The sequence below is a fragment of the Gopherus flavomarginatus genome, chromosome 6 (genome assembly GCF_025201925.1).
Source record: "Gopherus flavomarginatus isolate rGopFla2 chromosome 6, rGopFla2.mat.asm, whole genome shotgun sequence".
Classification (NCBI taxonomy): domain Eukaryota; kingdom Metazoa; phylum Chordata; order Testudines; family Testudinidae; genus Gopherus; species Gopherus flavomarginatus.
In genome coordinates, this window is record NC_066622.1 from 73,106,340 (window position 1) to 73,176,685 (window position 70,346).

A 70,346-nucleotide genomic window follows, 5' to 3' on the forward strand; every position below is an offset into this window, starting at 1 on the left:
GGTTTGCTCTCGCGTTCCCCGAACCACCCTGCAAACTGTAGGGAAGGAGACCTGCTTGTTCGGGGAACGCGAGAGCAAACCGGGGAAGGAGACCAGCTTCGCCGCGGTTTGCTCTCGCGTTTCCGGAACCACCCAGCAAACCTCAGGGAAGGAGACCTGCTTGCTCGGGGTTCGGGGAACGCGAGAGCAAGCCGGGGAAGGAGACCAGCTTGATTACCAGAGGCTTCCTCAGGTATGCTGGGATACCTGCTTATTCCACGGAGGTCAAGAAAAGCGCTGGTAAGTGTCTATACTTGATTACCAGCGCTGGATCACCAGCGCTGGATCCTCTACACCCGAGACAAAACGGGAGTACGGCCAGCGCTGCAAACAGGGAGTTGCAGCGCTGGTGGTGCCCTGCAGATGTGTACACCTCCTAAGTTGCAGCGCTGTAACCCCCTCACCAGCGCTGCAACTTTGTGATGTAGACAAGCCCCCAGTCCTGAAACCCTGCAACTGTGTCAACACAGCAGACCTGACCTGCTGTTTCATTTGCTGACTCATTTCAACCAATGGGATTGCAGTATGCAAATTAACTGGAGGGAGGGCATGGTGACTGGCTGTATTACCTTGGATGTCATAATGCTCCTTCACTTGCAGTACCAAATGGGCAGGGTGTGGAAATCAGGCTTTTCCAGGGTGCTGGTTTTCTGATGGTCTCCAGAATCCATAGGGCTCTTCCCACCAATCCCAGCATGTTCCCTGAAATTGTGGAACTTATCGGATGGAGTTTGTGCAAGTTATCATGTTACAGACAGACACGCAGAGAAATGCTGCTGTGTTGACTGTCAAGCCTCACTTTGCTCAGGCAGCAAGTGTTAGAACCTGGCCTCACGCCCTACTGTATGGTCACCAGTCTGTTGGGTGTGGACCCAGTCATTGGGTCCCACATGCTTCCAAGCCAGCTGCATCTGGACTGAGGCTAGTCTAGCTTTGGGTCTACAGGGTACACACCCTGGCTCCGACTTCTTGTCTGAGAGCCTTCCTTGGACTGTGGGGCACTGCCTCTCAGACATCTTAGATCCCGACTTCAGTGGCTGAGACCTCCAAACCCTCTAGTTGCCGGCACACACTTCCCCAGAGCTCCACCTAAGCTGTGGTCTCTCTGGGCTTTTAGTTTAACCCCTTCAGGGACAAAGTGTCAGGAAAGCAAAGAACACAAGGTTAGCAAAGGAATTTCTTAACCACAGTAACTTTACTCTTAATGTCACTTGAGGTACAGATCTTTGAAAACAACCAATAATCCTGAGACGCCATCTCCCAAGTCTGAGCTCACCCCTTCTGGGAGCATGAGGGTTGTCAGCTTTTCAGGCTGGGCAACATCCCTCCTGCCCTCTCTCTCTCCTGCATGTTCTACTTCCACATGGTGATGGTCAGCCCTACAGCCCTCTCTTAAGTAAACACTCTGTTAGTTGCCTTTCTATTCACGGGCTCACCGCAGTGTTTCAAAATATACAGTCCTGCCCAGCTCAGCCAGGCTCTCATTAGACAGAAGGAAAGAGGTGAGAGATAGGAAAGAGAAGGGCTAAGGTGGGGAAGGCAGACCTCGGCTAGCCACAGTGCACCTCGAGTGAACAAAGGAAGACAAATCTCTAAGAGATGCAGCATGGGAGGTGACATGGGGGGGGTCACATGTAAAAGAACTCCCAGATGTCTCCTGCTTATGTGCTGTACACTTGTGACGTGCTGGCAGGGCTCAGGTGGGACTTGTACAGTTAGAGGCCTGCGTTAAAGCATTGCATTGAGAAACAATGGGCTTGATTCTTACTTCCCTCATACTCATTTTACACTAGTAAAGCTCCATTGGTGTGAATGGGGCTGCTCCTGATTTACACCAGTAGAAGGGAGAGCAAAACCAAGCCTGATGTAGTTAAAGCGTTGTCAGTACTTTCATTTAAAAATAGAAACTGACTTTTTCTGGGAAACCAATTCCTTTGCCCTAGGCGAGGGATGCTACAAGAGGGCTCAGCCCACCAATAGTTTTAAAGCAACTTTTTTTCAAATCTCTTTAGTGGCTTCTGAGTTTCGATAGGCCAGGATTGTTGTGTCAATCCCACACACCTCCTCCTGCTCCAGATCGTGTATGCAGCATGGCAGTTCTTCCCTAGGACTGTCCTTTAATTAACAGAACATTTGTCATTGCTACTGCTGCCTCCAGTTCAGGGGTTCTCAAACTGGGGGTTGGGACCCCTCAAAGGGTTGCGAGGTTATTACATGGGGGAGTTGTGAGCTGTCAACCTCTACCCCAAACCCCGCTTGTCTCCAGCATTTATAATAGAGTTAAATATATTAATAAGTATGTTTAATGTATTAGGGAGTACGCTGGGTTGGCTACCCCACCTCCATGCAAGAGGGGACTAGAATAGGCCAGGGTGGCTGCACAGGCCAGCAGCCAATCAGAGAAGGGCATACTGAGAGCCAATCAGGGCCAAGATTAGAGCCAGCCAATCAGGGCTAGGCTAGGCCCTATATAAAGGCTGCCTAGGCAAGGAATAGGTAGTCTTTCCTAGGTCTTTGGAGGGGGCAGGTCTGCCTCCTGTGTGAGGGGGCCAGCATGCAGGGCTGGCTTGACTCGGGGGTGCATAGGAGAACTCCAGCCTGTTACCTGCTAGGCTGCAGGCCCTGACCAGGAGGGCCTGCCAGGTGCCAAGGGGCTGAAGGGGAAACCGCCCAGGGAGAGAAATGGACAAGGGGAGAGGAGGAGGGCAGGAAGGCTGCTGCCAAAGGGTCCCTGGGCTGGGACCCAGTGTAGAGGGCGGGCCTGGGTCCCCCCTTTCCCACTTGTATGAACACCCAGCCATTGGACATGGCGATAGAGGACTGCACCAGACCCCTGACACAAGGGGTTAGACGTTGGGGTATGGTTGACCACTGTGGCTGGGGTGCAAATGAAGACTGCTGTTAATCCCCCCCCCCCCGGAAGTGGGTGAGGATGGACTAAGGGGCACTGCTGGAGGGCAGTGGCCTGAAGGAGATGCTGCCAAGCGGGGAGCAACGTGGGTCCAAATGCCAGCAGAGAGCAGAAATGGATGGGATGCCACCAGCAGAGGGCACGCCACATGAACTGAGCTAGTTCCCAGAAGTAACAACAGGAGGTGCTGCGGTGGTGAATCCCAAACCCATCACAGAGGGATAGCACGCAGAGGCCTGCTGTGTGAAAGGGGTTGCCAGTAAAACAGTTTGAGACCCACTGCTCCTGCTTGACTCTCAGATCCCAGGCTGAGCTTGCAGGTGTGGCAGTTCGAAAAATATATCTGTTTGCCTGTAACCTGAGTGGACACAGGGCACGATTCTTCACTGGTCTGCACAGTATTTAGTCACTAGTTGGTGTAGATTGCTACCAGAGCAGCACAGCAGCCTCTTGTGTGCACACTGCACTGCTATATATAACTACATGAGGTGCAGGGCAGTGGGAAATCAGGCCTGAGGTCAGGAAGCCAGAGAGGGACAGTAACCCTGAATCCCACACAGTTTTCACACAGTCCCTTTTCAGAGCAAAGCTGCATTTGAAGGTTGTTCCAGTTGGATGAGCCTGAACCAAGTCCCACATCCAAATACCTCCCACTTATGCAAGGGTTTACATCTGGATCTGGACTTCATCTCAAGCCCAGCTCTGTAATTGGCCACGCCATCAGTCAGACGCCAGTAAAGATTAAATCTTGGCACAAACTTCACAGCCCAGCTCTAGCACTTCTTCTGTCTCTTGGGTGACTTTTTTCCCTCCAATCTTTGGACAGCTTCTGAATATTCTCAAAGCTGCTTCTTCAGATTATTAAACCTAAAATAACCTCTTGTACTAAATATCAATTTTGACAGTGTAACCTATGCAGTGGTGAAAGTAACTTAAAGGATTTACCGGTACTCCAGAGTCCTGCAGAAGGGGAGGGGCCTCAACTGGAAGAGGCATGGTCTCTATTGGAAGAGGTAAGGCCTTTAAATCCTGGGGCTTTTAAATCAGGATTTAAAGGGCTCAGGGATTCGGCTGAAGCTAGGAGCCAGGCCCTTTAAATTAACCCTGGAGCTACCAGCTGCAGAGGTGGCTGGGAGCCCTGGGGTTTGGGCAGGGGTGAAAGTAATTTACATTTCTTACCCATATGGTCCAATCGCAAGCAACCCACCCACCTCTCCTACGTACTTCATGGATCTCTCCCATTGAATGACATAGATAGAGAAAATAAAGCTACTATTACTACCAGTACTGTCTGTAATAAAATTTTACTAATGGAATAAGCCTGAAAAAGTGAAAACTCACTGTCACATTTTTCTCTATCTTCCCTCCTCCTCCAGCCAGGCTGCCGACACAAGGCTCTGTGCTTTCTCCCTGCCTGGCACTCAGCAGCTGCTGCAGAGGCTTCCCTATAGCTTGCAGCAGGGAGACTGCCTCCTGCATAAGAACAGTTTAAACTCAGTTGTTTCCTGATGGCTCAGCTGCCAGGGTTAAGAGAGGTTTCTGGCATCTTTGTTAATTTCACTCCCAGTTGTTGAGGGTGGGGGAGGAAGCTGTGTGTGACCATGGCAGGGGCAGTTCTTTTCTGCCCCCTGGATGAAGGGATCTCCAATACTACTAAAATACAATAGTAGGGGCTGGTTGCTGGGGTCGGGGCAGTTGGTGGCAGGCTGCAGCTGCATTGTTTGTGACACACATTCATACAGGCACATACATACAGTATGTATGTGTCACAAACAATGCAGCTGCAGCCTGCCACTGACCAGCAGCGACCCCAGCAACTAGCACCTGTGGGCTGCTGCCTGCCAGAGAGCCAGCAGGTGCTGCTGGGCTGGGTCTGCCAAGGAGTAAGTAACCAAGGCAAAAACCACAGCCAGCCAGCGAGGGAGCTAGGTGGGGGGGAGGAGGAGAGGAAGGAAAAATCAGGGGTGAATTAAGGACAACTGGAATAGCCTTCATGAAATAATACAAGATATTTAAAGAAAGTTTTATCAATTTCAGCCTCTGCACTCTGTAGGCAGGACAAAACAAAAAGAGATCCTAAATTGCACCCGCTGTCCTAAGGACATTTCAGGTGTTTAAATAAATATAGAAAGAGGGTGGATTGGAATGAAAACTACTATTTCTTTCAAAGGAGGCACAATACTTTTGCTGAATATTCAGTTTTCCCTTTCCAATCCCTTTGTGGTTTTGTCTATGGGGGATATTTGCTTTCCCTGTAAATCTTTAGTTGCTTTAGCAAAATTGCTTTGCCCAAAATAAACCCTAAACATCTTTCCTCCATGTTTTTTGTGTTTGTTTTTTTTAAATAGTAACATTTCAAAGAGGATCTGCAAGCAGTTTAGACATTGCAACCGTGATCCTCTGCTGGGGAGGGAATGGGATAGATTTGAACTTGGAAATGGTTCCTGATTTTGATTGTGTTTAGGAAACCCCCTCATCCCTAGGGCTGAAAAGAACTGCCCCTGCCATGGTCACACACACCCAACAACAACTGGGAGTGAAATTAACAAGGATGCCAGAAACGGCTCCTAACTCTGGGCACTGAACTGCACAGGGAACAGCTGAGTTTAAACTGTTCTTATGCAGGCAGCAGCAGCAGGCGGCATCTCAGCCTGTCTCCCTACTGCAAGCTAGAGCCTAGAGGAAAACCCCTGCTGGGGTGAATGGGGAGGAATTCAGAGCCTTGTCTGCAGCCTGGCAGGGGGAGGGAGGAGACAAGAAACCAATGTGACAGTGAGTTTTCCCCTTCCACCTGCTTTTATTAGCTCAGGATTTAAGCTGTGCAGCCAAATGCTTGTATTTGTTGTGTATATTAGTAGGAAAGTTCCCCTCATCCCCGGGAGGCAGACAGGGACTGCCCCTGCCATGGTCAAACACACCCTCCCCTCGACCCCCTCCCCCCAGCTACTGTGAGTGAAATTAACAAGGAGGCCAGAAACCTAGCCCTGGGGGCTGAACCACCAGGGAACAGCTGAGTTTAAACTATTATGCAGGGAGCAGGCTTCTCTTTCCCTCCCTCAGTCAGTCTCCTTTTCTTACCGGTCCTCCATACGTGTACCAGCTTACTTTCACCTCTGAACCTATGTGCCTAATAGGGAGATATCTCTTTAAGAGACCCATTGTGGCAGGTAGGAGTGAGTTGTGTCCGGGTCAGTGTTGATAGGCAGATTTAGCACTCCACATCCATAAATTTCTGGAATTGGGTGTGGTAGTTTGGGGTCAGCTCCAATAGGTTCCCTGTTGGGGGGGGTCAGGCTCCAGGAGGACAAATAGTCAGGGCAGCTGCTTTGCACAAGGCCATATGCCCCTTGTGGACTGGGGGAAGCTGAGCCCTGGGGAGCAGAAAGCAGGCTGGTTTCCCTAACTCTGAAGCATCTTGCAGCAAGTTTTCTTTAAATCTATATACTTAACTAAGTGGTTGGTTAATCAGTTAGCTGAGTGGCTAGCAGGGATTTCAGCAGAGGAAGAGTCTGCATGGATTTCAGCTGAAGAGTCCTACAAGCAAGTGGAGGGAAGATGATGTTTTTGACTCAGCAGACTGTGTAGATTTGGTGATCAAAGACTCTCACTGAGACTTAGGAGAACTCAACCTAAGCTTTTGGGAACTCTGTTTCTTCTCACTGTGTTTCTGTGGGCACTGACCTGTTCAGATTTTAATTTGTTTTCTTTGTTTATGTTTATATATAACTGTGAAAATAATGTCTGTGGACTATACAATAACCATGTTACTTTGTAAAAATTACATTACAGTTGTTTGCTTCTTTATCATAAGATTTTACTTAAATTCATTTCTTTTGTTACTTTTGGACGTGGGGAGGTTGACCCTGAGCAATCCTTGCTGAAAATCCTTAGAGACTGAATTCTGGGTCTCCGGCTGCTTCTCTAGGGGAGGAGTTGGGTTTTTTTGGACTCTGGAGAAAGGCAATGCAGTGAACTGTAGCCCAGTGGCTTTCAACCTTTTTTTCTGGTGACCCAGTTGAGGAAAATTGTTGATGCCCATGAGCCAATGGAGCTGGGATTGAGGGGGTTGGGGTATGGGAGAGGTTCAGGGGTGGGGAAGAGGGTAGGGGTGCAGGCGTGAGGGCTGCGAGGTAGAGCCAAGAATCAGGATGTGGGAGGGGGCTCTGGGCTGGGGCAAAGGTTTAGGGTGCAGGAGTGAGTCAGAACTCTGGGCTGGGGGTACAGGCTCTGGGGTGGGGCCGGAGATGAAGGGTTTGGGGTGTAGGAAGGGGCTATGGGTTGGAGGGGCTCAGGGCTGGGCAGGGGACTAGGGCACAGGCTTACCTTGGGTGGTTCCCAGTCAGCGGCGCAGCTGGGGTGCTAAGGCAGGCATCTTGCCTGTCCTGGCACTGCGGACCATGCTGTGCCCCAGAAGCAGCCAGCAGCAGGTCCGGCTCCTAGGCAGGGGTACACTAGCGGCTCTGCATGACTCTCGCCTGCAGGTACACACCCTTAGCTCCTATTGGCTGGGAAGCCAATGCTCAGGACGAGGGCTGCACGTGGAGCTCCCTGGCCTACCCACCTAGGAGCCAGGTCTGCTGCTGGCCACTTCCAGGGGGAAAGCATGGTGTCGGAACAGGTAGGAACTAGCTTGCCTTAGCTAGGCAGCACCGCCAACTGGACTTTTCACTGTCCGGTCAGTGGTTCTGACCAGAGCTGCTGCAACCCAGTGCCTTACATTCCATGACCCAGTACTCAGTCGCAACCTGCAGTTTGAAAACCACTGCTCCAGCCCATCCAAAAGTTACACCAGCACAGTTAGATAAATAAAGCAGGCCCATGCAGTGAGACTCTAGAAAATCCTGAGGTCAGGATGCATTTTCCATGGAGCAGATGGCTGTTTGCTGAAGACCCCACACCACCGCCACACGCCTGTGCTTAGAAGGCATGCCTAAGATTTCAGGTTAATTGAGCCTTCCTCGATCCCAAGCAGTTCATCTGTAGCTTGCTAAGAACTGCAGTGGGTGTGAGAAGTGTTGATTACATGCAGGAGGAGGAGCGTCCTCTAGCACTAAACAACACAGGCCAGGAAGGAAGAGGAGCAGCGGCTGGGAGGACCCATGGGGAGGCATTATTGTGATCTGGTGAAATTTAATTGGAAGGGCAAGCACTGTGGCTAACACATCTGTCAATGCTGTGTGGGGCCCGAGCCAGGTGCTGGCAGCTCTGTGAATTCTGCTGCCAAATGTTTGTGTCTCCAAGTCCCTCCTGACAGCACCACGAGAGAAAAGGAATTCAGAGAAGAAAAACTGGTCGGGGGGTAACTTAGACAGGAAACTCAGGCCTTACCGTCTCCTGTGCTGCATCCAACTATGCCGGGAGGAGCCATTGCTTCACCAAGGGAATGGAGCAGTGAGGAACAGGCATGTGAACTGAGAGCCTTTCCCAGCGCAGGAGCACCTCCTGCTGCGAGGAGATGCCAAAGTGCCCCTCTCCTCTTGCCTTCTCCAAGTCAGCCCAAGCAAGGCAATGCCAGATGCCTAGCAAGGAAAGCCTCTTCTCTGGATCTCCAGAGCCCAGGTTCCCAGCCAGAGAGGCTGCAGGGAGCACACAGAAGCACCAGAGACATCTAAACTGAGCCTGAAGATCAAATGAGTCTGCCTCCAGGACCCCTAGCTGCTTCCTCTCCTGCAGGCCTCTAACCTCTCCCCCTTGCAACGCTGCCTAGTTCCAGCCATGCAGGGATGGGGGCGGGAAGTGCCTGTTGCACACATCTTCACCTGTGACCCAAGCTCCTGCGTCACCGTGAAAGACACGGCACGGACTGTCCATGGAGTGAAACGCCGGAACCCTCCCGAGGTACTGTGCTGGACCATTGGAGGGACTAGGGCCTGACTGTGCTCTCATGACCCTGCCACTGTCAGGAGTAACATCACTGGAGTCAATGGAATGACACCGCTGTAACACCAGGACGAGATCAGAGACCCAGACTGTCCATGGGCTCCTTCCCCATGGGCAGCCTCTCCTCCTACTTCTTTATATGCTCAACCTCCACCACCACCCCCGTAAACCATGTGGTGACCTGAGTGATGGCTCTTGCTTTGCTGGTTTGCATCATGGCCCTTTGGGGTGGATGCCACGTGTAATGGAGCTGCAGGATGAACCCCTCCAAGCTGGAACATCTCCATAAATAACCCCAGCTCCATCCCTCAGATCTCAAGAATTCCTGTGCATTTCTGAGGCCAAAACCAGGTCTCTTCTGTCACTCCCTGTAAAGCTCCCTGGCTGTTTATCTTCTTAAACCATTCTACGGCCTGCCCATTGGGCTTCAGAAAACAGCTTGGAGGCTCTTGGCTGTATGCCTCCTTCACCGGGCGAATCAATCACCATCTCCCTTGTGCCTTGGACACCTCTGAAGGCCCCTTTATTTGTTCCTACATGGGCTGGGATTTACCAGCAGCAGCTTATTCGCTCCTGCCAAGAAAGGGCAAAGACTTCAATGCTCTGGATGGATGGATGGATGTGGGCTTGGCCTTTTGTATACTACACACACACCCACCCATGTCTAGCAGAAAAGGTACTTCTTCAGCCATCATTATCAAATATGCAAACAAAGGACCTGCACGTGGCACCTCATCCATGTGGAAGCTCCCCTTACAGACTTTCACCAAGGGGGCAAGTCCCCCCCTGTACAGGATAAAGACCCATTTGAGCCCTATTGTAAGGGTTTTGATGGGATTAAAACAGTGCCTGAGCCTAGTGCTGGCCCTCTCTGCCTGGAGAGAATTTTCCATCAAAGCACCAGTCCTTAAACACAAATGTAACTGAAATTCTTCCTGGTACAGGGATGTTGCCATACTAGACAGTGCATTCATGCTGGCTAAAAGCTGTCGGTAACTTTCCAGATCAAGAGCAACCCACTGATCTCAGCAAGGGATTTGTAGCATCATCCAGCCAAGCACATATGTGCAATGGGATGGATCCACCCAGGGGGATAAATATAAACTTGCTGAGAGGCAGCATGGTCTAGTGGTCTAAATTCAGAGGCAGAATTCATAGTTCCGTGCCCCATTTTGCCACTGGCTTGCTGTGTTATGTTGGGTGGATCATGTCGCTGCTGTGTGCCTCAGTTTCCCCATCTAAAATGGAGACCAAGATATTTACATGACTGAGTGTTGAGAGGATGTACTTAATGTTGGTGCAATGCTTTGAATGGGAAACATGTCTATGATTAGGGACTTAAATAGTCCCTATTCATTTCACCCATAAGGCAAATTTCTCCACCAAGTGAGATGTGTTCTGATCGTTCCCTTCACACCCGCATTTGGCTCCTGCACTGTGTCCCACGAGCTCTGCCCTCCCAGCAGGAATGTTCCTTTCGGGGGCACTCAGAAACTCACAGGATTTGGTAAAGGGGAGCAGGAGTCAGTAAATGCTGGGCCAGCAGTTCAGACGCAGCCCAGAGTGGCAGTGGCTCTCAGTTGACACCTGTGGATGCTGTGGGGAGATTGGTGGTCCTGGGATTCAAATTCCAGTCTGACTGGAGCTGGGCTGACGGTCATGAGAACGGACTGGCGTGGCTGATTTACCCTGTTCTGTAGCTCTTTGTGGCCAGCTTGTGACTGCTCTGAACAGGGCCTGCACAAACCATTAGGCGACCGCACTAATATTTAGGGGACAGTGACTGCCGTGGCCGGATGTTAGGCCACCACGGTCATTGTCGGTATTTTGGGGTGGGACCTTCCTCCACCTCCTTCGGGGGCAGGACCTTCTGCCACCTAGGGTGCCAAAAAGGCTGCTGTTGCTCCTGGCTCTGAATGTGATGAGTATGAAGCATGCTGTGGGATGATATTGCTGCCACTCATAAGCCCCCATGTGCCCTCTCCCTGTCTTCGGCGGGGGCGCGGTTTACCTGCTTCTGCCAGCACGGACAGCCCAGGCTCTAATGGGACAAGTGCTCCTAATGAGAGTGGCAGATTCCCCCCACCCCCTGGCCACACACAGATCCCCTTGTGTTCGTGTGTGGATACAGCCATGTATACGGAGAGCAGCCGCCCCTCACCAGCTGTGCGAACACAAGCCCATTCCCACAACCATGCATGGAAAAGAGAACAAGGAAGGACCAGGGCACAGCCAGCATGAAGAGATGCCCTCCGCTCTTGTTCTGATGCAGACACATGGCCAGTCCCAGACTTTCTGCCTTGCTCAGTCAAAGCCCACAGAGTTGAGCCCACTGGCCCCGCTGGGGACCAGGCCCTGCTGTTCAGGGGGCTGTTCATGACACTAGCTCCCAGCAGCCCTTCCCAGCACGATTCGGTGGCTGTTGAATGCTTGTGGAAGAGGCTGGGCATGCAGGGGTTGATGGGCTCTGGCTCTGGGCATGGCCGGCTCTCTGCTGAAGCACCCGTCCCACTCTGGGACCATGCCAGTGAGAAGTTGCACAGTCTGTGCTGCCAGCAAGTGGGGGGGAAGGCTTTTCTTCCTTTGGGTTCAGTTGTCTCACCCTACGTAAGTTTGCCGGGAGGCAGAGTGAGCACGGATCCCTCCTACCCCCCATGTGACGGGAGGGAGCTGTGAGGAGCTGTGGGTCAGAGCTTCAAAAAATGTTTAGGGGGATTAGGAGCCTGTGCACCATTGCCTTTGGGTGGGCTTTGCTCCTAAATCCTTTGGGTGCTTTGGGGAGGTCTTCAGAATGGGGGCTTGATGGCAGAGATTTTCCAAAGGCTGCTATTGCCAGTGGGATGGGATAGAGGAAAGAGGCCACCAGATGCTTGCCTGTTTGTTTGTGTCTGGAGAGCAATAGGATGGAGGCTTGTCTGGGGATTTCCTGCCATTCCAGGCTTATCATGGGATTAACTATCTGACAGAGAGGGACATAAAATGGGAAAGGCCCACCCCTGTCCCACATAACACTCCCTGAGCTGGGCAGAAGCCACCCACTGGATCCTCCCTGCTCCAGGTTCCATACCCCACTTCATCATCCCTAGACAATTCCTTCCCAGCCCCAGGAACAGGAACAAGCCCCACTCCCACTCTTTAGCATCCCATGGGCAGCACCATCCCATCTAAGCCACATAGATTGTCATGACAGTAGCATGTAGAAGCCCCAAGCACAGATCAGGTCCTGTTGTGCCAGGTGCTGTACGCACACAGAGCGACAGACTGCCCCAAAGAGCTTCCACCCAGGAGACTAGCATCCTCCAGCCTGCCCCAGAGAAACACACCCTGATGGCCTCCCAGGGGAGCAGGACACTGCCGTGCCTTTTCATCTGGGTCCTGAGCAGGGAACGGTCTGAGAGGGTGAGTTAATACAAAGCCTTTTTACCAGGCCACCCAACTCCCCCACTGTGATGCCGTGAACCGTCCTGGCGCTGAGCACCGCGCTGCTTGCATCGCTGCAGATTGTGAGCCCCATGGGCAGGCAGGCGGTTGACAATCAAGGTCCTGTGTGAGCAGCGCCTTGATCCCCTCTGTGACGGAGGCGGCAGGCCCGGTGGAATGTCCCTCCAGAGCAGGGAGCATGTGGAGGGGCAGCTGCATGGGCTGGCCCTCACAAGCACTTTAATTGCACATCTTTCTGTTGGAAACCTATTGAGTCATTTTCCTCTACGAGCTGGAATTCTGCCAGCCCCCGCTGGGGTCACTGCTCTGCCAGGAAAGCTTCCTCCTGCCTTGATCCGGCTGAGGGCAGTCTGCACCAGGGACCAGCCAAGGCCGCACAGCAATGATGGGCGCCTGCTGCCACCTGCTGGGCAAAGAGCAGCCTTGCAACTATGCTATCCTGTATGACAGCATCGGTCTCCCTGGGTCAGATCTAGGTGACTGGAAAGCAACATTTCGGGGGGTGAAAACTCCACACCCCAAGAGATGCAGGTCAGCTGACAGAGCCCGGGGGTCACGCTGGATCAGAGTGGTGGATCACTTACAGTAACCTCTCCTATTGGGTCTACACTGCCACGCTGCAGCAACTCTGGGCCGCCATGTAGCAGAGCCTTGGTGCGCCCCCACTGGTGCCCTGGTCTGTGCCCTGGAGCAGTGGCTCACGCACCCAGCCCCAGCCCCAGCTCCATCATGCACTGGCCTTTGTGCTTCCCTCAGCTCCAGACTGTGCAGGGTGGCCCCCAGAGGCTGGCACCCTGCATGGGGCTGATCTTGCTGCGGGCTGGGCATGCAGGAGGGGAGCAGCAAGTGTCCAGCTCTGTGGTGACAGCATCATGTGGGGGCAGCTACGCTAGACTGTCATCTCACCCAAGACAGGGGCTCAGAGTGCCCGCACCCCATGCTGCCATTCGTCACTGTCGTTGCTGGAGGGGCTGGGCCAATGGGTAGCTTCGGGCACGGCTGGATGGAATAGTCGTCTCTTGCTGGCTGGGTGGGTGTGACAGGTTCCCCTGTGCCCAATCCACAGAGGATGCAAGTCTGTGACAGCCCCAGCTAGGGAACCTGTCTCCATAGCTCAAGCTGTTGCAATGCCTGCTTTTAGCTCGGGAGTCCTGCTCATTCCCTGGGATGTCAGCTGAGAGGGCAGCTGTTGTTCCTGCTGCTGCCCAGGCCCCAGGGCAGCAGCAGAAGGTATTGGTCTGAGAAGAGGCCGAGCACCACAGGTTTCCCACAGGCTGGTTTGAGGAATCGTGATCTAGGAGACATCCGCAGGGCTGGCTGTGCTGCACTGTGTCCTAGGCAGAGCTGAGACCCAGGACGTGGGAGCCTAGGAAATTCAGGCCTAGACAGGGCTGCAGTGTTACCAGTTCATGGGATTGTATTGTGATAGTTGCTGGTTTTCATCATGTCCCGGCTCTTGGAAGCATGTGAATGGAAGAGACTCAGCTCCCATTTTTTAAAAGGGGTGTTTCTGGCCATTGGAGGTCACAAAAAAAAGCTTGGAAAGAGACCCCCAGACCAGACAGCAAATAAAAAGACCTCAACTTTATTATTTTTTAAATCTCATGGTTTTCGGAGGCCTGATTAGCAATGCTGGGTCAAGGCGCACAAGAGATCAGGTGGACATTTCCTGGCTCCAGCAGGAAGGGGATACTGAAATACTGGGCAGATCTACAGATCCAGCCTCAGACAAGTGGGGATGCATCAAGACGTCTGGCTCCTTAGCAAAAACCTCCCAGGAGAGCTGGTCAGAAAATGGAACTGCTTCCTGGCAGTAAATTCTGACGTTGCCACATTTGGTTTGGCCCCACAAAGTCAAAATTTTTGTTTTGTTTTTGTGGAATGGAAATTCCAAAATATATTGTTTCAGAAACATTTAAACGACCAACTCAAGATGCTTTGAAACTCTTATAATGTTTTGATGGTCTCAAAATGATTTGCTTAAGGGAGCTTTGAAACAGTATAAATTCATATAAAATATGAACTATAATAAAGCAGAAGATATTCATTGAAATACAATAATGAAATACTGTCATAGAAAAGATTCAGACAACTGAAAAAGTTGAAATGAAATGAAACAAAACTCTTGATGAAATACTCCATTTCGCTTTCAAACCAGTTCAATATTTGCCATTGCAAAACTTCTCAAAATTGACACCTTCTTGAAAACTTTTGATTTCCACTTACCAGTGTGTTTTCTGATGGAAAACTGTTCAGGGAAGAATTTTCCTCCCAGCTTCCCAGGAGCCGTGTGGTGCTGCCGCTCTTTGGTCCTGCAACTGCTTGGCTGAGATTATCTAATGGCATGTAGGGGAGTCAGGAGCAGATCACCTTTCCCAGATCCCTCAGGGTTCTGGGGAAATGACAGTCTGCAAAATACCTGCTTCTGTGCAATGCTCCCAGTCCTGGTCCCCAGGATGGAGCATTACTGTCTGCACCTCAGGCTGAGCTTTTCTGTCTCCAAGCAGCTTTGACAATCAACCCCCTGGGAAAGTCTCGTCTGGATGCACTGCTTCCCTGCAGCACAGTTCAGGCCTGGAACTCCTGGTGCTCCACACACTGATCAACGGCCAGACTGGGAACTGGGTCAGACCAAAGGTCCATCTAGCCCAGTATCCTGTCTTCTGACAGCAGCCAATGCCAGGTGCCCCAGAGGGAATGAACGGAGCAGGCCATCATCAAGTGATCCATTCCCTGTCGCCCATTCCCAGCTTCTGGTGATCCACTCCCTCAATTTCTGCCCTTTGGTGATGGGACCCATGACAGTGGGGTGCACTGATGGACAGCGACATGAGGTGACTCCCCTGACATGACTCGGGGTTGGTGGCAGAGCCACAGTGGAACCTGGGCGTTCTGACAACCTGCATTAGCTGTAAGGCCACGGTCCTCATACCGCGATTAGCATAAGCAGTTGACCTTGGCAATGGTGGAAGCCACCTTCTGAGTCACCCTGCAGCCGCTGCAATGATTAACCCAGGCCTCTGAAATCACCACTTCCCCAGCCAGCAAGAGGTGAGATGCAGAGATTGCCCCCCTCCCACATAGCCCACTGCACTCCTGGGAATGCACAGTGCCCCCTGGGCAAGGAGCCTCATGCTTCCTCTGCCGCCTCAGTGGTCCCTGTTGCCCTGTCTGTCCTGGAACAGTGGAAGAAGCCAGCTGGAGGGGAGGGTCAATCAGGGTCTCAAACACATGCCCCCGTTTGGGGATCTGCATGCCCAGCTCTGGGGTGCATGACTAAGAGGATGGCTCCTGCTCGCCATCCATGCCAGTCCTCACAGGCAGTATGCAGCATGTGCTGGCTGGGGCTCCCCTCTGCTGTTGGGCTTACCAGCATGGGGTGTCCTGCATCCAACAGCAGTGACTGGTCTGCCCTGGGTCCCCCATCCGTCTGTGCTGAGGGCATCTGCAGTGCCTGGCACTCCCCTGCACCCAGTTCCCATGGAACTTGGCTCCCCCACTTCCCCTCTTGCACGGCACTTTCCAAAGCCTCTCCCTCGTGCGTGCATTACAGCAGGGCCAGTCATCATGTAGCCCCACCCCAGGAGAGTTAACCAGCCCAGTACTCACAGTGCCAGCAGCTACCAGCAGGGAGCTGGGCTCTGGCACCAGGGACAGTGGAGTGTTTGAGCAACTGCCCTTTGAAATGCCGGCCGTTCCTGATCCCTGTGGGCTAGTGAGCAGGACACGAGCCTGGCAGAGCCTGTTCTGTGCCCCTTCAGACAGTGCCCTGCAGGGCAGGGCCTGTCTCTCCCAGGGTGTGTGCAGCACCGGGTGCAGTGGGGCCCTGAGCTCAGCAGAAGCCTCTAGGTGCTGTGGCAATGCATGACCCCAGCTCATACAGTCCGTGCCCAGTGAGCCCTGTGCTTCCTCCCCCGCAGCGCTTGGTGGGGAACCCACTCACAGGCTGGCTGACGGGAGCGGGAATGTGCCCAGCATGCTGCTCCAGCGGTGGTCTTTGCACTTGGCCAGTTGGCAGCAGAGCAGTGAAATGCCCCTGGAATGGATGCTTTGCCCGAGACATCAAGCCACGGAGCCGCTTCTTGGGTGACGTCCGCCCTCCCTGTGCAGACACCAGAGGTGATGAGGTGGCCCCAGGGCATGGTGTAAATGCTGGGGTGGGGGGACTCTGCTCCAGAGAGGAACTGGCAGCTCCATGTTTGTCTCTTGGTGAGACTGGAGTAATTTGACTCAAGGTCCAAGCGAGACGGTGTCTGTCCTCAGTGCCAGCCTGGCATGCGCACCCAGCACACTCCATTTCCCTGCCCCATGGCCAGGCTGGCTCTGCAGGGCCAAGACAATCCAAATAGATTTGAGTGCCTGCCCTGATCCTGCTCATGCTTCTCCACCCTGAGTGGTGCTGGGTGCTCCCCCAGGCGTTCCCAGCCGAGTGTTTGGTGCCCAGGGAAATCCTCGGCCAGCGGCCTGTCAGCACAAAGCGGGTGCAGTTTGGGTCTGCGGGATGCTCTCAATCCCTGAGGAACTGCCAGCAGCAGGCTGCCGTCGAGCAGAGACCAAATCCCCATGCACCCTCTCCCCCCAACCCCCGCCAAGTGGTTAATCTGAGCTGCCAGAGCTGCGGTGCATTAAGGCCTTTCTGTGGCATTTAATCAGATTGCTCTGCCCCCACCAGAGGAGGAGGAAAGGCCCAGTGCCTCCTGCTGCCTGTCCCACCGGCTCCAGGCAATCATTAATCGCAGCCCTCCAAACAATGCAGGAAACAAACAGCCAGCCAGGAGAAGGCCAGCATTTCCCAGCCCCTTGGGGAGCTGGAGTGGGCAGCGCCGACCGGTTCCCTGTGGTGGCAGCTTGTTCCACTGCCAGCACCTGACCCAGGCGGTGCCTTTGCCTTGGGAAGGTCGGGTGGGGTGGCAGAAGGAGATGACCAGGGAGGCATGTAGGCTGGGAAGGAATTCCAGCCGGCGGCTCAAAGGCTTTCGTCTCTTGCAGCTATGAAGCACAGGGCCTTTTGGACTGCACTAGAATACACTTGCCGACTGCTGGGCGTCTCCACGGCAGCAGGTAAGAGGCAGCATTGCCCATCATGCTCAGGAGAGTCAACAGCTGGAGCAAAGTAACAGGCAGTTCATGGGCATCTGGACGCCTGGGTTCTATTCCTGGCTCTGATTGTGCCACCCTCCCTTCCTCCATCTGCCCATTGGGGATGATGAACCTTGGGGACTAGGAAGCAAAGCATGAGGTGGTGTTACTCCCCATTGCTAAGTGTCAGTCGGTGTGTCCTCTGGCAGGTGGGGCTGCTGGATGGGGCTCACCAAAGCCTGGACCTGGAGGCCACAGGGACTGCTGCTGGAAGGAAAGTTAGTTCCCCATGGTACGAGCTGCGGCAGCAGAGTAACCTTGATCCATGGAGGGAAGGTCCTCATGCTCAGTGGAGGGGACTGAGGGGGGTCTCCAAATCCTCAGCAAAGCCAGGGGGAAAAGCTGTCCTGTCCCAAGTGGGATGAAGAGAGGAGCTGCAGCGCTGGTGGAGATGCTGCTGCAGCATTGCTCCTCTACCTTCCTGCTAAGCTGTCGGGAAAGCAGATTCAGAGAGCTGTTTGCTCTTTCCTTGCAATGCAAATAAACTCCCCTACCTGTTTACATGGCTCCCTCTGCCAAAAAGTCAAGGCTGAAGGACCAAATTTTGGTTGGAGGAGGTTGCGTTTGGCTGTGGGTGACATCTCAGGTGAGAGCTGAAAAGGGACTGTTTGAGCTGGCTTCTCCACGGCAGAATGTGCAGAAAATCTCCCCCTGCAAATCCCAGTGGTGTAGAATAGCTGTTGCAGGTAAAAATTGCTGTGCGGGGGGGGGCGGGCAGAGAGTTGAGTGCAGAGGATGGTAGCAGGAGCAACAAAGTATATTCATGGCACTGGCATCAATTTGCTGGAGCCTTGAGAAACTCACTTAATCACTCTGTGCCTCAGTTTCTCCATCTTGAAAGCAGGGACAATGATACCTATCCCTGGGTGCTGAAGGTGATTCCTTCCGTAATTTTTGGCTGGGAGATACAGCTGTGCAGAATCTCACTGAGCTGGCGAGTGGGTCCTGTTGGCAGATCCTGCTTCATTCCAGATGCTAGTTTGTCGGAGTAGGTAGAACACTGGCTGCTGGCTGTGCAATGTACTCCCCACAGCTAACTGCGCTAGCCAGGGCCGATAGAAAGGGCAATGCTGCAGGGCAAGTGGACTGCAGACATTCTCCCCTCTGGGGCTCTTACAAACTGGCACATAGGAGCACGGCGGGGTGAGCCTGTGCAGGAGACGAGCTGGATTGCAGCTATGCGGACCTCGATCACGCACACACAGAGGGAAGCTCACACACTCCCCTAATGCTCCAGTGATAATATTGGATGCCTACCCAGGGGACAGCCCGACCCCAGTATGTGCCAACAGAGCATAAAAAGCTGAAATCATAAATAGCTTATGAAGCTGAGATGTCTTCCTGGAGTGTAATCTCGCTCTCTCATGGTGCTTACATTGCGCTATCTTCTGTAGCTCCTCTGGAAGTTAGTGAAAGTCAGCACCCCATCAATGTGGAAACTGCCTTGGACTGCGCTAAAGAGCCCTGTACTTTTCCATCTCTCCGCTCTGGGCTCTGCCCAGCATCATCTGCCTTCCCCAAAAGGCCCAGAAAGGAGTGAGGGGTCTCCATGTTTCATTTCTCCCTATGTGTCTGAGGCTGTCGGTGGAGGGAGCAGCCAGCTCAGTATGGTGTTCGCTGCCCAATGAGGTACAGGTGGTTTTGCATCCTTTATTTTAATGCTAAAAAGGTTGGGAAATGGAGACCACAGGGAAAAGAGTCCCCAGAGCTCAGCCATCCGAAGAGACTTGCCAAAGGAAGAGGCTAATGGATCAGCCTCACTCATAGAGTCTGGGCAGTGTTGGGCAATTCCATAGATTAGCCCTCAATAGAGTCAGTTGGAGAGGCAAATAAAATACCCACGACCACCCCCAAGCTCTGAGCATGCTGGCTCCCTATGATTGGTGGAGCCATGATAGTCACTGATCAGGCAGCCCTGTGATTGGTGAAACCATGTTGTTAGTGGTTGATCAGTGGTCAGGCAGCCCCATAATTGGTGGGGCTGTGTGGTTCGTTGTTGGTCAGTGGTCAGGCAGCCCCATGATTGGTTGGAATGGTTGGGAAACCCAAAAGTTTCACAGATTTTAGCACAGATGACGCCTGCTGAAAATCTGTATTGGGAGGAGCATTGTTAGTTGTTCCAAATTCTCCTGTTTAAACTGTTTAATTCGTAATTTTGTGCCTGTGCCTTGGGCCTGGCTCAAATCACAGAGAGCAAATAGCCCAAGCAAACAGACCACAGGCTGATGATCCTTCATCCAAACTGTTCTGCTGATTCACAAGTGTGGGCTGGATAGGAGCAGGAATCAGGAGGCAATCCTGCACCATTCACTTGCTGGAAGAAAGATTGAATCCAGAAGAGGATGACCAGTCCTGCTCTCAAGCATGGCCTGCTGACTGGCTTCGAATTCCCTCGTGCTCAGTTCTGCCTGCATTTGTAGTGATGATCATCCAGGGCCTGCAGAGCCCAAGGGCAGCAAACACCTGCACTTTGTGCCCAGATTCCCAGAACATGTCAGTATTGATGCAAGGGGCCAGAGGACAGCACAGAGACAGAAGTCTTGTACCCATTCACAGAGCCAACGGCAGCTCCTGAGCTCCGAGCTGGAGAGACCATCTCTAAGGAGCAGGATGGGAGTTCACTCCTCGACAGTTCGGCTGGGGCAGCTGATCAGCGGGCTGGCTCATGCCAGTTACAATGCAGTCTCCCCAGGAACTGGCCTAGGACCTGACACATTGTACAAAGGCATCAGAATAGCCACTGGCACTCCTGACCGCCTCTGGAGTCAAGCCAGTATCTTCAGTTCCCACAGTGATGGTCTATGGTGGGCATGTTAGCCGTCTGGAGGGGGTTCTCCTGTACCCAGAGCTCGTGACTCGGAGCTGAGATGAAATGGGTGCAACAGATGTGCCTGAGTCCGTAGGTCAGAAACCACAGATGATACCAGGCATTGCCAAAGATCCTCAAGCAAAGGGCCCATTTGCTCTGCATGCCCCGCTGTGCTCCCACCAGCAGGGGTCACTGTGAACCCACGCCTCTGAACCAGCACTTGGTAGGGGGGACATTCATCCAGCTGTGTCTTGGTGGCTGTGACCATTTGGATGGCTGCTCTTCCTTGTGACAGATTTTGTCAATGTTGCCACATTAGCTGTCTGGACTACTCCTGTCCCCACTGAGTCAGTCCCTGGGAGTTTTGCTGTGGGGTCAGGAGTTCAGTCTGTGCCTCCATGAATCCCCCCACAGGCAAGCCCCAGAGGGTGAGTTACTGATCAGTGACACTCCTGGGACAATCTGCCCAAAAGGGGGCAGGATGCTACTGGGAATAGCTCTTCCAGGCTCAGCACCTCCCGCCCAAGCCACCAAGCATCCGGCCCCCTGCAGTCACCGGACAGAGCCTCTGCATTGGCTTTTTGGGCACGGTCATCCTCCATCTCGGTGCCATGTAGAACCACAAAGGTACACTCACAAGGTAAGCTCTGGCTCCACTAGCACGTGGGCTGATCTGGGCCTGGGGGGCACCTGGAAACCCTCCCGAAAGCCCTGCTGTGCCATAACCCGCCTGTGGGTTTATGCAGTGAAAGAGCTTTGCTGTGAAACACCAGCCTCATTCCCTGCCCGCCCTCATGTTATGAGCGTGGCACCCCCGAGATCCCAAGTAAAGCCCCAGCTTGGCAGAGCAAACGTGAACCCACAGGACCTCGAGGTGAGGCAGCGGGAAATTTCTGTGCTGTGAGGTTCATGGCAGGGACTGACTTGGCTAGAGATTGCTACCCTGTGGGTGCAGAAGGATTAAAAAGCTGCTTGTGGGGCAGAGCAGCAGCCAGGAGGGGTGTGCTTGGAATGGGTCGTTAAGGACTGCCTGGAACCTAGGATCTGGAAAGACAATGGTAACCCCAAGGACTGAAGAACTGACCCCTACTGAGGGGGAAACTCTTGCAGGTGGAAGGTGACCTCAGCGTGGGTCTGCAGGAGGAGTACAATGGACCAGGAGCTGGGGGAGGTGACAGGAGAGGAGCAAGTCTACACCACACAATTAAATCGACCTAAGTTACTTCACAGTATTTAAATCAGTTTTGCATAGCCACACTACCTCCTCCTGTCGGCAGTGATCATCTTGTCTGAGCTTCTGTGTCGCACAGGCCAGAAAATGTCCCCACAATAATGCCTAGAGCTGAGCTTGTAGAAAAACATCCAATCCTGATTTTAAAATTGCCAGTGTTGGAGAATCCACCACAACCCGTGGTCAATTGTTCAGTGGTTAATTTTTCTCCCTCTCTAAAAACTGATGCCTTATTTCCAGGCTGAATTTGCCTGGCTTTAACTTCCAGCCACTGGATGATGTTCCAGCTTTGTCTGCTAGTTAGAATATTTATTAAATATGCCTTTCAGAAGTCTATGTATATTATGTCAACACTATTACCGTTATTAACCAAACTTGTAATTTTATCAAAAAAAGATATCAAGTTAGTTTGACAGGATCTATTTTCCATAAACCCATGTTGATAGGCATTAATTACATTACCCTCCTTTAATTCTTTATTAATTGAGTGCCATATCAGCCACTCCATTATCTTGCCTGGGATTGATGTCAGGCTGACAGGCCTAGAATTACCCAGGTCATCCCATTTATCCTTTTAAAAATTGGCACATTAATTTTCTTCACCTCTTCTGGAACTTCCCCAGTGCTATTGAAAATCAGCATTAACGGTCCAGCAAGCTCCTCAGCCAGCTCTTTTCTTGGATGCAAATTATTTGAATTTGCTGATTTAAAATATCTAGCTTCAGTAGATTCTGTTAAACATCCTCCATAGATACTAGTGAAATGGAAAGAGAATTATCCTTACCATGTGATACGACAGTTTCATCTGTTTTTTTCCCAAATACAGAAGAGAAATATTTATTGAATATTTCTGCTTTTTCTGAATTATTACTGATAATTCTATTTCCATCTAGCAGTGGACCAATGTCAGGGTTCTTTTTGTTCCTAATGTATTTTTAAAACTCCTTCTTATTATCCTTAACTGTGCTGGCCACTGGTTTCTTCTTGTATCCCTTTGCTGCCCATATCAATTTTCTACAATTCCTAACTTCTGATTAATATTCGTTATTAACAATTTCCCTTTTCCTCCATTTGGAAGTATAACTGTCTTGTGTGCACTGCTGCCCTCTTCAGGAAGGAATCCAGAACTGAACACCTGTGAGTCTTAGTCCCTAGACTGCTGACAGTGATTCTCCTTTACAGGGAATGGAAGGGGTGTGTGATTTTGGAGCAGGAGGATTTAGGTTCTAGTCATGTTTGTATCTGGAACCTAGCTGTGCTCTCAGCGCAAAGCTCATTATCTCAGCTCAGACCCACAGTGTGTGGTTGTGTTGTGCGTTACACACCTAGGGAGTTATGTCACAGGCTTGGGAGACACTTCTGTTTTCACATCATACACCAGCCTTTGTGAGTATCAAAGCCCCCTGCACCATTCGCCATCCCAGGAACCCCATTCACCATCCCAGGAATACACCCATCCTGCCCTTCCCTTCAGGGGTTATGAGGCAGGCTGGAGCTTTCCCAGGAGTGCAGCTCCCAGGACCCAGTTGCAAGCCAAGGAAGGGTCTCAATGCGCTCAGACCCTTAATCCACCTTAGTGCATAATCCCCCGCCTGGCTGTGTTGGCCAAGGGGCCGCGCCGTGTAGCACAGAGAGAAAGCTCATTCCAAGCTGCTAAGCCGCCTGCCCGTCTTTGTGCTTTTCTGTTGTTTAGTAAGTGGCATTATCACCATGGCTACAGCCACTATTAACATAGCTAGCATGGTTGGCATGCTTTCCCCTGCTGCTACTGATCTGCCACCCCAAGGTAGCCAGGGCAGGGCTTGCTAGGTGCAGGAGGCTGAGGCCAGTGGGATGCCCTTCCAATAAGGACAAGCACAGTATGACAGGGAAGGAGGCCAAGAAAGCTGGCTAGGTGGTTAGGGACAGGAAAGCGAGGAGGCTACAGGGAGCTGGATAAAGACTCAGGGTGGGATCTTCTGTGGCTGTCAGTGTTGACCTGGTGGGAGCAAAGTCAATGAGTCTTGGGGTTACCCTCTGCCCCATGAGTGGAAAATGTTTATCCCCCTCTAGCCATGTGTGCTGAGGGAGGGAAAGACCCTTCCAGGGGAGTAGGGGGAAGGAAAGGGGGCAGCAGGGCAGAGCCTGAGGAGATTGGCAGGGAAGGGGCTCCTGACCGGATGCTGCGAGTGTGCCCATGTGCATCAGGGAGAGATGGGCCCTGGGCCAAACTTCAGGATCCACATTCCCCAGCTGGAGCCAGCACTGTACTCCAGACTTTGTGATCAGTCAAACCCAAGTGGCGGGCTCCGCCCAGGGCAGTGGGCCCGTGACACGCGGATGGTCAGACTAGTCCTGTTCTGTGGATGCTGGGGTTGGGGCCATCATTTCGTCATCCAGGACGCACATGGCTCCTGAATCAGCAATGCCAGCAGCTTAGACAGCAGCAGAGCGGGCATCTGCTTCATGCCCAGCTCACCCTGCCCCAGGGAGGCGGGCGGCTGCAGCCGAACACAGGCAGCATCAGCAATAGGACAGTCCCCCTGCAAGAGGCGTTGGCCCAAAGCCGCGCAGCTGCCTGGCACAGCTCTGCGACGACGTCCTGGCAGGCACCGTGGGAAGGCAAACAAACTGCTCTGCCTCCCATGCAACCACAGCACAGGGCACTGATGAGCCAGCCCTCCCCTGGCCTACAGCACCCAGCTTCGCCCTCCGCTCCTGGCTGACAGAGCAGCCTCAGGGAAGGGCTTGTCCCTGGGGAGTCTGTGAGTCCCCAAAGGCCATGGCTGGCCGGGATCAGAGCCAGACAGATATTTGATGCCACTTTGGTTGAGCTGCGAAGGAGGCTGCTAACCTGGCTGTGTGGACAGGAGCCAAGCACTGTTGCACCCGGGGCAGGTTATTGCAAATGGCTAGTGTGTGCTATAGCAATGTCTGGAGATACCAGCCAGGGATCAGCTGCCCATCATGCCAGACGCCGCACGCACACCACCAAGGAAAGCACTGGTCCTGCCCCACACAACCAGCACCCTTGGCACTGCCTGCTGCAATGATTTGCAAACGTGTGTTAGGTGGTTGTGGCTAGCTGCTCCCGCTTAAACACAGTGACACAGAGAGATCTCACTAGTGTACTATCCCCTTCTCTCTCTCACACGTGCACACACACACACACACACACACACACACAAGCATCACACACAGCCTCTCATACAGTCTCACAAATACATACTCACACATACAAATAGTCATACACGAGAGTCACACATACACCCAGTCTCACACACAGAGACACAGTCTCAGATACACAGGTCACACACATAGTCACACGAGAGTCACAAACACCCACTCAGTCTCTCACACACGCAGTCTCACATACTCAAGTCTCACACACACACTCAGTGTTACACACACACACACTCATGCACACAGAAGACTCCTCTGGGGCCTGCCATGGGATCATGGATTTGCATGGGGCCCTGTGGCTACAGCCCATTTCCCACAAAGCTTTCCCACACGGGTTCAGCACCAGGACACTTGTGCCAGCCCATCCCCAAGTGCCAGGCAGCCTGGTGCCCTCCAGCATGCCCAGCCTGGCTGAGTCTCTCTGGCCCTGATAAGGCCCCAGGGCCCTAGTAGCCGCAGGCTTCCCCAAAGGCTCAGGGCTGGCTGACAGCCTGTGCAGCTTGTCCAGCCCTCTGGCCTCCACCCACGGACAGTCCCCTGGGGAGCAGCCCAGGCTGGGGGCTGCTTGTGCAGGAGCAGTGAGTGTTCATGGCATTGCCCTGGCGGAGAATGGGAGGGTTGCTATGCCCTGCCACCCCCTGCACCAGGTCTGTCCACAAGCCAATGCAGCCCAAAAGGCCTGGGGCAGGAGGCACTTTGGGTCTCTCAAACCCTGCCCCACAGTATGGTAGCAAACCCTGGAGGGCAGAAGTGGCTGCAGCCACCATGGGACGCTGGCAGCTGGAAGGGGCGCCTGTGGGGATGAAAGCCAAGTGCAGAGGCCAAGACTTAGGCCTGCCCCCTGCCCTGCTCGAGTGTTGTAGGCTGAACGGTGTGTGGGACTGAGCTGCTGGCTAGGCCATGGGGCAGCCTGTTCCCATGCTGGGATGCGCCACCCCAGATTTGCCCAGTGCAGAGACAGGCCCAGCTGCAAACTCAAGCTCTGGCCCCAAAGCCACACTCAAGGCCTGGCCCTGTGGCGGGTGCTAGGCATGCCGGTGCCTGGAGCTCAAGGCATGTGAAGGTCCCGAGATGGGTCAACTCACTCACAAGCCTCATGGTCAGCCCACAGCAGCCAGGGCCTTCCTTGGCCCTGCCCCGCCCCTGGGCGCACCCTCACAATAGGGTTGCCAGGTGTCCGGTTTTTGACTGAAATGGTTCAAACAGGGACCCTGGAAGCACTGCTGACTGGACCGTTAAAAGTCTGGTTGGCTGTGCAGCGGGGCTAAGGCAGGCTCCCTGGCTGCCCTGGCTCCGCGTGGCTCCTGGAAACAGTGGCGTATCCCCACTCCAGCTCCTACCCATGGGGGCAGCCAGTGGGCTCTGCCCGCTGCCCCCGTCCCAAGCACCGGATTTGCAGCTCCTCTGACCCCCTACCACACCCCAACCCCCTGCCCCAGCCCTGATCCTTCTCCCGCCCTCCAAATCCCTCGATCCCAGCCCAGAGACCCCTCCTGTACCCCAAATCCCTCATCCCCGGTTCCACCCCAGAGCCCACTCCCCCAGCTGGAGCCCTCACCCCCTAACACCTCCCAACCTCCTGCCTCAGCCCAGAGCCCTCTCCCATATTCTCAGCTCCTCGGCTCCACCCCCTAGCCCGGAGCCTCCTCCTGCACTCCAACCCTGGCCCCATCCCAGAGCCCACACCCCCAGCTGGAATCCACACCCCCTTCCGCAACCTCTTGGACAACTGGGGGCAAGGGATGGTAGCCCCAGCCAGAGTGACAATCCTACCCCCTACACCGCGGGGGGCATGCACACAGCTGGGAAAGAGCTGACAGTAAGACAGTGTTTGCAGGGCTGGTGGTGCTTTGCCATGATGGCACAAAGCTGGGATGCACCATCAATACAGAAGAGGAGTGGACTATTATACAGGAGGAACTGGCTGTTCCCAGTGAAGGGAGCCATGGAGACTCCAATGCTCATTGAGCCCCAGGGAGTCCCAATACTGTATGCAAAGTGTGGGGAGCAGCAGCTTTAGCTCGTTAGGGAAACTGAGGCATGGAGTGGTTCAGTGATTGGCCAAAGGTCTGTGGCGAAGCCAAGGACAGACCCCAGCCCTCTTGGCTCCAGCCCTCTGCTCTAAGCACTGGACACTCTGCCTTCTCTCCCCACCCCAACCCAGCCACGGGCCAGGTGAAGAACAGGCAGGGCAATGATGGGGTGGGGCATTGTCATGACTCCAGTGCTGCCTTCTCTCTGCAGTGCTGGTTGGAGTGGGAGTGGAGACCCTGCAGTGCGGGCAGTTCCAGAGCCTGGCGGTCTACCTGCTGTGAGTATCACTGGGGTTACCGCGGGGAGTGGCTCTGCCATCGGGAGGTGTCAGGCCGAGCGGCCCTCTCCTGGCCTCGCAGTGTAGGAGTCTGGGACCCTGTGAGCCATGGGGCAGCTCAGCCCTGCAAGCTCCACGCAATGCTGCCTGTCTCAGTGAATCTGGCCAGGGGCCGCAGCGCACTGTGATCTCTCCTGTGCAATGGCTGGGCAGGGGGAGCTGGGGCTCTGGAGCCCCACTGGCCGGCAGTAGGTAGTGCCCTCGAGCCCCACGCTGGCCCTGCTGCCCTCATGGTCCCCCACTTCAGTTTCTCAGGGGCAGCGGTTTCCATCTGCGAAGTCTCCTTCTTTGTCAGCCTGCTCCTGGGCACGTGTATCACGTGAGTACTCCCTGCCCACACCCACCCCACTCCCACCCCCACGTCCACACTCTGCGTACCCTGCCAATGCCCACGCCCTGTGTGCAGGAGCAGCGCTAGGGTTTCTGACGCCCCAGTGGAGCTGCCGCAGTCATGCCGGCGGGCGGTCCGCTGGTCTAAAGGCTCCGGCGGACCTACCGCAATCATGCCTGCGGCAGGTCCACCGGAGCCTTTAGACCAGCGCACCGTCCGCCGAAACGACTGCGGCAGCTCTACCGGAACCTTTCCAGCAGCAGACCGTCCGCCGGCATCACCGCAGTAGGTCCACCGGACCCACGTGCTGCCCCCCCCCCCCCCGGCAAAATAGCGCCCTCCAAAAATTCTGGCTCCCTAGGCCATTGCCTAGGTCGTCTAAATGGTAGCGCCGGCCCTGCCTGTGTGTCCTACCCAGGCCCCACCCCCATGTCCACAACCTGTGCACCCTGCCAATGCCTGCACCCTGCATGTCCTGCCCAGGCCCCACCCCACTCCCACCCCCACGTCCACACCCCGCGTACCCTGCCAATGCCCATACTCTGCGTGTCCTGCCCAGGCCCAACCCCCACCCCCACTCCACTCCCACCCCCATATCCACAACCTGTGCACCCTGCCAATGCCCATGCCCAGCATGTCCTGCCCAGGCTCCAGCCCCCAACCCATGTCCACAGCCCGCATATCCTGCCAATGCCCACGCCCACACCCTGCGTGTCCTGCCCAGGCCCCACCCCACTCCCACCCCCATGTCCACAACCTGCGCACCCTGCCAATGCCCACGCCCTGCTTGTCCTGCTCAGGCCCCATCCCCACCCCATCCCCACGTCCACATCCACAACCTGTGCACCCTGCCCACCCCCACACCTGATGAGCCCTGCCCATGCCCCATGCCCACCCCACGCCCACATCCCATGCGCCCTGCCTACACCCACACCCTGTGTCCCTGCCCATGTCCCTATATACTCCACCCACTTCACACCCCTTGCATCCTGTCCATGCCTTCTGCTCACACCATGCCTAAACCCTGTGTGCCCTGCCCATGCCCCCCGTGAACCCCACCCACCCTACATCTGCATCCTCGTGCACCCTGCCCATACCCCCCACCCACATCCTCTGTGGACTCCACCCACCTCACATCCCCATCTCTGTGTATCCTGCCCATGCCCTCTGGGTATCCCACACCTATGCACCCCTTATGAGCCATGCCCAGGCACCCCTCATGCACCCTCCCATATGTCCCACCCTCACCTCCACGTATCCTGCCCACACTCCTCCCCCTGCTCCCCATGCTCCCCCTTGTCCCTCACCTACACCCAGCTGGTGGTACAGGGCTGACCAGATGGGGCTGCAGACTCACCTCCAGGGGAACCTGCCCACTGCTGGCAGCACCAAACCCTGCTTGCTGGCCAGGCTGCTGCCCCCAGGGCCTGTATGTGTCACTCACACTTCCTCTGCCTCAAGGCCTGGGCACCCATGGGTGTGTCCTCAGGATGGGGGAATGGGTGAGAATACTTGATGCTCAGCCCTGTGCCCCCTAAACTCCATGGGCCACTCAGGCCTTAGCCAGCCCCATGTGAAGGCCTGGTCTGGTGCTTTGAGCTCTGGGGCCAGAGGGCACCAGAGGGGCATTTAGACCCAGCCCTGCCAGCCGTGTGCCCCTGGTGGTGGTGACCGGTTCTCCCTGCCGAAGCCCTCGCCTGCCCCGCTCTCTCCCCAGCTACCAGCCGGGCTCCCTGGCACACGCCTTCTGGAAGCGAAGCACCCAGCCAGCGAGCTTCCAGAAATTCCTGGGTTACGTGCTGCTCTCGGTAGCCTGCTTCCTGCATCCTGTCCTGGTCTGGCACGTCACCATCCCCGGTGAGGAGCGCGCTGGGGCCTCGGACAGCATGGGGGGCAGGGGAATGGGGTATGGCAGTGGGTGCCAGGCTGGGATGGCATGGCCCAGCTGTGATGGGACAGGGGTGCAAGGCTGGGGGCTGTGGCCCAGCTTGATGGGACAGGGTGCCAGGCTGGGCGCCGTGGCCCAGCTGTGATGGAAGGGAGGGGCCATGGCCTGGTTTTCCTGGTGACCTCTCCCCAGCTCTTTGCCTGTCTCATCTCCGGTGCCTTTTCCCAGGCTCCATGCTGGTGCTGACCGGCTTGGCCTACTTCCTGCTGAGCAAGCGGAAGAAGAGCCTGGTGCACGGGGAGGTGCGGGGGCCACTGGAGCAGTATGTGGACCCCTGTGCCACGGCTGCCACCTCCATGGGCTGTGGTGACACCGAGCAGACCTTCACCTTCCCCGGAGGACACCGAGAGCAGCATGTCTCCCTGCTTGGCCACATGAAGAGCATCCTGAAGGGCAGCAAGGACAAGGGTGCTGGCTGGCCAGCCGAGCCCACCCCATCCCCACCCACCACCACCCCACCTGCCCTGGCCCCAGGCAAGCAGGTACACTTCCAAGAGAAGCTGGTGAGGATCATCCCCTCCGTCAGCGAGAGCCCAGACGAGGCAGAGAGCGAGGCCGAGGAGACCACTTCCGACACAGCCCCAATCCTCGGGCCCACAGAGACCCCACTCCTCGTCACGCCCCTCAGTGCCACAGGCCTGTTCTGAGCGCCTGCCCACCTCGCCCGCAGCCTGGGGCGAGTGGCAACAGCCTGCAGCTCCCCACCTGCTAGCCTGGGGCCTGGCTTCAGGCCTCGGACATGCTCCCCCTGTGGCCCAGGCGCCACGGGAAGAGCTGACCTTTCTGGAGCAGGGCAGCCCCTGCCAGGTGGGGTCCTGGTGCCCGGGAGCCCAGGCAACCCCCCAACAACTAACGCTGCTGCCGGCTGGAGGGCAGGGCTGGCAGGTGCAGTGCCAGCTTCCGGGGCTGGCTGCAGCACTGACATTCAGAGAGCCGTCCTGGATACTCTCCTGCTGGGGCCAGACCAGCCTCTGGGCAAAGCCCTTCAGTTGCCATCTTTATTTAGTTGAACAGTTCCTGGAGCTTGATCAGTGTGTGTTCCAAACACTGCAAACGGATGGAAATCAGGGCAGACAAATCCACTTCCTAGTTTTCTGGGTAAATATCAGGGTTAATCCTAGGAGGGTTGGAAGGGATGGAAAAAGAGCATAAAATCGAGCCCAGACAGAGTGTGAACTGACAGCCCTTTCTTGCTGTGGTTTATGTCGTAATCTGTACATCAGCTGTACATGCACAGGTGAGTGTGTCTGTCTGTCTGTCTTTCACTCTGTTGCCTTCCTTTAACAGGCAGCCTCACAGTCACACTGCCACTAACTTACTATTAACAGAGAGACATCTGCTAGTGGGATGGGTTGGATTTTCTTAACCTAATCATTATTTCCATGTACTTGAGCGGTCCAAAATTCAGATGAAAATCAGTTAAAACCAAATAATATCTTTGGTAAAACCCTGGGTACCGCCCGCCCACTCGCCGTGGGATCCTGGCAGGCTCTGGCCATGTGTCAGTACACCCTAGCAACCGTCCGGCCCCACTCCCTGTGGGATCCATGCAAGCTCTTCCCCGGTGGCCTGAGCCAGACTCTGCTCAGCGTATTTCCAGGACAGTGAAGCCTTCACTCTCAGACATTTTCCAGCCCCTCCATCGGCATCTGCTCAGTGCTAGATGGTCGTACCAGCGGAGTTGCAGCGTCTGCCCTAGCCCCCTACTCTGCTGTGTGGCTGGCCATGGACCATGCTCCCCAGCCAACTGGATCTAACCCCCAGCCCTTTGGACTGCCGGCTTTCTCACAGCAGCATTGCTGATAAGCCACAGGGAACAGAGCCAGCCGAGGGACATCAGATGCCATCTCCCAGTGCTTCCCACTGGGGCGCCTGTGGGGCCATGTGGGAACAAGGGACACAGCACTCCCACCAGCCTGCTGTTTTCAGGAGATGGCTTGTTGCCTGAGTCCCTGCAGCCACCCACCCCCCTCCTCCCATGCCCTAGCATGGCCCTGGGACAGAATGGGGTGGGTCCATCTTACAGCGCCAACGTCTGCCCTGCCCTGCATCGCCATGGGGAGAAGCACCTCCAGGGATAGGGGGCTGATGATCAGGGCTCAGCCTGTGATGGGTTTGGTCACAGAGCTCCCCTTGGGACTGTCACCTGATGTGCTGAAATTACCTCTGAGCTCATTTTCCCTGCCAGCTTGGGACTCCAGAACCCTGCCTTGTTGAGCCAGACATGCTGGCCTGCCACAGCACAGATCCAGGGTTTGGGCCACGCTCCCAAAGCTGCAGACTTTAACTAAAAACAGCTCAACAGGTTTCCTCTCTCCAGCACCCAGACACCCAGCTCCCAATGGAATCCAAATTCCAAATAAATCCTTTTTACTCTGTATAAAGCTTGTACAGGGTAAATTTGTAAATTGTCCACACTCTATAACACTGATAGAGAGATTTGCACAGCTGTTTGCTCCCCAAGTAATTAATCGCTTACTCTGGGTTTATTAATAAACAAGTGATTTTATTAAGTATAAAAAGTAGGATTTAAGTGGTTTCAAGTAATAACAGACAGAACAAAGTAAGTCACAAAGCAAAATAAAACAAAACACACAAATCTAAGCCTAATACATTAAGAAATTGAATATAGGTGATATCTCACCCTCGAAGATGTTCCAATACGCCTCTCTCACAGACTAGACCCCTTCCTAGTCTGGGCTCCATCCTTTCCCCGGTACAGTCTTTGTTATATCCAGCAGGCATCTCAGGTGGTAAGCAGGAGTTTTCTCATGATTGGCAGCCCCTTTTGGCCTGCTCCACCCCCTTTTATAGCTTTGGCACAAGGCGGTAATCTTTTGTCTGTGCTTGTCCCCACCACCGCCTCATCAATGGAAAAGTTCAAGGATTAAGATGGATTCCAGTATCATGTGACAAGGTCACACGTCACTGTAAGACCCCTAGTCTCCATTCTTCCTGGGCTGGCCCACAGGTACCCAGGAAGACTTACAGGTAAAACACACCCATCTGCAGTCAATTGTCCTGGTTAATGGGAGTCATCAAGATTCCAAACCACCATTAATGGCCCACACTTTGCATAATTACAACAGGACCTCAGCATTATACTTTATATTTCTACCTTCAGATACAAGAATGATATATGCTGTGACAGACCCAGACCAGTGGGGTACAGGAGTCTGGTAGAGGGCAAATATACTGGTCACTGGATGAGTAGTTTTCTGTTCCCTGAGTGACCAGAGCAGGGGCTGCACTAGAGTAATCAGGAACCTGCTAGAACCAATTAAGGCAGACAGACTGATTAGAACACCTGCAGCCAATCAAGGCAGGCTAATCAGGGCACCTGGGTTTAAAAAGGAGCTCACTGCAGTTTGTGGTGTGCGTGTGAGGAGCTGGGAGCAAGAGGTGCAAAGAGCTGAGAGTGAGCGGGTGTGCTGCTGGAGGACTGAGGAGTACAAGCGTTATCAGACACCAGGAGGAAGGTTCTGTGGTGAGGATAACAAAGGTGTTTGGAGGATGCCATGGGGAAGTAGCCCAGGGAGTTGTGGCTGTCATGCAGCTGTTACAGGAGGTACTATAGACAGCTGCAATCCACAGGGCCCTGGGCTGGAACCTGGAGTAGAGGGTGGGCCCAGGTTCCCTCCAAACCTCCCAACTCCTGATCAGACGCAGGAGGAGTTGACCCAGACTGTGGGTTCCACCAGAGGGGAAGATCACTGAGGTGAGCAAATCTGCCAATAAGCGCAGGACCCACCAAGGTAGAGGAGGAACTTTGTCACAATGCATACATATAGGAGAAATATTTCAGTAGTTTATAACCTTTGGTATGATACCTTACAAGAGACCTGTTTCAGAAAGCATATTCACACTTATAAGCATATTTCCATAAAACATATAGAGTGGAACGTCACACAGCCATCCTGGGAGAGAACAGAGGGCCTGAACCCCAAAGAATCAGCAATTGAATCAGCCAATTGTGTCCGGTAGGAGAGGAGCGAGGCAGGGCTTTCATGAAAGCTGGTGACGTGCTGGGGATGAATGTCCGTGTGAAACATATTAACACCATGGGTGGAATTACAATCGGTCGCTTTAAAGTTGGTGTCCAAATGTGGGGAAGCGCAGGCTTCCCCCAGTCGGGGTGGAAGGTGGCTGTCAACCTGTCTCCAGTGAAGCAGAGCAGTATGGAATCAAAGCAATGGAAGCCCATATCCATATGAACATGCAGGGGGTGGAAGAGCTGCAGGTCAGCTTGCCTCTGGGACAGACCAGCGAGGCTTGGGAAATACAAGCAGAAAACAAAAAGCATCTGGCGTCGAGGGACCACAGGATGCAGCACACTGCGAGCCTTTTGAAAGTTGGGTCCCCTTGTCCGCAGGGCTGGAGATGTCGATACCTTGATGTGAGTAAGAAAACAGGTTAAGCAAAGAGTGTAACTGGCTCGTGACGTTTTCGTCACCAGAAAGCAGGTGGGGTTTGGTTTGGTGGTTACCAGCCCTGGCTCGTCTGTGCTGGCTTGGTATCACTCTCATCTCTGCTCTTTGTGAATAAACTTTGCCGTGGTTTCCCTCCCAACCAGACCAGTGCAGTGACACTGGAGTACCTGGGAGTCCTTCAGCGAACCCGCCTGGAGTGTTCATGCACCCAGCGTGTCAGCTACATTCCCTGAGGGGCAGATCCCCGCTGCCCTGCCCCTCAGGCAGGCGCTGACACTCAGTGCTAGGTTTACAATGGGGCCAGTGGTGCCATGGAGCCGGGCCCATGCTCAGAAGGGGCCCTGGCCTGCTCTGCTTGCACTGTGCCAAGAGCCCACCAGCCCACTGGCTCCTCCCCGCCCAATACTTGCTCCTCATGGCCTGCCCGCTGGTCAGCCAAGCACTTCTCTCTGCCTCCTGGCCGGACCCCAGTACACCTCTGGCTCCAGGCAGTCTCTGCTTTGTGGGTCCCCACCTAGCTCTCTGGAACTGACCTGCCTGGGACTGGTGCAGAAACCTGGCCAATCTCAGCAGCTAGAGTTGGGGGGGGGAGCAGAATAGTGCTGGGGGCTTGGCCTGGCCCCTCCAGGCAAGTGTGTCCTGAGGGAGCCCGGCTGGTGCAGGCCCTGGCTGATCGCGCCACTCCAGAGGGGCCAGAGCGATTTCCCCATCCCGGGACCAGCCCTGGCTGCGCTGTCAGCTCAGCCCAGCAGACGCAGTCATTTCCCAGCAAGGCTGGTGAGTGCGGCCGGGAGGCAGAGCATGGGGGAATGGGTCTCTGAAGGGTCTGGGGGGTTCTGGGCTGTGAGGGAGTGGGGAAGAACTGTGTGTGTTGGGGCACTTGGGAGTGGGGGTTCTGTAGGACGTGCTGGGCAGTTATGGTGGGGCTGTGGGCAGGGGGGTGCTGGGCGGGGTGCTGGTGTGCAGGGTGCCATGCATTTATGGGAGGGTTGGGCGAGGGCTCTGGAAGTCGAGGTGGGGGGCTGTGTGGCGCGGTATGGGACCGCCCCCGAGGGGCAGGGGCATGCTGGTAGCACAGGGCTGGGCAGGACACTGCGTCTGGCAACTGCTGGTTTGTAACTAGTGCCCTCACACTGGGCTGGGCAGGGTCACTCCTGCCATACCATGCCCCATTGCCCCTGGCTGGCCCTCACTCCAGGGACTGACTCCCCCACTCCCCACACCATGCCCCATTGCCCCCAATGGTGATTCGGGGCCAGGAAAAATGAGTGACGCCAGGAGCTCCTTGTTCTGCTGAAAGCACCATCTTCCCTGCCTCCAGCCCCATGCCAAGTGAGGCCAGCCCAGGGCTTCCCTCTGACCCCAACCCCACACCAGCCCAGAGCACAGGAAGGACACCCAAAGGGAAAGGCTAGCTGGGCCAGATAAAGGGAGCCAGCTGTGTGGAGAGACAATTTCCCACTCCCAGCCCTTGGGAGAAGAGGTAGTTACAACTAATGTCTCCAGAAACAGCCTGGCTACAGAAGTATAGAAAAAGTGGGGAGGTGAAGCACTGGAAACAAACCAGACACTGGGAGCTACAGAAGGAAGCCAAGAAGACCAAGCCTAGCCAGAATGAGTGTGACAGGGCACTCTCTGCGTGTGAAGCCAAGAAGACAGGAGCAGATGGTGCCCTGTCACACTCATTCTGGCTAGGCTTGGTCTCCATATAAATGCCCAATCTGGCTTTGACTCGTGCTATGTTTTTGGCTGCAACAAAATCTTGTGGCAGTGAGTCCCACAGGCTAACTGTGGTGTGAAGAACCATTAGTTCAGAATTTCTGACCATTTAGAGCTGTTAAATGTCCCCTTGTTGTGATGTGAAGAGACAGGGAGAACAGACACCCTGACCTTCCTTCTGGGTCTCACCAATTATTTGATATACTTTTAATACATCCCTCTCCTTGGTCTCCTCTCTAAAGTAACATGCCCAGCCTTTCAATCTCTCTCCACAGGGGCTTTTTCCAGGCCCTGATCATCCTTGCTGCCCTTCCCTGGTCCCTCTCAGCCCTGCCCACCAAGTTCCAGAGGAGGTTGCACCACTGAGTGATTAATATCACGGCGTTAATGAGGAGTTTCCCAAGCGAGGGGGCTTGGAGCCCATGTGCTGTGCAATGGCACGGCAAGGCCACAAGGTGGCTCAGTGTCTCTTGCATTGTGAGTTTGCGGAGTAGTTCCTGCAAATAGGGGAAATTTCAATCCAATTCATCCCCATCCCTGGCTGGGGCCAGCGATGGAACCGGTGTCTGCTAAGTTCTCCAGTGTGAAACTCGGGGGTGTGATCCAAGCAGGGGGACTGCAGTCCCTGAACACTCTCATCCAGCCATGGCTCCACTTCTCTTTGGGGTAGGTTCCTGCCACTCAATTGCTCACCCACTGGCTTCCTGGATGACAACTCCCAGAGCACCACTCATAACCCTGAGTAGCTCCAGCCAGGACTGGAGCCTGCCTGCCTGCTCCTCCAGGGACCTGCGCTCAGGAAGTTTGCAGTGATGACAGACTCCAAAACCCAGTGTGATTTATTTCCCAAACAGTGATCAGAGCCTAGCAAGGTAGGTTTAAAAACAACTGAGACCCATTCATCTAGTGCCTTCCCTGTGCTGGGCACTCTCCTCCATCCCTGTTCTCTCTGGGCACCAAGTTACCCCTGCAGCGCCTGGCTCTCCATCCATCAGTCTCTGAGTCAGCCTTGCTGCCCCCGGACTCTGTGTCTGTCAGCTCCCAGCCGAGCTGACCAGTGCCCCCTTCTGCCAGTGGCACCATTAACAGCTATCTCTCCTCAGTGCTGGCCGCGCAGCCCTGGCACCAGCTTGAGGCTGCAGGGCCCCTATTGGCAGGGATGTTTCCCACTGAGACTCAAGCAGCTTCATCAGTGTTGTCCTTGGCAGAGGTTTCAAACCACCCGACCTAACCCCCTTCTCTGCAGAACTGGTCCATTTGAGAGGGAGGTACGGCCCTGAGCTATTGTTTTATCCTTCCTGCCTGGTTCCTTCGCAACCCTCTTGTGGAGGGCTGAAGGAGCTGCAAGCGAGGAGACAGCTGGTACACAGGCAAGCTTAGGCAAGCGAGGAGACAGCTGGTACACAGAATAAGTACTGACCGAGAGAGAAGGTTTATTGGACCAGTCTCTGGTGGTGGGGGAAGGGACAAGCTGTCAAGCTTCACAGATCTCTATCCTCAGGCCTGGGGAAGGACACCAAGGGAAGACAGACTGTGACTCATAAGGGTTTCGCAGTGTTGTAGGACACCACTCTCCACACTTGGAGAAGAGCTAAGTGTGGCTCAAAAAGCTTGTCTCTCTCACCCACAGAAGCTGGCCCAATAAAAGAGAGCACCTCCCCCATCTTGTCTCTGTCATATCCTGGGGCCAATATGGTGCCAACAGCACAAACAAGAAATAATGCAGCTATCTTCCCAAGGTGTCACAACTGCAGTGGGGTTGGGCTGAGCAGCACAGGCTGGGCACAGTGGCATGGCGTAGCCTCGAACTTGGCAGTGCTACGTCAGGTGTAACAGTAATTGATCCTGCAGATGTCCCATTGGTGGGGCTGGAGGGCGGAAAAGCGAGTCTGAAAGGGGGAAGCAGGTTTACAGTTTAACTTATATGGTGCCTGCAGAGATAAGGGCAGTCTGAGATTGTTCCTGTCCAAAGGAAAGAGCCCTAAACTTTCTCAGCTTTCAATCTCTGGGAAAGAGTGTGGACAGGGGCTTTGCTTTCTTCAAGCCACTGTGAGGGTGGAGCTTTCCACTCTTCCTGTAAGCCACTGGGGGCATGGTGCAGAACACCTGGTCTAAAAGTGACCTAGGCGGCTCCAGTCAGCACTACTGACCAAGCCGTTGAAAGTCTGGTTGGTAGCACAGCAAGGCTAAGGGGGGCTCCCTATCTGCCCTGATTCCACACAGCTCTCTGGAAGTGGCCAGCATGTCCCTGAGGCCCCCTAGGTGCATGGGCGATCAGGGAAGCGCCACGTGCTGCCCCCACCCCAAGTGTCAGCTTCACAGCTCCCATTGGCCCCAGGAACCATGGCCAATGGGAGCTGCAGGGGAGGTGCCTGTGAGCGCGGGCAGCGTGCACCATGCAGAGCCACCTGACTGTGCCTCTGCCTAGGGGCCAGACATGCCAACTGCTTCCAGGAAGCACGCCGAGCCAGGGCAGGCAGGGAGCACCACCCAGCCAGAGCCCACACACCATACCCCCTGCCTCAGGTTGGAACCTCCTCCCACACCCTAACTCCCTCCCAGACCCTGCACCCCCACCCAACCTCCTACTCCAGGTCAGAACCCACTCCTGCACCCAAACTCCCTCCCAGAGACCTCAACCCTGTACGCCTTCCCACACCCCAACCCTTTGCCCAAGCCCTGAGCCCCTTCCCACACTCCAAAACCCTCAACCCCAGCCCAGAGCCCCCTCCTGCACCCGAAAACCTTCATCCCCAGCCCCACCGCAGAGCCCACACCCCTAGCAGGAGTCCGCATCCCCTGCCACACCCCAACCCCCTGCCCCAGCCCTGAGCTTGCTCCCACACTCCAAACCTCTCACCCCAGCCCAGAGCCCACACCCCCAGCCTGGAGCCCCCTCCCGCACCTGAAACCCATTTCCAGCCCCACCAAGAGCCCACACCCCCTCCCCAGAGCCCAGTGAAAGTGAGTGAGAGTGGGGGAAAGTGAGCGATGGAGGGAGGGGTGCTGGAGTGAGTGGGGACAGGGCCTCAAAGAAGGGGCAGGGAAGGGGAAGGGAAAAGGGCCGGGCAAGGGTGTTCGGTTTTGTGAAATTAGAAAGTTAGCAACCTTAGGTTCTGGCTGATACCTTTGCATAATGGATACCCTGCTCATAAGCCTCGACTGGGGAGGAAGGGTGTGGCAAACCCAAGGCGTGTGTTCTCACATCCTGGCCCAGCCCCACCCTGGCCTGGCCAGGCCGCACTCACTTGTTATCTCACTGTGAGAGCAGCCTGGGCTGACAGACTGTGGATCCAAGTCCTACTCTGGGCCACAAGCTGGGCGAGGAGTTCTCCCTGCTTCATCTCACATGGCCGCAGCTAGTTCCTGTGCAGGGGGAGCCCCAGGAGGCCTGCACCTGGAGCCCAGAGCGTGGCCTTGCCTGTGCATTGTGCTCACTGCTTTGCCCTGGTCCTGTGTCGCTGCCCCCTCGTCATGCAGTGGTGCTGCTTCCTCGGGTTCTTCAGGTTTCTGTAAGAGAAGGAGGCTCCTTCAGAGCAGGACAGAGGGCCTCTCAGACACTGAGACCCAGAGGGACAAGCCAAACAGGCCAGGCTCTGCTCTCTGTACACTGGCAGCAGCTTGCAGTGACTCCATTGCCCTCCCTGCGGCCAGGGCAGCTGTGCAGCCAGCATCGCAATCTGGGCCAGTGTTGCCATTGCACACAGCGAAGGGCCAGCCTGGGGAGCAGGTGCTGGCAGTTGCCAACTGGGGCCAGGGGACTGACCTCTTCCAGCAATGCAGCAGATTCTTCCCTTGCTTCTTACATAAGTCAAGACATGTTTCTCTTGGGCCTCTCTGGAGCCTCACGGTTAATCTGGAAGACAAGCAGGTGCATTTGGTCCCCTGCAGTGCCTGGTGCCCTGGCAGTGCCCCAGGGGCCTGTGCTGGAACTGAGGTCTTGCTATCAGGCAGACTAGTATCATGGGCCTGATTCTGATCTGGAGAGTCACTCCAGATTTACACTGGGAAAACAAGAACATATTTTCAGACAAAGTTCTGTGCCTGTTCCTGCAACAGCCAAGGTGTGAACCGAGCAAGCCAGGAAAGTGGCAATGTGAATAGCTTGGCTAGTGGAGAGAAGGAGAGGTTTCCTCCCTGGACTGTAGCACAGAGGAAAGACTATGTACCTTCCTGTCTACAATCAGATACGTGACTGGGAGTGGGGTAGAGGAAGGCCCCCCACCCAACCTAGCTCCACAGGGAGATGTGAGTCACACTGGCCCAGGTGAAACTTCCCTGGGAAAGCAGAGAGGCTGGGCCCTGTGGTACCTGGGTGTGGGGAGACATAGGCAGGGAAAGAAGATGGCCAGATACTTTTGCTCTGGGCCAAGGGGAGAGACCTCAGAGAAGGGTAACGCAGCTGGAAGGCTGCTGCTGGTAACAGAGACACCTGGCCAGAGGATGTCCATGGTTACGGCAGGTTTTCTCAACCAAAAAAGCCTGAATCACAGCCCACGGAGGGCAGGGAGGGGGTAAGCTCGGACTGTGGCTGGCACAGCAGCCAGACGCTACTCACATGATCTCATGGCGATGGCAGTGAGCTCCCTTCTCAATGATCTGGAAATCCATCATGAATCTGGGATGAACCTTCTCTTGGAACTTCAAGCACGTGCACCTCGTGGGCACATGAAGCGCCTGGGCCCGCAGGACTGCATGGGAAAAGACACAGCTAAGAGTCCTTGGGTGAATGCCCTCTGTAGTCCTGCCCGCAGGGAGTCTGCATGGCCTCTGCTGCTTATATGTTTGGTGCCCGGGGCACAGGCAGAAGAGGAGCATGCCTACGAAGGCTGCCTTGGGCATAAGGGACATGCTAGCTCCGGGGAGTGGCACAAGAAGCAGCACACCTGGAGCTGGGCTCAATAAAGGCAGCGGCAGTCAGGGGGCATTCCCATGCCCAACCCAGCAGCAAGGAGAGTATCAGCTGCTTCCTGGCAGGGTTTCTGCCTTCCATGAAAATGAGGGCAAGACAGCTACAAAGCCAGAATGACTGGGGAGCTCTCCCGTGTGCTGTGATTTGCTGTTTGAACAAAGCCTAACCCTAACCAAGCAGTTTAGAGCCCAAGGAGAGCAAGAATATTTGCGCCCCTTAGAGGTGGAATGTAGAAGGGCACATGGAGTCATGTCCCCCTGTCATGGTATAATTCCCCACTCTGAACCTTAGTGTCCAAAAGATGGGGTACCAGCATGAATTCCTCTAAGCTCAATTACCAGCTTAGTACTTGTAGCACTGCCACCAACCAGGAATTCCAGTGCCTGGTACACTCCGGTCCCCTCCAAAACCTTGCCCGGGGACCCCCAAGACCCAGTCCCTCTGGATCATAACACAAGGAAAGTAAACCCTTTCCCTCACCGTTGCCTCTCCCAGGCTTCCCCTCCCTGGGTTACCCTGGAAGATCACTGTGATTCAAACTCCTTGAATCTCAAAACAGAGAGGAAAATTAGCCTTCCTCCCTTCTTCTCAATCCCCCTCCCAGACTCTCCCTGAGAGAGAAAGTAATCCTAACACAGAGAGAAAATTAACCTCTCTCTCCCCCTTCCCTCCTTTCTCCCCACCAATTCCCTGGTGAATCCAGACCAAGTCCCCTGGGGTCTCACCAGAATAAAAAAACTATCAGGTTCTTCAACAAGAAAAGCTTTTAATTAAAGAAAGAAAAAACAGTAAAAATTATCTTTGTTGATTTAAGATAGAATATGTTACAGGGTCTTTCAGCTATAGACACTGGGAATACCCTCCCAGCCTAAGTATACAAGTACAAATTAAATCCTTTCAGCAAAATACAAGTTTGAACTCCTTCCAGCCAAATACACATTTGCAAATAAAGAAAACAAACATAAGCCTAACTCGCCTTATCACCTAGTACTTACTATTTTGAATCTATAAGAACCTGTATCAGGGAGATTGGAGAGAAACCTGGTTGCACGTCTGGTCACTCTCAGAACCCAGAGAGAACAACAACCAATATCTAACAGCACACACAAACTTCCCTCCCTCAAGATTTGAAAGTATCCTGTCCCCTGATTGGTCCTCTGATCAGGTGACAGCCAGGCTCACTGAACTTGTTAACCCTTTACAGGCAAAAGAGACATGAAGTACTCCTGTTCTATTAACTACTTATCTGTTTATGACACGCCCCCCACCAATTTCTGTGGCACATACCTCCCTTGGGGGCGCACCCCACAGTTTAAAACCATCACCTCCTACCAGGAGCCGGTGGACCAGAAGCTGGGGGGAGCCACCTGGCCCACTCCTGACTCTTCGTGCTGTGGGAACCTGGGTGCTGACTGGCTGCCCGGCAGCCCTCCCTGCCCTGCTCCCAGAGCCAGGCTGCCTCTGCGTTGCCAGGCACACCCCAGGCAGGGTGGGCAGCACAGCTTGGGGCAGCTCCTGACACGCTCTTGCCTCTGCCCTGGCCAGGCTGCCACTGACCCCTGGAGCTGACCCCGGCTTCAGAGCCTGGCTGCCCTGAGATGCTCCCCGAGGTGCTCCCTGCAGTTCTCAACCCCTTGGGCACCTACCTCTCAGCAGTCTAATCACACCTCTCATGCTGACCAGGGACCTGCCATTGCAGCCAGGTCACTCTCCCTGCATACAGCAGAACTACCCCATGCACCCCTTGCTGCCTTGCCCCAGGCTGCCGTGAGTATGGTGCCCAGCCTAGGGTTACCTGGGGGTAGTTGGAGGGTGCTGCTGGGAGTACTTGGGTGGCACTGGAGGAGGTATTGGGGGTGTGATGTTATGAGTGTAATATAATATCTCATTGAAAGATGACAGAGCCAGAAAGAGTTAATTAACTTACAGGCTGACCTAACTCATGGACAAACTTTAGAGACTTGTTAGGAAAATCTGTGAATGAATAGAGCTTTAAAATGCAAGTCTGCATTGTTCAAGGTCGAAGGGTAGATGTTTGCTCAGGCCTTGTGATGTAAGCAAACAAGTCTTGTCTATCACTAAAGCTTTGATTCGAAGATCAAAAAAGGAATATATAACATATGGGAAGATACTTAAGTAAAATAGTATTATTGTCTATGTGTCTCTTTGAAGGTTGCAGTAACCTGTATCTGAACTGTTTAATGGATGAATTATCCTATGCTAATTGCCAGGATGTTTGGGAGAAGGCGTTAAGCTTATTGTTTTCTCAGGCCAAAAGGCTGCTGGAAATGTATGAGAACCCTGGGACACGATCCTGCTTCATCTCAAATCTGCTTTAGGTTTCAAGAAGGGAAAACCTTAAGCCATAAGGATTGAGATTCTCAGTCACTGACTGGAGTCACCCTGAATATGGACATTGGACTATAACCTATAGACTATTTCTAAAAGGACTTTTGGCAACTACAGACTCATCTCTACTATGTATCTGAACCTCAAAAATTGAATTTAAGTCTGTATGTCTATGGAACTTTTAACCAACCCTCTCTCTTTTTTCTTCTTTAATAAATTCTAGCTTAGTTAATAAGAATTGGCTAATAGTGTGTATTTGGACCTGGATATGTGGCTGATCCTTTGGGATTAGAAGAACCTTTTCTTTTATATGATGAGACAAGATTTTCAGTAATCTTCATCATATCTGACAGGTGTGTCTGGACGGAACCTTGAGGCTGGGCACTTTAAGGGAACTGCGTTGTTTGAACTTCTAAGAGTATGTCTACACTACGAAATTAGGTCAAATTTATAGAAGTCAGTTCTTTAGAAATCGTTTTTATACAGTCGATTGTGTGTGTCCCCACACAAAATGCTCTAAGTGCATTAAGTCGGCAGACTGCGTCCACAGTACCGAGGCTAGCATCGACTTCCAGAGCTTTGTGCTGTGAGTAGCTACCCCACAGTTCCCGCAGTCTCTGCTGCCCATTGGGATTCTGGGTTGAGATCCCGATGCCTGATGGGGCAAAAACAGTTTCGCGGGTGGTTCTGGGTACATGTCGTCAGGCCCCTCTCTCCCTCCCTCTCTCCATGAAAGCAACTGCAGACAATCATTTTGCACCTTTTTTCCTAGGTTACCTGTGCAGACATCATACCACAGCAAGCATGGAGCCCACACAGCTGACCATCACCGTAAGTCTCCTGGGTGCTGGCAGACGTGGGACTGCATTGCTACACAGCAGCAGTTCATTGCCTTTTGGCAGCAGACGGTGCGTTGTGATTGGTAGCTATCATCGTTGTATTCCTGGGTGCTCTTTTAACTGACCTTGGTGAGGTCAGTCAGGGGCGCCTAGGCAGACATGAGAGTGACTCAGCCAGGTCATTCCCATTTTCTGCCAAGCACCCAGGAGATGATGATGGCTAGCAGTCATAATACAGCATCTTCTGCCGAGCGCTCAGGAGATGATGATGGCTAGCAGTCAAACTGCACTCTCTACTGCCACCCTAAAGATGTAAAAGATAGATGGAGTGGATCAAAACAAGAAATAGACCTGATTTGTTTTGTATTCATTTGCTTTCTCCCTCTGTGAAATCAACGGCCTGCTAAACCCAGGATTTTGAGTTCTATCCTTGAGGGGGCCATTCTGTGTTTGACAGTTGTTTGTGTTTCTCCTTGATGCAAAGCCACCCCCTTTGTGGACTGTATTTCCCTGTAAGCCATGTCGTCAGTCGCCCCTCCCTCCATCAGAGGAGACAATCGTTTTGCACCTTTTTTCAGCCCAGACGCCATAGCACTGAGATCATGGAGTCTGTTCAGATCACCACGGCAATTATGAGCACTGTAAACACCTCACGCAGTATCCTGGAGTATATGCAGAACGAGAACCTGCCAAAGCAACCAGGTGAGGAGGCGACGGCAGCACAGTGACGAAAGTGATGAGGACATAGACATGGACACAGACTTCTCACAAAGTATGGGCCCCAGCAATGTGCACACCATGGTATTAATGGGGCAGGTTCATGCTGTGAAATGCTGATTCTGGGCCCGGGAAACTAGCACAGACTGGTGGGAACCACACAGTGTTGCAGGTCTGGGACGATTCCCAGTGGCTGCGAAACTTTCGCATGCGTAAGGGCATATTCATGGAACTTTGTGACTTGCTTTCCCCTGCTCTAAAGCACCAGAATACCAAGATGAGAACAGCCCTCACAGTTGAGAAGCGAGTGGCGATAGCCCTGTGGAAAATTGCAACACCAGACAGCTACCGGTCAGTCGGGCATCAATTTGGAGTGGGCAAATCTACTGTGGGGGATGCTGTGATGCAAGTAGCAAACGCAATCAAAGAGCTGCTGACATCAATGGTAGTGACTCTGGGAAATGTGCAGGGAATAGTGGATGGCTTTGCTGAAATGGGATTCCCTAACTGTAGTGCGGCAATAGATGGAACCCATATCCCTATCTTGGCACCGGAGCACCAAGCCAGCGAGTACATAAACCGCAAGGGGTATTTTTCAATGATGCTGCAAGCACTGGTGGATTACAAGGGATGTTTCACCAACATCAACATGGGATGGCCGGGAAAGGTACATGACGCTCACGTCTTCAGGAACTCTGGTCTGTTTCAAAAGCTGCAGGGAGGGACTTTCTTCAGAGACCAGAAAATAACTGTTGGGGATGTTGAAATGCCTATAGTTATCCTTGGAGACCCAGCCTACCCCTTAATGCCATGGGCTCACGAAGCCATACACAGGTAGCCTGGACAGTAGTTAGGAGCTGTTCACCTATAGGCTGAGAAAGTGCAGCATGGTGGTAGAATGTGTCTTTGGACATTTAAAAGCACACTGGTGCAGTTTACTGACTCAGATAGACCTCAGCAAAACCAATATTCCCATTGTTATTACTGCTTGCTGTGCGCTCCACAATATCTGTGAGTAAGGGGGAGAGGTTTATGGTGGGGTGGGAGGTTGAGGCAAATCGCCTGGCCGCTGATTATGCGCAGCCAGACACCAGGGTGGTTAGAAGAGCACAGCAGGACATGCTGTGCATCAGAGAAGCTTTGAAAACCAGTTTCATGACTGGCCAGGCTATGGTGTGAAAGTTTGTTTGTTTCTCCTTGATGAACCCCACCCCCTTTGGTTCACTCTACTTCCCAGTAAGCTAAACACCCTTCCCTCCTCCCTTCGATCACCACTTGCAGAGGCAATAAAGTCATTGTTGCTTCACATTTATGCAATCTTTATTAATTCATCACATAAATAGTGGGATAACTGCCAAGGTAGCCTGGGAGGGGTGGGGGCAGAGGGAAGCTCTGGGTGGTGTGAAGGAGGAGGGAAGGACAAGGCCACACACTTCAAAACTTAAACTTAAAAACTTTAAAACTTATTGAAGGCCAGCCTTCTGTTGCTTGGGCAATCCTCTGGGGTGGAGTGGCTGGGTGGCCAGAGGCTATGGAACTTGGGGAGGAGCACAGTTGGTTACACAAGGGCTGTAGCGGCGGTCTGTGCCCCTGCTGCATTTCCTGCAGCTCAACCATACGCTGGAGCATATCAATTTGATGCTCCCACAATCGGAGCATTGACTCTTGCCTTCTGTCAGCAAGCTGACACCACCTATCATCTTCAGCCCGCCACTTACTCTCTTCAACCCACCACCTCTCCTTGCATTCATATTGCGCTTTCCCACTCTGACATTGTCTGCCTCCACGCATTCTGCTGTGCTCTGTCAGTGTAGGAGGACAGCAGGAGCTCTGAGAACATCTCATCCCAAGTGCATTTTTTTCACCTTCTAATCTTCGCTAGCCTCTGCGAAGGAAAAACATTTGCAGCTGGTGGGGGAAAAGTGAGATAGGTAGTGAAAAAGACACATTTTAGAGAACAATAGGCTCACTCTTTCCCATTAAATCTTGCTATTCATATTGCATAGCACATGTGCTTTCGTTACAAGGTAGAATATTGCCTCTTATATTGAGGGCCTGCCAGTGTGGTGTGAGAGATCACTCACGCAGGGCCAGGCAACAGAATTTGGCTTGCAGGCAACCATGGTAAACCATAGTCTTTTGGCGTCTTTAACCTTCATAACATGTGGGAATGGTTTCAAACAGCAGGGCCCTCATTTCCCATACCAAGTGGCCTTTGGGTTGGCCATCTAAAATAGGTTTGCAATTTAAAAGGAGGGGCTGCGGTTTGCGGGTTAGCGTGCAACACAAACCCAAATAACCCCCACACACACGAGCTATTCTCTGGGATGATCACTTCACTCCTCCCCCCACCACATGGCTAACAGCAGAGAACATTTCTGTTCAGCCACAGCCAAACATCCAAGCAGAAACGGGCACCTCTGAATGTCCCCTTAATAAAAGCACACTATTTCAACCAGGTGACCATGAATGATATCACTCTCCTGAGGTTAACACAGAGAGTTAAGGAACACCGGGATTTCCGCTCCATCCCCATACACGTTAATAGACTTTTGCATTAGCTGTACTGGCCGTGAATGCCAGGGCAGATTAATCATTAAACACACTTGCTTTTAAACAATGTGTAATATTTACAAAGGTACACTCACCAGAGGTCCCTTCTCCGCCTACAGGGTCTGGGAGCACACCTTGGGTGGGTTCGGGGCGTACTGGCTCCAGGTCCAGGGTGAAAAAATATATCTTGGCTGTTAGGGAAAATGGTTTCTCTGCTTCCTTGCTGTGAGCTATCTTCAATCTATTCATCACCATCTTCCTCGTCCCCAAAACCCGCTTCCTTGTTGCGTGATTCTCCCTTGATGGAGTCAAAGCACAGGACTGGGGTAGTGGTGACTGCACCCCCTAGCATGGCATGCAGCTCAGCATAGAAGCGGCATGTCTGCGGCTTTGCCCCAGACCTTCTGTTTGCCTTTCTGGTTTTGTGGTAGGCTTGCCTTAGCCCCTTAATTTTCACGTGGCACTGCTGTGCGTCCCTGTTATGGCCTCTGTCCTTCATGCCCTTTGAGACTTTTTCTAATGTTTTGGCATTTCATTTATTGCAACGGAGTTCAGCTAGCATGGATTCGTCTCCCCATATGGTGAGCAGATCCCATATCTCCTGTTCAGTCCCTGCTGGAGCTCTTTTGCAATCCTGGGACTCCATCATGGTCACCTCTGCTGATGAGATTTGCACTCACCTGCACCTTACCATGCTGGCTAAACAGAAAATGAGATTCAAAAGTTTGTGGGCCTTTTCCTGTCTAACTGGCCAGTGCATCTGAGTTGAGAGCGCTGTCCAGAGCAGTCACAATGGAGCACTCTGGGATAGCTCCCGGAGGCCAATACCATCTAATTACATCCACACTATCCCAAATTCGACTTGGCAAGGCTGATTTCAGCACTAATCCCCTCGTCGGAGGTGGAGTAAAGAAATCGATTTAAAGAGCCCTTTAAGTTAAAAAAAAAAAAAAGGGATTCATCGTGTGGACGGGTCCAAGCTTAAATGGAGGTAACGCTTCTAAATTTGACCTAAAATCGTAGTGTAGACCAGGCCTAAGTAACCAGTGAGGCACTGTAGAAGCTGTGCTGTGCTGGCTTTGTAAATCTAAGTATAAGAATAACCACCAGCTTCTGGGGTATGTCTGCCCCGTTTTGTTTGCAGTTCAGCCTAATTAAGTGACCTCAGTTGGCCCCACGGGCAGCACTGTCACTGTGGCGTAGTCGGCAGGATCCACAGAACCAGGTCAATTAAGTTTTGGGTCAGAACCCCACGCTATCCGAATTTGAATTTTGGTATTGAGAGTTTGGTTGGTTAAAGAGCAGTTGCAATGGGTGAGCAAAGAGCATATGAGAGTCTTGACAAAAAAAAACCTAGAAGATTTGTGTTCAGAAGAGCAGGTAAGCTTTAGAAAGAAAGCTACAAATCAAGAACTGAAAGATCTGTTAATGGCCAGTAATTAAGAGGCAGAAGCACAGCCCTTACCTGATACTACAGAAACTGCGGAAGGAATTAGAATGAAAAAGGCAGCAAATAAACTGCAACTGGAGCATGCACAGAAACTAGCAAATCTTCAATTGCTGGAAAAGCAAAAAGTAGCTGAATTAGAAAAAGAAGCTGCTGAGAGAGAAGAAAAAGCTCGTAAGGGGCGTCAGAAACTGCTGGCTGCTCAACAGAAGATTCACAGGATGGAACAGGAGATGGCCAAACTTCAGCTCCAAGTAATGGAAGAGCAAAGAAAGTCATCACCACCTGGTACTCCACTTCCCCAGCACCATGAGAAAAACTGGGAAAGGATGTGTCCTATCTACAACAATACCGAGGTTATAGAGGAGTTTTTGTCTACCTTTGAACGCCTCTGCAATCTGTAGCAGATCTCTGATGATCAGCGAATGCCTGTCTTGCTGACCAGACTGACTGGAAAAGCCAGGGAGGTATTTAATGAATTGGGGGAACAAGAAGCCTTGGACTATGAGCGGTTTAAAGATTCTGTGTTAAGGCAGTTCAAGGTTACTCCTGATTCTTAAAGAATTAAATTTAGAAAGTTTGAGATGTCTAATGATTGTGCTTTTGTAGAATGTGCTCATAAGGTGATGGGTTTTGTTAAAAAATGGGCTGTGAAAGCCAAGGCACATGGGAGTTTTGAAAAACTGATGGATTTAATAACTTTGGAACAGGTCCTAGATATTGTGCCTGGCCATGTGAGAGCAGCTGTGTGTGATAGGAACCCTGAGTCAGTCCTACAGGCTGCAGAGATTGCGGATGCCCATACCCAAAACAGGGCTCGGGAAGGGTATAAACCCCCGGAGGAAACTAATCACCATTCTCCTCAATTCAAGAGGAGGTAAGGATTTAACAGTAAACCTAGCCCTGACTCCTATAAAGTTGCTCATGGGGGCCCAGAGGATAGAAACTCTCACCCCAAGAATAAACAGGTTAAATGCTATCACTGTGGTATGCTTGACCACATGAGACCAGATTGCCTGACCCTGAAGGGCAGCCAAAAACCAGCAACCCCAAAAGCTACAGTAAATGCCAACTCCATTACTCTGAGCACCTGGGCTGAACCAAGCCACAACAGCGCCATTTTAAGTCCAGGTGCAAGCAAATCAGTGGCTAATGCCAACCCCATCATCTCCAATAGTATGGGAGGAGGTGATGAGCTCACCAGTTATGTCAGAACTAAGGCATGGCAAGGAAGTGAGGGGTTTATTAAGAAGGCAAAGGTCAATGGTGCTAAATGCATAGGATGACAAGATACTGGCTCTAATGTGACTATAGTTAAGGGACATCTGGTAAAGCCAAAGAACATGTTGCCAGGGAAGTATGTAACAATAGTGGCACTATCTAAATACTCTGTGAACCTGCTGATGGCTAAAATCCACCTTAAGTGGAATGGCATTAAAGGGAATGTAAAGGCTGCTTTTCAGAATTTAATTCCGACTGATGTTTTGGTAGAAAATAACATACTGCAGGTGCCTGGCGGAGTTAATGTGGTGACCAGGTCACAGAGAGAGTGTGGGTCTGTGGCAAATACCCTGACTGATGGCAGTGAGGGGGACTGCAAACAGACAGAGGGCTTGGCTACACTTGAGAGTTACAGCACTGGTGGTGGCTTTACAGAGCTGTAACTTACTCCCCGTCCACACTGGCAAGGCACATACAGCGCTGTATTTCCCTGGCTACAGCGCTGCTTGTACTCCACATGGACGAAAGGAATATAGAGAACAGCGCTGGTGCTGCAGTGCTGGAGTGCCAGTGTAAACAGTGATTAATCTTACTACACTGTAACTGACCTCAGGAACCTTCCCATAATGCTTTTAACTAAAGAACTCTCAGAGTCAGGTCACAGACGGTAAAGAGAAAGGCAGGTTTTTCATGCAGGATGAACTGTTGTATAGGAAGCCTCCTAGGGGAAGGAAGACTCCCCAAACAGCAGTTCGCAAACAGCTTGTGGTACCTAAGAGTTACGGCAATGTTTTGTTAAAGTTGGCTCATGATGGTCCATTTGCAGAACATGTGGGTATAGGCAAAACGTGTAACAGGCTAAAGCAAAATTTCTACTGGCTTCATCTCTTTAGGTCAGTGAGAGAGTATTGCAGGAGCTGCAAACTGTGCCAAAAGCGTAAGGGATTAAGGGGGCCTAGCAAGGTGCCGCTCCAGCCTCTGCCCATTATTGGGGAGGCTTTTGCCAAAGTGGCTGTGAATATTGTGGGGCCACTCCCCAAACCTTCCAAAAATGAGAAGAAATACTTCCTGGTGTTGGTAAATTTTGCTACCAGATATCCTGAGGCTGTACCTTTGGCTAATATTAAGGCAAAGACAGTGGCAATGGCCTTGTTCTCTATTTTTAGCAGAGTGGGTTTTCCCAGGGAAATATTGTCTGACCGTGGGTCTAACTATGTCTGTGGTTTTCAAGCAGTTGTGGAAATTATGTGGAGTAACGCACCTAAAAGCTGCTCCCTACCCCCCAAACTAACGGTCTAGTGAAAAGGTTCAATAAAACCCTAAAGTCTATGTTAAAAATGTATGTGAACAGATGCCAGAATAACTGGAATGTTATGCTACCGTATCTATTATATGCACACAGGAGTGTGCCCCAAGAGTCTACAGGGTTTGCTCCCTTTGAACTGCTCTATGGGAGGCAGGTTCCAGGGGCCTCTAAATTCGGTTCGTAACTCGTGGGAAGGTAATGTGAAGAAGACAGCGCAGCCAGTGGCTGAATATGTGGCTCAGTTCAAGGAAAGTTTGCAAAAGATAATAAAGTTGGTTAAGCAAATTCTAAAAAAAAGCCAGAATACTCAAAAAGCCTGGTATAACAAAGATGCTAAGGAAAGAGCATTTAAAATAGGGAACATGGTGTTGGTGCTAAATGCTATCTGGAAGAAGAAAATGAAAGATGTTTGAACTAGACCCATAAAGGTAGTGGAAAGAATGAATGAGGTTACCTATGATGTAAGGAAACCCCAGGGTCGGGGACGTGTGCAGTCAGTGCATGTGAACAAAAGAAGGCTTACCATGTGAGGGAGGTAAATGTGAATATAATCTGTCCTGCTGAGAAAGAGGCAGTGTCTGTCCCTTTAATTGACATGGTTGCTGAAAGCAAGGAGGAAATGGCTCTCGAGAGTATTAAGATGGGGAAGGGTTTAACCCCCATCAAAGAAAGGAACTGCTAATCTTGTTAAAACACCACAAGCAAACATTCTCCAACAGGCCAGGGCTCACTGACAAAGACACACTCCATTCAGACGGCGGATCCCCGCCCAGCTCCTAGTAAAGCTTACAGGGCCAAAGAAAAGATGTGAAAACAAATCCAGGAAAAGGTGAAAAGCATGTTGACAATGGGAATAATTACCCAATCCATGAGCCCCTGGGCCTCTCCCATTGTGATGATGCCAAAAAAGATAAAACTATAAAATTTTGTGTGGATTACAGAAAGCACTCAGCCTAACCCTTACCCCATACCCAGAATAGAGAATCTGTTAGATGTACTGGGGGGGCGGGCAAATTTATAAGCAGCCTGGACCTGACCTGAGGGTACTGGCAAATACCTCGAATGCTGATGCCCAAGTAAAATCTGCTTTCATAGTCAAATCAGGCCTGTATGAGCTCACAGTGTTGCCCTTTGGGATGCAAAATTCAGAGGCTACTTTCATAAGACTTATAAATGAGGTCCTACGGGGACTAAAATCTTTTGCAAAGGCCTATATGTAAGCAGAGTCAGAATGAGCGCTAACCTGACATCTGGTGGTGAATTGTAGAAAGTGTGGAAAGAATTTTAAGAATTTGCATTGGCATGCATCCCCCTCCCCCCACTTAGCATAACCCCACAGCAGCTTGGGATGGGACTGATTTGTGACAGAAATGACTCAACCTCAGTTGGGTGGTACTTGCTAAACATGGGACATGGGTTCCAAAACCCCATAAATGGAGAGATGTTGGGGACTGGTGTGTGTACCTGATGGTATAGGCCACTTTTGAGGGCCTAGAACACCAATTGCACATCTTCCTCTGTCCAATGTTAAAGAATAGAGCTAATTTTTAATTCTATTAGGAGTCTATCTAGAGACTGCTGAGCTGAATTCATGTTGGGCCAATGGTGCACCAGCACCAGGGCTCCCCTACTAAGAGCTGAAATCACTGAAAGAGCTGAATTGAGATCACGGAGTGCTGTGCTAACTAGTGGGGGAGCCTGAAGACCTATTGTTAAGCAGCTGGCAGAGCAGAGCAGAGCAGTTTGCAGTGTGTTGGAGCAGCCCATGGAACAGTGAGTGGAGTGAAGCGGTTTGCAGGGAGAGCTGGAGGAGCGGCACAGCTGGAGTGGTGGAGCTGGTCGTGGTGAAGGCTGCAGCAGAACTCCACAGAGAGGCCCACGTAAGGTGCCCCTTAACACCCTGTGTGGACTTCCCCCCCTTTCCACCCAGGCTGGTGGGGGTAAAACTCTGCCGATAAACTCTGGAATTCTGGGGGGGCACTGACCAGAGACTTTTGGGTTGTTGGACTTTGGAGTGATTGGACTTAAGACCCTAAGGGGAAAAGGACATTGCCAAACTTACCTGGGGGTGGGGTTTTTTGTTTGTTTGTTTATGGTTTGTGTTATAATCCTGTTTGTGGTGTTTCTCCAGTGGGATGCCGCATTGTTTCCTTCCTTTATTAAAAAGATTTTGCTACGCTCAGACTCCGTGCTTGCGAGAGGGGAAGTATTGCCTCCTAGAGGTGCCTAGGGGGGTGTGGTATGTAAGAGTCCCAGGTCACTGGGTGGGGGCTCGAGCCGGTTATGCATGGTGTTATTGAAATGGAACCCCAGGATACTGAACCCAGCCCTTGTCACTAGCAACTCAGAGGGGCAGAAGGGTTACATATATAAAAAACCTAGCCACATTCAACAATTCGTGGCAAGATCACCTTAACAACATAGAGGTTGTGTTGCACCAGCTCAGGGAGGCCAATCTAACTGTTAACATTTCTAAGCGCAGAATGGGAGCTGCTAAGGTAACGTCCCTAGGGCACAGGGTGGGCAATGGGCAGCTGCGCCCAGAGCCTTTAAAGGTGGAGGCCATTAAAAACTGGCCTTCCCCTAGAACTTAGAAGGAGATCCAATCGTTCATTGGTCTGGCCAACTATTACAGGAGGTTTGTAAAGGAATTCAGTAACATTGTTGCTCCCATCACAAACCTAACCAAAAAGAAAAAGCCAAACCGGGTGCAATGAACGAAGGCCTGCAGAAAGGAATTTCAAAGCACAAAAAGCGCTTTGGCCAAAAAGCCTGCTTGGCCAGCCCAGATTTTAAAAAGCCTTTTTTGCTATGTACAAATGCTTCCAATATTAAAGTGGGCGCAGTGCTAATGCAAAGGGGGGTAAAAGACATCCTGTGGCGTACTTAAGCAAAAAGCTGTCCCCCACTGAGCAAAATTACGCTTCCGTGACGGGTTGGATCACAGAAACCCCCTTGGGAGCTACCAACCGATGTGTCAAGACTACCTCTGCTCCTGTTTTCCTTGCCAGCTCAGGAATCCAGCACCCTGTCTTGCCGAGCCAGACACTCTTGTCTACTTCAACAAAGACCCAGAGTCTGAATTACCGGCCCCAAAGCTGCAGGTTTACCTGAAAACAGCTCACGGAAGTGTGCTTGTCTTTAGCACCCAGGTGCCCAACTCCCAGTGGGGTCTAAACACAAATAAATCCGTTTTACCCTGTATAAAGCTTATGCAGGGTAAACTCATATATTGTTCGCCCTCTACAACACTGATAGAGAGAGATGCACAGCTGTTTGCTCCCCCAGGTATTAATACATACTCTGAGTTAATTAATAAGTAAAAAGTGATTTTATTAAATAAAGAAAGTAGGATCCAAGTGGTTCCAAGTAGTAACAGAACAAAGTGTCACCAAGCAAAATAAAATAAAATGTGCAAATCTATGTCTAATCAAACTGAATACAGATAGGATCCTCACCAGTTCCAGAATGCTCCCTTTTACAGGCTAATCTCCTTTTAGCCTGGGTCCAGCAATCATTCACCCTCTCTGTAGTTACTGTCCTTTGTTTCAGTTTCCTTTAAGTATCCTGGGGTCGGGGTGGAGAGGCTCCTTCTTTAGCCAGCTGAAGACAAAATGGAGAGGTCTCTCAAGGGTTTAAATAGACTCTCTCTTGTGGGTGAAGACCCCCTTCCTCAGTCCTCTGCAAAGTCCAGCTCCAAGATGGAGTTCTGGAGTCACCTGGGCAAGTCACATGTCCATGCATGAGTCAGTCTTTACAGGCAGAAGCCAATTTACAAATGGTATCTTGTATGTCTCCAGGAAGACTTCTTATGTGGATTGGAGACTTCCAAGCTCTTTTGTCTGTTAAGTGCTTCTGGACTGAGCACTTAATTTGCACATTCCTTTCCCAAGAAGTGACCAAATGTTTTAACTAAGGCCATGGCTACACTAGAGAGTTGCAGCGCTGGTGAGGGGGTTACAGCGCTGCAACTTAGGATGTGGCCACACTTGCAAAGCACGGCCAGCGCTGCAACTCCTTGGTTGCAGCGGTGGCTGTACACCCGGTCGAGCCTCGGGTGTAGGGATTCCAGCGCTGGTGATCCAGCGCTGGTCAGCAAGTGTGGACGCCCACCAGCACTTTTATTGACCTCCGGGGTATAAGGAGGTATCCCAGAATTCCTGTCCACAACAAACCAGAAGAAAGGGAGAGCTCAGAGTTCAGCCAAACTGCTTATTTAAAAAACAAACACAGCTCCTGTTTGCTGAGCGAGTGGAGGCAGGCAGGGGAATTACTTTGGAATGTTCACAGCTGTTTGCTTGAAGAGAGAAACAGCACTCTCACACGGCAGAGGGGGAGGGGGAAGTCCATCTTGAGCAGTTGCTTATCTGGTCTGATGGGTATTTAGCAGTACATAATTTGCATTTAGTGAATGAGAGAGGAGTGGGGGAAGGGAGTTAGAACTTTTAAAATGATTGAAGGTAGGCACTGTGTATCTTCCAGTCCTTAGAACTTGCAAGGCAGGGAGCTGAGAACAGTGTCAACTCCAAAAATCCATTCTGTCTGTCTCCTCCACGCTCCCTGTCACATTCCACCCCACCCCCCTCTTTTGAAAAGCACGTTGCAGCCACTTGAATGCTGGGATAGCTGCCCACAATGCACCACTCCCAACAGCTCTGCAAGTGCTGCAAATGTGGCCACACTGCAGCGCTGGTAGCTGTCAGTGTGGCCACACTGCAGTGCTGGCCCTACACAGCTGTACGAACACAGCTGTAACTACCAGCGCTGCAAAACTGTAAGTGTAGACATGGCCTAACGCTACTTAGAAATCAAGCAATTATACAGCCGATGTTAATACCTTTGAACACAGGGCCGGCTCCAGGCACTAGCATTCCAAGCTAGTGCCTGAGGCGGCAATCTGCAAGGGGCGTCAGTCCCTGTCGTGTTGCCCCCGAGCAGCGCGCCGAATTGCCGCTGCGGACGGCGGGGGCAGTCCATGTGCCCTTAGGGCGGCATGTGCGTTTCCACAGTGGCGGCAATTCAGCAGTAGCTTCTATATTTAGCTGTCCGCAGCGGCTTCAGCTAAACATAGAAGCTGCTGCCGAATTGCCGCGGCCGGGGAAATGTGCCTGACGTCCTAAGGGCACACGGACGGCCCCCGCCTTATGGGGTGCAATGAACGAAGGCCTGCGAAAAGGAATTTCAAAGCATAAAGAGAGCTTTGGCCAAAAAGCCTGTTTTGGCCAGCCCAGATTTTAAAAAGCCTTTTTTGCTATGTACAAATGCTTCCAATATTAAACTGGGCACAGTGCTAATGCAAAGGGGGGTAAAAGACATCCTGTGGCGTACTTAAGCAAAAAGCTGTCCCCCACTGAGCAAAATTACACTCTCATTGAAAAGGAATGTTGTTACCGAAATGTCGAGTCCGCCTAGCTGAGAGCCAATGACAGCCAGACAGGGATAAGGAAAGGTTTCTTTATTCTGCAGAAGAAAGGAGAGTTCTGTACTTTGGTACAGAAAATTCTACTCCATACAAAAACCAAGAATCTTTTATACACACTCACACACAGGCTTCGGTCGTGTTAGCATTGGATTGGAGGTTAGCAAACCCTGCACTTCTGCAATCTGCTCAGCAAAAACCAGCTCTGGATCAGCTTCAGCTGCCTCAAGACTGATAAGGAAAGACAGTTCAAAAGTTCAGGCTACTGTGTCCGTGAGGTGTCCAATTTCCCCTAATGGTTGCCAGCTATTATAAGGCTACTAGCTGGTAGGGGGGGCTGCTAACTGTCACAGTCCCCCCTTCGGGCCTGACAATCCAAATTGTCAGGCCCATTACGCAATTTGCGATCAAGCTGGAGGGAGAAATATTGTGTTCTCCTACAGACAGTTGAGCCCTTAGTAACAGCACTACACAAACATTTTGCACATTGCAACATTACCCAAATAACACATAGAAAGAAAAGACAGAAAATAATCCATTTGACAATTGTACGGAAAAGGCCAGTAACCTATGACCCAAGGTCTGGGGGGAGGTCCTCAAAATTAAGGGTATGATCAAGAGATATAGTGTGGAAAACAACAGCTGCATCCTTGATGGCCTGCAAATCCTCCTCAATTAAACCAGAGCGATTAATATAAAAACAGCATTTTTCCCCAATCTGAGCACAGGCCCCCCCTACTTCAGCATTCATGGTGTGACAGCGTACCCCATAAGGCTTTATGGGGTGGGGGTGCTCATAAATGTATGTATGATATAACTGGAATAGGGTTTTGCTACATGTAAAGGTTATGATCTACTGGTTATGTCCATCCTAGTTGTATGCAGGCAACATTTGTGTGTTCAGAGTTATGAACATTGGCTGTATAATTGCTTGATTTCTAAGTAGCCCTTTTGGTCACTTCTTGAGAAAGGAATGTGCAAATTAAGTGCTCAATCCAGAAGCACTTAACAGACAAAAGAGCTTGGAAGACTCCAATCCACATAAGAAGTCTACCTGAGGACATTCAAGGTAGCACGTGGGTAATGACTGCTGCCGGCAAGTCCCGAGTCATGCATGGGCATATGACTTGCCCGGGTGATTCCAAATCTCCATTTTGTGACTGGATTCTACACAGGGTGAGGAGGGGGTCTCCACCCACAAGAGAGAGTCTATTTAAACCCCTGGGAGACCCCTCCATTTTTTCTTCAGCTGGCTAAAGAAGGAGTCTCTCCACCACCCCAGGATACTTAAAGGAAATTGAAACAAAGAACAGTAACTACAGGGGGTTAAAATGCTGTTTTTATATTAATCGCTCTGGTTTAATTGAGGAGGATTTGCAGGCCATCAAGGATGCAGCTGTTGTTGAGTGATTGCTAGACCCAAGCTAAAAGGAGATTAGCCTGTAAAAGGGAGCATTCTGGAACTGGTGAGGATCTTATCTGTATTCAGTTTGATTAGACATAGATTTGCACATTTTATTTTATTTTGCTTAGTGACTTACTTTGTTCTGTTACTACTTGGAACCACTTGGATCCTACCTTCTTTATTTAATAAAATCACTTTTTACTTATTAGTTAACTCAGAGTATGTATTAATACCTGGGGGAGCAAACAGCTGTGCATCTCTCTCTATCAGTGTTGTAGAGGGCGAACAATTTATGAGTTTACCCTGCATAAGCTTTATACAGGGTAAAAAGGATTTATTTGGGTTTAGACCCCATTGGGAGTTGGGCATCTGGGTGCTAAAGACAAGCACACTTCCGTGAGCTGTTTTCAGGTAAACCTGCAGCTTTGGGGCCGGTAATTCAGACTCTGGGTCTTTGTTGAAGTAGACAAGAGTGTCTGGCTCGGCAAGACAGGGTGCTGAAGTCCTGAGCTGGCAGGGAAAACAGGGATAGAAGTAGTCTTGGCACATCGGTTGGCAGCTCCCAAGGGGGTTTCTGTGATTCGACCCATCACACATGGCATCTAGCACACGCCTATTTTGCAGTATTACTTCTGCTATATCATCAATTTCTCATTGTAACTTTTGGAACGCGTTCAAGGAAGCATTAGCTGCTTTTTCAAGTTCTGCAGAAATGTTTACTACTGCCCTTTCCAGCTCCGCCACCCCCAGTCCAGGAATAAGTCCACGTATAAAGGAATGAAATCCCGTTTGCCTGATTACTAGGGGGTTGTGGCACATTTAACCCTAGCCCCTTTCAAGGGTGTGAAGAGCTTGTGAGAATAAGTCCCCAGGTTGAGGATTTGGTGTGAGTCCAGTGTGGTGTTTACTTGGACGTCTAGTAATACTCTGGCCACAGCACACCGGCCATGCCAACCTGGCGGGAGAGCTTTATAAGCATTATGGCCACAAATAAAATACAGACCGGGGCTCTGTAAATAAAGGGTGAAGGAGCTTCCCGTTACTCAGTGGCACCAAGCTACCTTGACAACTCGATGTTTGGAGTCCCCAAATATCCTGCCCCAGCACCACCAGTGGGATGCATTCAAATGTCCCATGGCGTGGGTGTTGTTTAAGATACCCCCACAGTATGTAACAGCAAACAAGTGTGATGTAAAGCTTACTAGCGCCCCCTGGCATTCAGAGATTTTTACAAGGGATGAGTGAGGTGATAAAATGCCAGAGGAAACATCCATATAATATGCATGGGTCTCATTTATGGGACCCAAGGGAAGGAATGAAGGAAATCACTCCCCTTGATAAAGCTTGCCTGTCAATTTCGCAATATAGGCCTTTTGAAACTGGCAGGGAGGTCTCTGGGTGTCTACACCAATTTTTAAGGGGTAAAAGGTTCCATTTCTAACACTAAATCTAAGGGTTTGATACAGGCTTCTAAGGGGATGTAACCATGGTCCTTCCTGGTCCCGTCAACAGCCTCAAAACATAGGGCCAGCTTATACCCAAACCCAAGGATATCGAAGAGAGGGACCCCTTGGGCCTCCCAACTATGATGTCAAACCTCAGATATTTTCCCATACTTATCAGACTGGTATTCTCCTTTCCACCACCACTCAGCTTTCCGCACCACTTGTAGGGAGAGAGTTTCAGAGAGGTTTAAAGATACAGCCCACAGTCCTATTCCTTCCTCAGAATGAGTTCAGTGACACAACCAACAGTCAGACAAGTGTCCCAACATGGCCAGTCGATGAAGAGGTTTAGCCAGTGGGTGCAGGTTAGCTTGTACAAGGGGCAGGCTCAGAAATAATAGCCACCGCAGCACCGCCTGAGAACCCATAGTCACAAAGTCTCAGGATTTTGTTCGTCGGAACAAAAGCTTTAGTCCCTCAAGAGGTTCAGTTTTCCAGGTATCATCTGCTTCTGGCTCTTCCGGGTCGCAGTGGGAAGAGCTGGTGGTGCTCCCTCGAAGTCTGATGTTGTCTGCTTCTGTCCCCGGCCTAGGGGCTAGCTTGATTCAGGTGTGGTGGATCCAGGTATCCCGTTCCCTTACTCGAATTGCAGTGTGAGAGGTAAGAAGGACTTGAAAAGGGCCAGCCTACCGGGGTTGGAGAGGCTCGATTTTCCACTCTTTTACATAGACCCAATCCCCTGGCTGGATCCAGTGAGCAGGTACATCAGAGGGTAAGGACTGAAATTGGGCTGCATACCTGTAAAGAGACATGAGAGTATTTTGGAGGGAAACAATGTATCTGGTCAACTCCTCGTCCCCCCAAATAGCTAAATCAGTCACAGGTCCTGGGTCAGCAAATCCGGTGTATGACCTGCCGAATAAAAGTTCAAAAGGTGAGAAACCAAGCCGACCCCTAGAGGCAGTTCGAACTGCCAAGAAGGCCAAAGGCAGAGCCTGAAGCCATTTTAACCCAGGCTGTGCACTTATTTTGGAGAGCTTAAGCTTTAAAGTTTGGTTCATTCTTTCCACTTGCCCAGAAGATGGTGGTCTCCAAGGAGTATGTAGAAGCCAGATGATACCCAGGCCCTTTGCAATGTATTGGATAACCTGGGCAGTGAAATGAGTCCCTTGATCAGAGTCAATAGACCTAGGAGGACCAAACCTAGGAATAACATGGTTCAATAAGGTTTTCCCCACTTCCAAGGCAGTTGCTCATCTAGTCAGGAATGCTTTGGTCCAGCCAGTCAGTTGGCATACAATTACAAGAAGATACTTGTAGCCTTGGCACTTGGACATCTCTGAGTAGTCAATCTGGAGCCGTTCAAAGGGCGTGTATGCCCATAACCTTGCTCCAGGGGGGCCTTTTGGTTCCCGCCTGGGATTGACATTTGTGCAAAATTCACAGGTGGAAAGGACTATTTTGGCTTCCTGGAATACCCCAGGGGCATACCAAAGTCTGTTCACAATAGCTGCCATGGCCTCTGCTCCGCCGTGTGTTTCTTGGTGTAGTTTAAATAGGGCAGGCTGCAGAGCAGCCCGGAGCAAGGTTCTTCTCCCATCAGGCAGCTGCCACTCCCCCCTTGGTGTCTTAGTGGCCCCTACGTCCTCCCAGTGACTAACCTCTGGTGGTTCAGGGACAAATGAGACCGGTGTTGGTGGGGGAGAGGGTGCGAGCACCATTTGGTTGCTAATATAAGGTTGTAGGGAGGTCGCTTTTGATGCTGCATCAGCCAGTTGTCAATATGCCACTGTCTGGGCTGTTAAGCAGCTTAAGCCCTATTTGTACAACAAAAAATTCACTGTGTTAAGTGATCATGCTCCTCTGGTCTGGCTGCACAAGGCCAGAGGTACCAACTCCAGGTTGCTGCGTTGAAGTTTAGCCCTTCAAAAGTATAAAACGAATATAATCCACAAAAGAAAAAAAATATTGTAGCTAATGCAGTGTCCCAGATGGGGAATCATTAGGATGCACTCAGTGATGTTTGTGTCATGCCTTCTTGCATCAATTTTGCGTTGGGGGTGTGATGTTTTAAGTGTGATATAATATCTCATTGAAAGATGACAGGGCCAAAAAAAAGTTAATAAACTCACATGCTGACCTAACCCATGGACAAACTTTAAAAACTTGTTAGGAAAATATGTAAATGAATAGAGCTTTAAAATGCAAGTCTGCATTGTTAGAGGTAGAAGGGTAGGTGTTTGCTTAGGTCTTGTGATGTAAGCAAACAAGTCTTGTCTATCGCTATAGCTTTAATTCAAAGATCAAAATACAGATATAAACATTTAGAAAAACACTTAAGTAAAAGTATTATTGTCTATGTGTCTCTTTAAAGGTTGTGGTAACCTATATCTGAACTGTTTAATAAATAAATTATCCTGTGCTAATTGCCAGAATGTTTAGAAAAAGAAGTTAAGCCTATTGTTTTCTCAGGCCGAAAGGCTGCTGGAAATGTATAAGAACCCTGGGACACAGTCCTATTTCATCTCAAATCTGCTTTAAGTTTCAAGAAGGGGAAACCTTAAGCCATAAGGATTAAAAACTAACTGGAGTCACCTTAAATAGGGACATTGGTCTATAACCTATAACTATAACTTTTGGCAACTACAAGGTCATCTCTACTATGTATCTAAATCTCAAAAATTGAATTTAAGTCTGTATGTATATGGATCTTTTAACCAACCCTCTTTCTCTTTAGTTCTTTAATAAATTCTAGCTTAGTTAATAAAAATTGGCTAATAGTTTGTATTATGGGTAAGATCTAAGTTATAATTAAACCTGGATATGTGGCTGATCCTTTGGAATTTAAAAAACCTTTTCTTTTGTATAAGATAAGATTTTCAGTAATCATCATCAGATCTGACAGGTGTGTCTAAATGAGAGCCCGAGGCTGGGCACTTTAAGGAAACTGCACAGCTTCTACAGTGCCTTACTTGGCTACACTGGCGCTTTACAGCACTGCAACTTTCGCGCTCAGGGGTTGAAAAAAACACCCCCCTGAGCGCTGCAAGATACAGCGCTGTAAAGCGCCAGTGTAAACAGTGCCGCAGCGCTGGGAGCACGGCTCCCAGCACTGCAAGCTAATCCCCATAGGGAGGTGAAGTATGTGCAGCGCTAGGAGAGCTCTCTCCTAGCGCTGGCGCTGCGACCACACTCACACTTCAAAGCGCTGCCGCGGCAGCACTCCCGCAGCAGCGCTTTGAAGTTTCCAGTGTAGCCAAGCCCTTAGTAACCAGTTGTTAAGATAAGTTCCTGTCTGCATCCTAAAGACTTGCCCATACCGGTATTGCCCTGGCCTCTTCCTTTGTCAGTCAGTGTTAAAGGCATTCTGAACTATATGCATTTCCTCACCTTTTGGGGGCAAAGCCAGATTTTCAGGCACCTGCTCCCCTACTTGGTGTAAACTTTGCTTGTACCAATCAGAAACGAACACACACAGTTTTTGGGCCCCGTCCCCTATGACACTTCTATGATGTTATAGTAGGTATTTTAGGATGGTCTGCCATGTGCAGGCAGAAGAGGAGAAAGAAAAACGAATCCTGTGTACCTTGTACACACCCGTAACCGAGCCTGATCACCTCGAAGCCTCTCTCAGCTCACGTATTTTAAGCAGAGTTTCTACGTTTGCCGGTCTTTATGAGTTGGTTTGTATTCGTAAGTATTGGTTATTACTAAATGCTGCATCCGTGTTTATAAATATTGTTTACTGCATCTTTGTTTATAAATATTGTTTAATAGTAAATACTTTAGCCATTGTATGTTTTAAGTTCCATTAACCCTATTAGCTAATCATACGCTGCTCCCCTACCCTTTGTAACTATCCCCAATAAAACTTTTAATTAATTAATTTTAGTTGTGTGCGTGCCTGCAGTTTGCATCGTGACCCAGACCCTCCTTGCATCCCTTACCTATACAGTCTATTGCCACGTGCAGCCTGGTAAATAACAGCTCTGCATTTTTCTTTCGCCCCTAAAAGTACGTGGCAATCTACATGGCGTCACGAACAGGATGCACGGAGGTTGGGCCATGCCCGTGGCACACTGCAGATCGGGCAGATAATGAAACTGAACAGTTCCAACATTTGCAGTTTCACCTTCTTACTAGCCAAAATTCGACTAATCCAAAAATAGAATGGATCTGTTCTCTTGGCTCGGGCAAAACTCTAAAAGGTTATACTGTACCTGGCAGATATGGGATGCCTTCTTCGGTGCCACCCGAGCTTTAGGTGTCAGCCAGCCGATTGTTCCCTGCAGCCTCAGTGCACGGAGACTGTGGAAAACCTCAGTGCTGCAGATCCCTCTCAACTTTGGAGAAAATGTAGCCGCATTGTTAGAAAATCTGGAGGCACCGTTTCCAAATTAATTCCCCCACCTCGGGTAATACCTGCTGATCCGGCACATAAATTATTATGCCAAATGATAAAAGAATTAAATTGATTAAGAAAACCAAAAAATTGCGACCCGATGAATATAAATCTGAGGATGTTTCCACCGTCCCGTTTAGCATGATATGCAAGGCCCTCGCTCTGTGTTCTGTCCTCCATGGAGGCACAATGTTTGCAGTTAAACAGGCAGCCCCAGGCTCTCCTAAAGGTAATAATGAGAAGAAGACAGAAAAGGTAGAGCCCATCACTACCCCCCCTCCAAGTCCCTCTCGGAAAATTTTGCCACCCCCATATGAAGCTCCTAAAACTCCTCTGTATCCAGCTCTGCCAACAGCCCCAGAATTTGCAGAATCTGAAACTGTAGCAGAAGCTTTGCCTATTGCAATAACTAAAACTAAAATAGACGCACAAACAGGCAACACCACGCAGGTTACTGAACTGCGAACACGTACTAAGGCCGAACTTAAAGAGTTTTTAAAGGAAACGCAACGAAAAGCCGACGAGGCACCCATGGTTTGGGTCGGGCGGCTAGCCTTAGAACACGGAGCAGAATTGGTGGACCGCGAGGAGGCCGGCACCTTAGCCAAAACAGCCAATTGGGCACGAGGCTTCCCGGGTCACCCTTTATTAAATAATCGCATTTGGCCACTTACCACCCCGGCAGCTGCCATTTTAGCAATGAAAGGCAGTTTTAAAGGATTATATATCCCTCCGGGAACTTTAGTTACTCCACACGATCTAATATGGGCAATTGCAGGAGCTTCCATAGCCCTGTGGGATCCAATACAAAATCCACTTAATTTAACTGTTCAACAGCAATTGGTGGCCACACCCTTTATACACGTTACTGATCCCACCCAAATTCCTGTCTCAGCAGAGGCGGTTAATTTGGCATTAGAAGCTGCCCCTGGAGCTGACACCGGTGCCATGCTGCACTTGCATGCGGCCGTTCGCAGACCCATCTTAACGTTATTTGAAGTGGTTAGTAAAATTAAGTTGTTACTGCCACCCCCACCTGTTGTTCTCCCAGTTGATTCACCACCAAAAAACCCTCCAAAAAGTCAGTTTAATCCCCAAAAATATCCTGAGCGAACTAAAGCTGAACGGGCACTATTCGGCTTCCTTCTTAACAAAGGGATCCCCAAAGAAGCCCTGCGTAAAATGTCAAACCAAGAGCAGCAAAATGTAGCCGAACAGCTGGGTTGGAAAAATTGGGAGGACTATGTTAGGACAAAAAACGAATAGGGGCCGGATGCTGCCCGGCCCAAATTAAAGATCCCACCGATGAACGCCCATACGCCACCCTGTTAGTTAACGGTGACACCCCCACTTCCTTTTTATTAGACACTGGAGCTCAAATTAGCGTTATTGAGCCCAACGTTCCCCACTGTCCTACTGGCTCCTTTATGTTTGTTCAAGGTCTCAATGCAGTACAAGAAAAACCCGTGGTTTGGGTTAAAATTGACCATGGAAAATACCTAAGAAAAATAAAAGCCTTGTTGGGATCAAAAAACCTGCTAGGTGTCTGAGATATTAAAAAATTTAAACTGCATGATCAAATTCTGCAAGCCCTCCCTATAACCGTAGGCAATCATTCCCCCTATACCCCCAAAGTAGTTAACTCCCAGCCATGGAAATTTTCCCCTATTCCCACAAAATCTGAAGGGCTTCCCCTTATTGAAGCTTTGCTCAGTCAGCCCCTAGAAGAAAAAAAAAATAGAAAGGGTCACTGCATCCACCTTTCTGTCCGCGGGTTGGGGTATTCCCAAGCCCGGCGATCCCTCTAAATATCACCTTGTTATTGATTACAGACAAGCTAACAGCCGTGTAAAGCCTATCGCATTTTCCAGCTCTGCCACCATTCCCAAAATACAGCGGCAACTAAGCGATGCAAGTAATCAGTGGGCATGTACTCTTGATTTAAAATATATGTTTTACCAAATCCCACTCCAGGACACACAAGGAATCTTAAACTTTGCTTTTAAGAGCGTCCAATATAAATGGAAAGTTTGCCCACAGGGGTTCTATAATTCTCCTGCACTTGCATCGTCCCATCTCAATATCACATTACAAAAGGTAAAACCCCTACAGGATGTGTATGTGCTAACCTAGGTAGATGACATTGTCATTTGTGGGCCCAATCCACAAGCAGTTCAAAGTACCACCCAAATGATAATTGATGCATTAGAAGCAGATGGGTGGCAAATTAACAAAACAAAGAGCCACCTGCAGGCCAGCCAGCAATTCTCATTCTTGGGACTCCAATTCACTCCCACCACTCACACCCAAGCCCCAGCCAGTGTATTAGACCCTTGGACAGAAGCCTCTCCACAAAATAAACGAGAGTTTCAGCAGCTATTAGGTCTCCTTAATTATCACCGCCAATATATCCCGGCAAAGCTAATTTTTAACCTAGAAATCCTACAAAGCTCTCTCTCTTCTAAACGCTCCCGAGAAGTATGGAACGCATCAGCACAACAAAGCTTAGAGAAACTAGCTGGCTGGTTCGCCTCTAACCCCCGCCTCGCCCGTTTTAATTCCCAAGAACCCCTCAACATCAATTTGTTTATTACAAAACACCATGTAGGGTTCACTGTACTGCAACATGGTAATGCTATTTACAGTTGGGCCCATCGCCTGTCTGGACCCCAGTACAACTATGGTCTAGTGGGAAAAATGCTACTGGTTGCATCCAGTGCACGTCACTGGTCCCAACTCCCTATCCCAGGTACCCTGTCTGGACCATGTGTTCATTTAATCCCATGGTTTACAAGTACCCCTCCACCCGAGTTTCATGGCACTACTCGCACCTGGCAGCTTCTATGTTTCCAGGTTGAGGTAGCTTGGCAGGCATGGACTCTAACTCCCAGCGATAATATCTTAGCCCCCCCCGCCTTCACCAACCGTTATGCATTGAAGTAAAATATGATCCCTGGGTTGTGTCTGTAGAAGCTGTGCTGTGCTGGTTTGGTAAATCTAAGTATTAAAATAACCACCAGCTTCTGGGGTTTGTCTGCCTCGTTTTGTTTGCAGTTCACCCTAACTGAGTAACTTCAGTTGGCTCCCACGGGCAGCACCATCACAGGGTATTGGAGGAGGTACCTGCGGCCTCACACGGGACAGGGGACAGTGTCAGTCCCTGTCATGGTGGCAGGGTGGCTGGCGCAGGCCCAGCCCGCAGCACCAGCCCATCAGTCAGCATGTCCCTGCAGGCCCATCCCGCTCCTGAAGGTGGGGAGCCGGCAGTACTCAGCACCCTGCCCGTCTGCTCCAGCCAGAGTCACTGGACCCAGTCCTGCAGGGGGATGGGGGGTTGATGCTGCTGGGTATTTTATTTGGGTGATTAGACACTATGGAGACAGGCAGTGCAGTGATACACACGCACACACTACAAGATGTGTGTGCTAACACTGCATTGAATGTGACACACCTAACACAAGCCCAACAAAGCAAGTATGTGGACGAGAGGGATCTCGAGTAGGGGCAGAGAGGTGATTTTACCTCTGTCTCTGGCGCTGGTGTGACCACTGTTGGAATCCTGTGTCCAGTTCTGGTACCCACAGTGCAAGCAGGATGTTGATAAATCGGACAGGGTTCAGAGAAAAGCCACGAGAATGATTAGTGGCTAGAAAACCTGCCTTAGAGTGATAGAGTCAAGGACTCAGTCTATTTAGCCTAACCAAGAGAAGGTTCAGGGGTGAGTTGATCACAGTCTGTAAGTATCCAGTCTGAATGTGTCTAGCTTCAACTTCCTTTCTCTGCTGGACTGAAGAGCTCACTATCAAAGGCTGGAAAGGGTTAAGGTGGCCAGAGAGGACAATTAACTGCTCAGCTGAGGCTGCACCTGGAGTGGGGAGGGGGAGGGATTGATTAAATGCGGCTCAGCTGGGCAGGAACAGGGGGACTGTAGAGCTGAAGGAGGCTGCATGGAAATAGGGAGATGTGATTGGGGCTATAGTGTGAGGGAGCCCACAGGTACTCCCTGGGAGGAGGGAGGTAGGGAGAGCCAGACTGGTAGGAAAGGCTTAGAGCAAAAGCAGCAAGGCATGGGGCAGGGCAGACCTTGTCTGTAGATGAGAGGGCCCTGGACTCAAACCTGGGAGTCGTGGGAGGGCCCAGGTTCCCCTGCCATCCACTGGCGAAGTGGCACAGGCCAGGCAGTGGCGAGCAGGCTGCCTGGCACAGTTTAGCTTTGAAGACTTTGGTACCCTGGAAGGGGAGGGCCATAGTGATGCCAACTGTTATGTAAAGCCTCCGCTTAAATGCAATTGTAAGATCTGTAACTTGTATCATTAAGTTCTGCAACCTTTTTTCAGACTTTGTACCTTCAGTTATTGTTTAGCATAGCCTTTTAAGTTTTGTAACCTTTGCAAGCTCTGTGGCCTTTTCAGATTGCCACTTGTATGAACTTCCAAGCTTTGTAATATCCCATCCCTCAGAGAGAGTGTGTACCAGAGAGTGTGAACAAGGGAGTGTATGTGGGACTGGGCGGAGAGGAGCCTGGAGACAGGAGCCAGGAGCCAGGTGTGTCTGATATAATCTGCCCTGAGAAGGCAGTCATGAAGTGCTGAAAAGAAAAGAAGAACCTGGTATGCATGAAAGGAACTGGTCTGGGAATGTTTCTCAGTAAAGGACACAGAAAGGAAACTCACTGTACGTGACAGGAGTCGCCCAGTTCCAAAAATAAGAGGAAGAAGGCATGCACACAAGCCCCTGCTTCTTGACCCTTTCAGCAGCCTGGATTCGTGACTGCAGACAGACACACCAGATCTACCACGCTTCGGCTTCTCGGCCTCCATGCTGTCTCTGGTAACTCTCTGCCTGTGTACGTGTGTGGGTGCGTGAGGGTATGAATGCAGTGAATGTGTGCGTGTATGAATAAGCTCCATCTCTTTTCTGTCTGACCTAACAGCAGCATTGTAATAAACCTAATACAAGTGTGACCCTGGGTTGGTTTTTAGAGGAACCTATGTGACACCAACCTGGCCCGGGGTCCAAGCCACAAAGAGGACACTGCAGCTCCACAGGGGCCACAGGGCACCACAGAACAATTGAAGAGACAGTGAGAGCAGGGTGCAGCACCTGCAAAGAGCAAATACCCGGAGTGACCAGCAGGAGGCACTGCTAGCGGTGAGTGGACCCTGTGACCAGGCTGTTATACAGAGGGCTAGACTAGATGATCACAAGGCCCTTCTGGCCTTGGAGTCTGTGAATCTATGAAATGAGAACACATCTAACAGTACATGCCCTCTGCTCCCACCCCAGGGACACGCTCCCCACTGGCACAGCCACGCAGCTCTGCCCTACCAGGGAGGCTTGTATCCAGTCTGAATGTGGGTGGGATGGGATGCCTAGCCTGTTGGCGTGGCTGGGAGCGTGAGGCACGGTTGCTGGCAGGTTGGGGTGAGGGGTGGTTCTGGGGAGGAGCAGGGACTGTGGGCTGTCAGACGCCCTCATTCTCCATGCCCCCCCCTTATTGGGATGTGTTGTGGCATGGCCTAGTGCTGGTGATTCATTCCCAGGGACTTTGCCCCACCAAGGCTTTCTGGCAGACCCGGGGCCCCTCCAACAAAGAGTCCAACTCCTGGCTCACTGCCTGGCTGATGCCAGCTCCACTCTCCCTGCGGGGCTTTCCTGGGGGACAGGCTCCACTGCTGTGCCTCCAATCTTTCTGTATGACACGGCACGAACGCTGCTGGCCTAGTCCCCCTTCTCCACGGCACGAGGCCCCGGGGCCAGGGAAAGCCAGCTCCCAGGGCAGCAACTGGACACAGCATAGCAATGCCCTCCTCAATGCCCATGAGGTGTAGACAGTCAGGGGTTGCAAAACTGAAACGGTTGTCTTCCCTTTGGGAAACTTCCCCCAATCCCCATGAGTGAACTGAGAGTGCCCGACCATGCAGTTACAGCTCGTGGCACTGCGAGGCTGAGAAATCATCTGACCATACAGCAGTGACTCCTCTCTCTAGGAACAGGAGCCAGCTGGGTGCTTCCATGCAGGCCCTGGTGTTAGGGGCGCCAAATAAAGGAACCTGAGTGTTTTGGATCCCAGAAAACTGAAGGAAGTGTTCTCCCAGAACTGGACAAGGAGTTCTGGATAAGCCGAATGGAAAAGGTCTTGGAGGGAATCCCAACAGCCAGGTAGAGCACAGGCTACTCTGGCTCACTGTTAAAATGGTCTTCCAAAGCCTTCCTGAGCCGTATAGCTCCGCGCTGAGCTCTTCTAATAGCCCTGTATCTGGCTGTTCAGATTCAGCAGTCACTCCACCCCAGCAGAACTCCCCCACTTTGCTTCACAGACGCTATGCAAGACATAGCAGGCAGCTCTAACCATTGGGATATTTCTCTCACTGAGGTCCAATCTGTTCAGTAAACAATGCCAGTGCCCCTTCAATCTACCAAAAGCACATTCTGTACCTGTGGAGCCAGTAATTGAATTGTTCCTTGGTGCTGTCAGGCTGGCTGGTGTACAGCTTCATTTAGTCCTAAGTGGAGCACAGAATCAGGTGCAAGGACCACTTGGTAATAGTGGACGATAATATAATTAAATTTAACATCCCTGTGGCAGGGAAAACTGCACAGTGGCCCAACACTGTAGCATTTAATTTCAGAAAGGGGAACTACACAAAAATGAGGAGGTGAGTGAAACAGAAATTAAAAGGTACAGCGCCAAAAGTAAAATCCCTGCAAGCTGCGTGGAAACTTTTTAAAGACACCATAATAGAGGCTCAACATAAATGTATACCCTAATTTAAAAAACATAGTAAGAGAACCAAAAAAAAGCCACCATGGTTAAACAACAAAGTAGAAGAAGTAGTGAGAGGCAAAAAAGCATCCTTTAAAAAGTGGAAGTTAAATCCTAGTGAGGAAAATAGAAAAGAGCATAAACTCTGGCAAAT

General features: G+C 51.5%; 2 protein-coding genes across 3 annotated transcripts; one reads left to right on the forward strand and one right to left on the reverse strand.

Moving 5' to 3' along the window:
* Positions 1–17,022: 17,022 nt before the first annotated feature.
* TMEM72 (transmembrane protein 72) lies at positions 17,023–32,611 on the forward strand. Of its 2 annotated transcripts, XM_050960301.1 has the most exons (5): positions 17,023–17,332; positions 26,857–26,923; positions 27,231–27,302; positions 29,032–29,171; positions 29,431–32,611. In XM_050960301.1, exons 1-5 carry the CDS (start codon positions 17,263–17,265, stop codon positions 29,907–29,909), a joined length of 828 nt encoding a protein of 275 aa, XP_050816258.1. In that variant the 5' UTR covers positions 17,023–17,262; the 3' UTR covers positions 29,910–32,611. The 2 variants fall into 2 exon arrangements, with proteins under 2 accessions (XP_050816258.1, XP_050816259.1); XM_050960302.1 differs by lacking the exon at positions 27,231–27,302.
* Positions 32,612–38,534: 5,923 nt separating this feature from the next.
* Positions 38,535–40,674, reverse strand: LOC127054298 (interleukin-8-like). Its single transcript, XM_050960387.1, has 4 exons — positions 40,196–40,674; positions 39,970–40,105; positions 39,178–39,267; positions 38,535–38,921 (listed from the first exon to the last, which is right to left on the reverse strand). Exons 1-4 carry the CDS (start codon positions 40,260–40,262, stop codon positions 38,846–38,848), a joined length of 369 nt encoding a protein of 122 aa, XP_050816344.1. The 5' UTR covers positions 40,263–40,674; the 3' UTR covers positions 38,535–38,845.
* Between the last annotated feature and the right edge of the window lie 29,672 nt (positions 40,675–70,346).

Coding starts and splice junctions, on each gene's coding strand:
- TMEM72 (XM_050960301.1), top strand. CDS start 17,263: ATGAAGCACAGGGCCTTTTGGACTGCACTAGAATACACTTGCCGACTG. Junction 26,924..27,230: donor AGCCTGGCGGTCTACCTGCT/GTGAGTATCACT, acceptor CCCCCACTTCAG/TTTCTCAGGGGCAGCGGTTT. Junction 27,303..29,031: donor CTCCTGGGCACGTGTATCAC/GTGAGTACTCCC, acceptor CTCTCTCCCCAG/CTACCAGCCGGGCTCCCTGG.
- LOC127054298 (XM_050960387.1), bottom strand. CDS start 40,262: ATGTCCCTTATGCCCAAGGCAGCCTTCGTAGGCATGCTCCTCTTCTGC. Junction 39,268..39,969: donor TGCCATCGCCATGAGATCAT/GTGAGTAGCGTC, acceptor CTTGTCTTCCAG/ATTAACCGTGAGGCTCCAGA. Junction 38,922..39,177: donor CTGCTGCATTGCTGGAAGAG/GTCAGTCCCCTG, acceptor CTTCTCTTACAG/AAACCTGAAGAACCCGAGGA.